At 43.5% G+C, this 72089-nt stretch overlaps 1 protein-coding gene and 1 long non-coding RNA gene across 3 annotated transcripts; both read left to right on the plus strand.

Annotated features, from left to right (window-relative positions):
* Positions 1 to 26378: 26378 nt before the first annotated feature.
* On the plus strand, positions 26379 to 38337 carry LOC136535050 (uncharacterized). Of its 2 annotated transcripts, XR_010778918.1 has the most exons (6): positions 26379 to 26472; positions 37447 to 37598; positions 37694 to 37869; positions 37958 to 38068; positions 38152 to 38221; positions 38318 to 38337. It is a non-coding gene; the product is annotated as an uncharacterized lncRNA (long non-coding RNA). The 2 variants fall into 2 exon arrangements; XR_010778917.1 differs by lacking the exon at positions 26379 to 26472 and having other exon boundaries at positions 37240 to 37598.
* Positions 38338 to 41640: 3303 nt separating this feature from the next.
* Positions 41641 to 51336, plus strand: LOC136535051 (uncharacterized). Its single transcript, XM_066527391.1, has 6 exons — positions 41641 to 41871; positions 49853 to 49916; positions 50219 to 50305; positions 50424 to 50827; positions 50967 to 51128; positions 51202 to 51336. Exons 1-5 carry the CDS (start codon positions 41641 to 41643, stop codon positions 51102 to 51104), a joined length of 924 nt encoding a protein of 307 aa, XP_066383488.1. The 3' UTR covers positions 51105 to 51128; positions 51202 to 51336.
* Positions 51337 to 72089: the final 20753 nt, after the last annotated feature.

A 72089-nucleotide genomic window follows, 5' to 3' on the forward strand; every position in this document is an offset into this window, starting at 1 on the left:
AAAATATGGACTTCTTCTTCCACATGGGTGCGTGACCGTTAGCGTCGTTCGGAATAGGTTGGCTTCCATGTCCTTTTCCAAAGACGACTTTCACATCATTGACCATATCGAGTACATCCTCACCGGTTAGGTTGCGAGGCTTGGTCAGGTGGTCTGCCTTCCCTTTAAAATGCTTGCCTTTCTTTCTTACGGGGTGATTTGCAGGAAGAAATCGACGATGGCCAAGGTACACGACCTTTCGACATTTTTTCAAGAATACACCTCTAATATCACCGAAGCAGTGTGTGCATGCATTATATCCCTTATTTGACTGTCCTGAAAGATTACTTAGAGCAGGCCAATCATTGATTGTTACGAACAACAATGCTCGCAGATCAAAGTGTTCCTATTTGTACTCATCCCACACACGTACACCTTCTTTATTCCACAAAATGAGAAGTTCGTCAATAAGTGGTCTCAGGTACACATCGATGTCATTGCCAGGTTGCTTCGGGCCATGGATGAGCATAGGCATCATAATGAACTTCCGCTTCATGCATAACCAAGGAGGAATGTTGTAGATACTTAGAGTAACAGGCCAAGTGCTATGACTACTGTTCTGCTCTCCAAAAGCATTGATACCATCTATACTTAAAGCAAACCTTAAGTTTCTTGCGTCATTTGCAAACTCTGGGAATTCTCTGTCGATTGCTCTCCACTGGGACCCATCAGCAGGGTGTCTCAACATATTGTCTACCTTACGGTCTTCTTGGTGCCATCGCAACAATTTTGCATGTTCTTTGTTTCTGAACAGACGTTTCAAGCATGGTATTATAGGAGCATACCACATAACCTTGGCAGGGATTTTCTTCTGCGGACGTTCGCCCTCAACATCACCAGGGTCATCTCGCCTGATCTTATACCGCGATGCATGGCATACCGGGCATGCATCCAATTTCTCGTACTCTTTGCCATGGTACAGGATGCAGTCATTAGGACATGCATGTATCTTCTCGATTTCTAGCCCCATAGGACAGACAACTTGTTTTGCTTCATAGGTAGTGGCGGGCAATTCATTGTCCTTCGGAAGCATCTTCTTTTGGATTTTTAGTAACCCTCCAAATCCCTTGTCAGATACACCATTCTTTGCCTTCCATTGCAGCAATTCTAGTGTGGTTCCCAACTTTTTCTGCCCTACATCACAAGTTGGGTACAACAATTTCTTGTGATCTTCTAGCATCCGCTCGAACTTGATCTTCTCCTTTTCACTTTCACATTCTCTTTGTGCGTCACGAATGACCTGAGAAAGATCATCAGCCGGCGCATCTTCTGCGGCTACCTCTTCTTCAGCTTCTCCCATTGCAGTATCATTGAAGCACGCACCATCGGGAATAATATCATTGTCGTCCCATTGTTCTTCTTCACCTTCTTCCATTACAACACCGGTTTCTCCGTGCTTCGTCCAACAAATATAGTTTGGCATGAAACCCAACTTGAACAAGTGTGAATGAAGAGTCCTTGAGCAAGGATATTCCACCGTATTCTTACATATGGCACATGGGCAGCACATGAAATCATCGCGTTTGTTTGCCTCGGCCGCACGTAACAAAGAATGCACGCCGTCAATGAACTCTTGGGAGCGGCGATCAGCATTGTACATCCAATGCCGGCTCATCTGCATTACATGACATAAATACCATATTAAAACCTAGATCATAATTAATTATTTATACAACATGCGTGCCACCACAAAAGATATAAATTTATGAAAGCATCGCTACAATGTAGACAATCCCAACTACCACTAAAAGAACTAAAGCTAAAATACATTTCAGGAGCACAAGGATTTTGCGACCAATCTCAACTAAAACAGACAGATCCCCCGATTGTGCAACATCTTTGGGCTTCTTCGGCTGGATCACTGCCTCATTAGCCGCCGTATCTGCCTGTTGTGCAAGATATTTTTGCACGAGTTCAACATACTCTTCCTCTCAGTAGAAGCCTGAACATCGTCCACTGCCATCCCACTAAAATTAAAATAAAAAGTTAGAACTTTAATCACAACCATCATGAAAATAGGTATAAACTAACCATAATCATTAAATACGATAAAATAACTCACATTGCGATCCGGACACTTGTAGAAGATACGAACCTTGTTGGGACCCTCCTTCTCCACTCGGTACTCCATCACAATCTTCGTCTCATCACGACACTTGACACATGGAATGAGAGGGAGGCCTGGCCTAAGTCGCTTTGGAAACCCATGAGAGGCCGAGGACCCGGAAGCAGTTGCCATCTACTCTCTATACTCATTTTTTAATACACTATAAATTTCTCATTTTATAAACAAATAAAATTAAGAAACTATAAAATTATCTATATCTCTAAACAATGAAGCAGTTGCCATCTACTCTCTATACTCATTTTTTAATACACTATAAATTTCTCCTTTTATAAACAAATAAAATTAAGAAACTATAAAATTATCTATATCTCTATACTCATTTTTAATACATTATAGCTCAAAAACATGTTTTAATAAATAACCATCCATACTAGTTGACCTTGCTTACGTGATCATCTCGGCGAGCATTTCTCCACCGGACGGCACCGTACTTGGTCAAGGAAGAGCTCCGATTCTACAAGGAAGGGAACACGGTCTTCCACGACCGTTGTCGCTCTCCCTCATAGAATCAAAGCTCCTCCTTGATATCCGTTACCGCTCGGCAGAGAACATGCTCGCCGAGCTGAACACGGTCCGCAAGTTCAACTAGTACGGATTTTCTATAATTTTCTAACTATTTTCTAAGTTTATATTTATATATACTACGTTTGGGTACGGTGATTGACAGACTACTGCGACGATATCGGGACATGTGAATAAATAACCATCCGTACTAGTTGACCTTGCTTACGTGATCATCTCGGCGAGCATTTCTCCACCGGACGGCACCGTACTTGGTCAAGGAAGAGCTCCGATTCTACGAGGAAGGGAACACGGTCTTCCATGACCGTTGTCGCTCTCCCTCGTAGAATCAAAGCTCCTCCTTGATATCCGTTACCGCTCGGCAGAGAACATGCTCGCCGAGCTGAACACGGTCCGCAAGTTCAACTAGTACGGATTTTCTATAATTTTCTAACTATTTTCTAAGTTTATATTTATATATACTACGTTTGGGTACGGTGATTGACAGACTACTACGACGATATCGGGACATGTGAATAAATAACCATCCGTACTAGTTGAACTTGCTTACGTGATCATCTTGGCGAGCATTTCTCCACCGGATGGCACCGTACTTGGTCAAGGAAGAGCTCTGATTCTACGAGGAAGGGAACACGGTCTTCCACGACCGTTGTCGTTCTCCCTCGTAGAATCAAAGCTCCTCCTTGACATCCATTACCGCTCGGCAGAGAACATGCTCGCCGAGCTGAACACGGTCCGCAAGTTCAACTAGTACGGATTTTCTATAATTTTCTAACTATTTTCTAAGTTTATATTTGTATATACTACGTTTGGGTACGGTGATTGACAGACTACTGCGACGATATCGGGACATGTGAATAAATAACCATCCATACTAGTTGAACTTGCTTACGTGATCATCTCGGCGAGCATTTCTCCACCGGACGGCACCGTACTTGGTCAAGGAAGAGCTCCGATTCTACGAGGAAGGGAACACAATCTTCCACGACCGTTGCCGCTCTCCCTCGTAGAATCAAAGCTCCTCCTTGACATCCGTTACCGCTCGGCAGAGAACATGCTCGCCGAGATGAACACGGTCCGCAAGTTCAACTAGTACGGATTTTCTATAATTTTCTAACTATTTTCTAAGTTTATATTTATATATATACTACGTTTGGGTACGGTGATTGACAGACTACTACGACGATATCGGGACATGTGAATAAATAATCATCTGTACTAGTTGAACTTGCTTACGTGATCATCTCGGCGAGCATTTCTCCACCGGATGGCACCGTACTTGGCCATGGAAGAGCTCCGATTCTACGAGGAAGGGAACACGGTCTTCCACGACTGTTGCCGCTCTCCCTCGTAGAATCAAAGCTCCTCCTTGACGTCCGTTACCGCTCGGCAGAGAACATGCTCGCCGAGATGAACACGGTCCGCAAGTTCAACTAGTACGGATTTTCTATAATTTTCTAACTATTTTCTAAGTTTATATTTATATATACTTTAACCTTCTTTCATGTAAATATGCAAGCTTGAAGTGATTTTGAGCTCAAATTGCTTACAAATGAAAAAAACCACAACAAAGAACCATATATATATAGTGAACAAAATGACATAAGACAATGGTGAAAAATGAGAGTATGAGATTGGTAATCTTTACAACTGAAGAATCGACGGAGGAATCGAAGAAATCGACGGAGGAATCGAAGAATGGATGGAGGAACAATGGAGGGAGGGAGGAAGCAAGAACACTAGTGCAGTGAGCTTCAAAATGTGCTGAGCTCGGGCTCGGGGAGGAAGAAGGAGACGGCCGATATATAAAGGGGGACCTTTAGTCCCAGTTGGTGGCTCCAACCGGGACTAAAGGTAACTTTCCAACCCCGGGCGCAGCCACGGCCCGGGAGTAGACCTTTACTCCCGGTTGGAGCTACCAACCGGGAGTAAAAGTATACCTTTAGTCCCGGTTGGTGGCTCCAACCGGGACTAAAGGTCCCTGCCACCTCTGTCTGGCGCAGTAGCCGTTGGGTAGGGACCTTTAGTCCCGGTTGGAGCCACCAACCGGGACTAAAGGTATTTCTAGTCCTGGGTGCAAAAAATTCCGGGACTAGAGCCCATTTTGGCCGAGGATCAAAGGTCTGTTCTCTACTAGTGTGCGTCGCCCATCCTGAGCTGCTGCTGGTTGTTGGTGCCTTCTTGGGCGGCGTTGGTAGTGAGTAGGAGGAAGGGCATGGGCTTGGCATTTGTAAGAGACGACGAGCGGAGGTCTTGGCGTGGAGTGATGACGGGAGGAAGAAGGTGAAGGCATGCTGTGATGCAATTCTTGTGTGGTGTCAAGACAAGTGGTGTGCAGTTGATGTTTGGTTGGGTCATGGCCTTTGAGTTCACAGAAGAGTTTGGCTTGGCTGTTATAACACCCTCAGCTTCCCATAATTTTGTAGTACTCCACATAAAAGAAATGCAGACATCTAATTCTTCTAGATTTATAGAAAGAATAGTCTCAATATTTGTGTCTTCTTCCAATTGATTCACTATAAAAAATATATTGTATTATCAATCGTACTTGTTCCATATCATAAATATCAGTATTTTCTTACGATAGTGCCAGCACACACAAGCGTTCTTCCCGGCGTGTTCAGTTCGTACGGCTCGTTCCCGGGCCTACCCAATGATCAGGCCCAACGGGCCTCCTCCGCTCCACCTTCAGCACGACGCGGTTTCTCCAAAAAATAAAAACACAACGACATTTTCTTTCCCCACTGCCGCACGCATGCGACCGCCGTGGGCACATCCACCGCGCCACCCGCCCACCGCTGGCCTTCCCCAATGCAACAGCCTTCTCCAGCCGTGGCCTTCCCGTCTGGCGTGCGCCCACTCCGCCTCGCTGCTGCCGCGCACCCATCCCGCGCCGCTCACACCCGCCCATCGCGCTTGCCCATCCCGCGCTTCTAGCTCCGCGCCGTCATGTGCGCCGCCCGCCCGGCCGAGCCAAGCTTGGTGCTGCTAGCGATGGTGGCGGTGGTGCTCGAGCGGCGGCAGCTCCAACCCCGACGGCTAGAATCGCACGCCCCCTGGCTCCCAAGCGCATGTTTCAAGTGTTTCATATGTTTCGTAGGTATGTTTCAAGTGTTTTCATGTGGATGTTGCATATGTTGTAAGGTTGTACACGTATGTTGCAAGTGTCTGTTCCCAATGTTTACGTATGTTGCAAGTGTGTTTATCCGGATGTTGCATATGTTTCAAACATATGTTGCAAGTGTTTTATCAGGATGTTGCATATGCAATTGTTTTTCAAGTGTTCTCATGTATTTTTGCATATGTTTTAGGCGCATGTTTCGAACTTATGTTGCAATTGTTTCATTTGGATGTTTGAAAAAGTAGATCAGGGGCGTTGTGCATGTTGCAATGTGAGTCACTTTCCGCAGTTGCCTGCTATAGCTGCTGGGGTGCCGTGCATGGAGGAAAGTGGCGCAGCAGGCATGGAGGGGCGCGGGAAGCAGGAAAGCGTGGGGGAGTGGCGTGGGTGGGCGCCGCTTGTGCGTGCAGTAGGCGCAGGCGCGGACATCTGGACGCAGAGTGCGGACTGACATCCGGGCGCTAATGCTGCCGTATTTCTTATTTACTTCAAATCAAACTTGACATTGTTTTGCTTCTGGAAAAATGCATCACAAATCACAAAACCCTTTGTGAAAGCTATCCCTGTCCTGGCGGCAGTTGTGCTGCTAAGGATGGTAATGACGTTCCCCGTTAATCTAGCAGCCAACGCTCAAACCCTTCAACCATCACATGCCTCTTATCTTTGCACGTGTATCTCTATAAGTTGGTTTGTCCATAGGTTCCTTAGTGGCTAAGATATCGATGCCATAGTAACAGCTAGCCCTGGTGTTTCGTGTATGCAGCAGCATTACCAATGTCTCTTGTTGCTGCCGCTGTTGGCTTCAACCTGGCCACCATGAACCCCAATGTGAGCACCCAACATTCCCTTTTATAAAGACTGCATTTACACAAAGGAAACTTGGGCAATAATATAGACTTGGTGTGATATCCCCCACATTCGGAACATAAATCAAAGCGCCTCCATCTATAGTTACTAGAGGAGATACAGAGCTACCTTTGGCAAAACCAAGAAAAAAGGTTTTTGACAAAATTATAATCTATTTCTAGTGGCATATTTAGGAGCGTAATAGAAAAACTTTTCAATTGAAAACAAGACGCCCAATGGAAGTCGCGAGCCTATGTAAGGATGACATCACACAATACAACTTGGCAATTAATGCATAATGCGGACACTACAGTTCAGCCGTGTTGGAAAACAGGGGTTTCCGGCAAGTAATACACGGGAGACCTTCGCCCAACCGGGTGCCTCGGGCGAAGGTATGAGAAGAGGAAAGTGGGCCCAAGCTTAGTTAGGGTTCCATAAATGTACTCACAAAAAACAACCCCTTTACACAGGACACCTTCCCTTTTTTATAGGGTTTCACTTGCCAATTTCGTACATTACAATCTTACCCTCTAACCTCAGGCATATTCCCGAAATATTCCTACACTGGTTCTAACCCCCACGGTGCTCTCTGGCTTCGGCCTCCTACACCACCAGTATTCCTTGGGCCCCGATTTCAGGCCCACCAAGGGCCCATTTCTAGTTTTTGGGCCGTACTGTCTCTGCCGTCTTCCGCACAACCTGGTTCTTTGCTCAGGGCGCAGGTGTCTCTGCCCTTCGCTTCGGAGCCTCCGCCTTTGACTTCCCGCCGCTCCTATGCGAGCTCATGGGCAGGCCTTCGCCCGTACCGTCAGTTGCAGACGGAGGCCTCGCCGTGCCCGGCGAAGGCTCTGCGGGATTGCCTTCTGGGTCCCCCGCGTGGACCTCCGCCTTCACCTCCTAGGTCTCCGCGCTGTCTTGGCGTTCGAGCAAAGGTCCTCCACCAGGTGCTCATGCAAAACATCCAAAGATGACCCGAGGTTGTTGAGTGATGTTAGCCTTAGCCCCCACGAATCCGTGTTCTAGTGTCCCAACAGTTCCACCCTTGAGGGCGCAGTCCGGTGCGAGCGAGCCATGAGCCTCAAAATGTGGCACTGATATGGAGTGACGGAGGCTTTCTTTCCCCCTGGGCTGCCCATATCGGACCGTTTGGTATGGCGACGTGTTGCTTTCTGATTGGTTGCAGTGGCTCGGAGACTGATGCTTTTTCGAATGGCCACGACTGTTGGGGAACAGCCATGACCGTTGGTGCTTGGAATGTGAAGTGTCCGCTCGCGGCCTATATAAGGGGGGATCGGTGAGGAGGCCCCCATCGAACTCCTCGAGCCATCGCTTTCATCGCTTTAGTGCTCTTCCAAGCCCGCTGCTGCGTTGTTGTGCTGCCTTCGCTTTAATGGCTTAGGACTTAGGATTTTTGCTCGCGCTGCTACTTCCTTGATTTCACGCTGCCTTCGGAAGTGGCTTTGCCCGCTAGTTCTGCCCTTCGCTGGCCTAGCTTTAGCGGTCCTTACTCCCGCTTGCTCGACGTTAGGTCGGAGGGTTGGCTGCGGAGGTATAAGGAGTGTATGTCCGTTTCAACAGAGGCTCAAGACGGTTTGGAGGACATCGAGGCTTCCATTGGAGACTTGGTTCCTATTTTTCCTACCAAAAAGTCGAAGGTTCAGATGGCCAAGTCCTAAAATTTCGGGCCTTCGCTCATGACAGAGGAGGCAATAAAATCGCTGGAGGAGGAAGGATGCTTTCCAGAGGGAAAAGGCCATCTCCCTCATGGTGAGACGGTTCCTCGGTCGGAGGTAGATGAGCCCGTCATGTTCAAGGACTTTTTTGCTTGCGGCCTCTGGATCCCTCCGATCTACTTCCTTGGGTTGGTCTTGGAGACCTTCAATGTACAACTCTATCATCTCACTCCCAACAGTATTTTGATGCTGAGCAAATTTTGCTATGCCTGTGAGACGTATGGGGCTCCATCGGACCTGGACACCTTCTGCGCATATTATGAGCTTCAACGCCAGCCCAAGAAGGCGAAGGTCGATGGCGTGGAGGTGGAGTACCAGTTCGCCAGCTGTGCGTTTATGGCGAAGAGGGCACAGAAGTAGGGCGGCTTGGAGATATCTTTTGCCCAGAAAAACAAGTGGGAGAAGGACTGGCCTTGGTACTGGTTCTATGTGAAGACCCCCGGCGTTGTTTTGAAGACTGGGCTGAAGGTCAAGAAGTACCCCTTCGCTTCAATCATGGGAGAGATGAAGCCTTCAACCCGCGTGAGGCCCCCTTCAGAGGTCGATGAGGAGAGAGCAGCGTGCGACGCTGCTTTTGGGAAGGCCTACCATTTTTCGAAGGCCGTGACCTTGTCGAAGAGATGGTTGTGTCCAACTTCTAGCCTCTTGGGAAGCATAGGCCTCGGATGACATTGGTGAGGATGAAACTGCCGGTTTTCGACAGCGCGGAGGGGCAGTTCTGCCCCTGCTTCTACCTTACCCGAGCGGAGGATGAGACAGATGAAGAGTTCATCAATGAGGTGGAACAATCAGCCTCGAAGATACTCAGAGAGATTTCCAAGAGGGGGTACTTGCCCCGCCGCACCAATGACGATACCATGCCCCGATTGAACCGGGTGTTTGAGGAGATGAAGGTAAAGTATGGGAATTGTAGGGTCCCTGAAAAGATATTGAAGTTAGTGTAGGAGAAGGCCGTGAAGACCTCTAAATCCGTCGTGGCCCCTGTCGCTACGGTCTGGGCTGAATCGAGGAAGAGAAAGGAAGGTGACGCCCCGAAGGCTGTCGCCAAGAAAAGAAAGGTGGCGAAGGTCGCCATGGATTCGGCCGAGGAAGTGGCTGAGAGTGCTCAAGGCGAGCCTGGGGTTGCCCGCCCTGCTGGCGTTGCCATCCAATCCAAGTTTCCCCTAGCCGCCCTGACGAAGACCTGATGGGTTCATCTATTAAGGCAACTGCAGTTGCTAGGGTGGAGGCGCTCGTGGTGAACCCGTTGCACTGCGTCCTCGGGGATGACTCTTTCGAGTCTGAGCGTGATACAGCGGGAGCTGGTTCTGCCTCTGCCTCCGCTAGTGAGGAAACCTCTGTTAAAGCTAGTCGGTCAGCAAAGGCCCAGCACTTGGAGGAATAGGAGGCTGAGTCCGAAGAGCGGGCGCTCTCAGCTTTGCCCCAAGTCTCGGAGACCGCATCAACCTCTCCATGAACCATGGGTCCTGGGACCTCAAGTGATGTCGTGGGTGGTTTGCTTCTAGGTAACTTGTTTTCTGTTGGTCTGCCGTGCATTGCTTGTTTGCATTTATTTGAGATTCCTCGTTTTTGTTTGTTAGTTGGTTTGACCAAGGCGATGGAGATGCCTATCCCTGGGGAGAAGCCTGCTCTGGATGGGGTGGATCTCGCCCGTGTGGGGTTGCACGCTCCTCCGAAGGCCCCTTTACAAGTTGGGGCTAGTCCTGCGGGGGCGCGACCCCTGCTACCGGATGTTCGTTCATTTTGTACTTGTGTGTTTTCTTTTTATTTTGGTATCTTTGTTTGTGTTTTATTGACGTTTGTCTCTCCTGTAGGCAAAGGCACTGCCGATACACTAAGTGGGTAGGTGGAGACCTTACATGCTCTTTACACCGAGATAGGAGGTTGTGTTTTGTGTATGTGTTTTCCTGTTAGTTTTGCCTTACTTTTTTCTTATTTTTTGTCTCTTCGCCAGATCGTGCCCGGCACCATTTCAAGAAGGTGGACTTCCACATGCTACAACCTTGAGCACAACTACGTGGTTCATGTTTCTGGTTTTTGAAGTCTTCAGTTTTTGTTTTTTTTTTGTTTTCCATGTTTTATTAATTGTTTATTTTTTAGGGACACCATATGTCGGAGGCTCTTGAGGAGCGCGCAGCCTTGGAAGTCATCAAGCAAGATAAGGCTATTGAGGCCCTCTAGAAAGAACTGGACAGAGAAGAGGACGAAAAGAAGAAGCTTTCTGTGGAGGCGGGGGACCTCCGCGTCGCTCGTCAGGCTGTTGATGACCTGAAGGCGCAGGTGGAGGCCTAGGAAAAAGATGTTACTGGCTCAAAGGCCGCTGAAGGGACTGCCCTTGCTCGGCTTCAAAAAGCTGTTGATGCAAACGAGGGCATTCGCAAGGAGATTGATGCGGAGAGATCTTCGAGCCATGCACTCAGCGCGCAAGTTGAGCTGCTGCAAAGGCGCTTGGAGGAGGCGCATGCTGCTAGGGTTGCGATGGCTGAGTTGTACCAGGCGGCTCTAGGTGGCTTCGGTGGTGCTACTTTGCCGTTGCCTTCCGATGCCTCTGCCCTTGGCATCTTTGCCTGGTTCGAGGAAAATATCGCTAGGCTACCGATTTCGTCGGAGGTGCTATGGACTTCGGCGTGCGCTCTTGTGCCACGAACCTGTGCAAGAAGCTCGGGAAGCTAGGCTATGTGCACTTTGCGGAGCTGAGGGGCCAGAGGGAGTTTGAAGGGCCTTCGGAGTTTGGGGAGACCTCGAGAGAGATCTCAAAGCCAGTCAGGAACTTTATGAAGCATTTTTGGCTCAAGTTTGGCCATGTTGATGCCCATTCGCTGGCGGAGGCCTGCCGCGCTGCGGTTAGTGATGCTCATAATTTTCTATTTTCTGTTACTTTTGTCCTTTGTGCATTTTTATTAACCTTCGACATGTTTTAAGCAGGACTTACATAAGGTTGGGGCGGAACATGCCGCTGAAGGGCAGACGTCGAAGACTAGCGAGGCACCAGGCCAAAGGTCCCCTGCTGCCGCCGCCGATGCTCCGAGGGCTGGAGAGGCTACCTCCGCACCTACGGCGCCGGAGGTGTAGTTTTTAGGTTTTTCGGATGTTTTTTAGGTTTAATGTATAGTGGGTCTTCGCATGCTACTTTGCATTTTTATATCTTGATGTAAATTTGATCTGCGCAGGTTACCCCTCAGGGGCCTGCGCAAGACATTGTTCCTTTAACTATGATGCGAGATGGTGTCTATGTCAGTAGAGAGTTGTCGGGATACTAGCATGATACCTTCTCCCACGCTTCTGTCCAGGATATGTTCGATTTTGTGATGCACGATCTCGATGATGAGCGTGCGGAGTTTACTCGTTCTCTAGCTTGGCGAGGGCCATGGCCTCCGACTTAGTTTAGGGTCTATTTTGTCTTTGGTTGGGTAGCCTTCACGGCTCTTGTAAAGCTTTGGCTTCTTTGGTGTATTAGTGTTTCTATTGTTGCACTTTTTGTAATACGCTTTTGCACTTTGTAATGTACTTGTTTGAATAAAGCTAAGTTTGAGATGATTAGTTGCTTTATTTCATTGAGTAGCCTAGTTACAGCTTCCATTCAGGTCGAAGGGCTACAACAGTTTCCTATTTATTCTTTCCTTCCCTCCGCTTCTCTCTTCTCTGGTTGACGTTGAGTACTAGTCTACGCGTCGCAGCGGAGGAACTGAGGCGCTCGTCTTCGATCTTGTTGTTGCAAAGGCTTTGGCGCAATTTGAGTATTCGTCGGGAGCGCCGATGTGAATTGTTGCAGCTTCTCAAGAGGCCACGGTACAATTTGAGCAAGCAATGGAGGCTAAGGAAGTATTTCTTGTACAGTGCTCCTGCTTGCGTATGGAATTCCTATCTTCGGACTTCGGTCTTGCTAAAGCAGCTACACTCCTGTCAAACATGGTCAATGTCGGGTTGCGCCAAATGGTGCCTTCGGTTGTGGGGGGATGTTAAGAGCATTCATGTGATGCCCTCCCGCAACCTCTGACACTGGCTGGTGCCTTCCTGGTTAGAGTTGTCCTGGTTGTTGTGAAGGCCTTGCGACATCAAACGGATGATGTGTTTGTTCTCATCGGGGCCTTCACCGGATTGAGCGAACTGCTGGATTTACGAGTCTTCGCGTGATGCCTCCGACCTTTCTATTCTTGGGGAGACTCCGGCTTCCATTTTTATCTCCCTGGATATATTTTGTGGTGCTTTTTGGTTTGGTTCGGTTCCCCCCTGGCGCTCTTTCTAGTGGTGATGGTGTGAGGGTGCACTGATCGGGGCGGTTACTGCGGTGGGGTGTTGGGTTTTATAGAGCGGCGCTTGTACTTTTTTCAATAAATCTTGTTGGTTGGATAGTGTTTATTTCTTAGATATGCTTTTAAGTTAAGATTTCCTTGTACTTGGTGTATCTGCTTCCCGTTATTATCTTTGTACTATCTTGTTAACTTTGGTTGTTTGATTGCGGCTTATTACTGTTGAGCCTCCTCCCAATGCCTACGTTGTAGGTCTTTTTTAGGTTGATTTTGGACTTTTTCGGCCGTCTAGATGCACCCTTGATGCCTAAGTATGGACAGGACTTTTCTCAAGGTCGTAGGCTCATTTTTAGCCACGGAGGTCGTTCCAAGCTTTAGGTTCTTTGTCTAAAGTATTGGAGAGTCCTCTGTGGTAACGTGTGCTTGTCGAATATTGTGGCTCCATTGCTAGCCACTTTCGACCTTCGCTTTTTCTTTTTCCTTTTTCGGGGGATACCTCTTTATATCTGTAGAGGCTTTTTACACGGAACTTGCCTCGTTAAAACCTCACCTCCGCTAGGAGCCCCCTTTGTGAGGAAAAGAGTGCAAGCCCTTTTACGTGAAATGTAAATAGAAAGAAATGCGAAACCTAGATAACCGGCGACCTTCGCTTATAGTTCCGTGGAGGCCACCTTTTTACATTTTAGATGTAAAACCTACGCAAATTGTCGATTTTCCAAGTGTGGGTTGTTGTGCTGCCTTCGCCATCGACTAGGTGAAACGACCCAACCCTCCTGGCAACCTTCGCCATGTAAGGTCCTTCCCACTTTGGCTGGAGCTTTCCGATGTTTTCAGCGTTAGGTCTTCTCCTGAGTACCAGGTCTCCGTCTTGTATGCTTTTCCTGACTATTTTGTTGTCTCTCCATTTTTGGTTTGTTCTTGGTATTTTGCAATATTCTCGACGGCTTCCAATCTTGTGCCTTCAATTGTCTCTTTGGAGTATTCTTCATCTTCGGCCATTGCTTGTTTTATCACGCGGAGGCTCTGATGTGTGGCTTCTTCAGGTAACATAGCTTCTTCTCCGTATAGGAGCTTGAACGGTGTGAATCCTGTTGTTCTAGAAGCCGTAGTGTTATGGGACCATACTACCTTCGGCAGCTCCTCTGCCCATTTGCCTTTGCGAAGGTTGAATAGGTCCCAAAGAAATTGATTACAAACTGCTTCCTTTTCAGAAAAAATGGGTTGCTTCCTTTTCGTCTGGAAAGGTGTATGCATTGAGCTAGCCATCAGCTACACTAACATCGGATGATATTTTAAACTTATTTCAGGCTTATTGATTCTGTAATTTTTCCCCAAAAAATGATTACTTCCATTTAGGGATCTACATCTTCTCCTCGGCTTCTCAAGACTGATTGCGGTACCATATTAGTCAGGTATATGAACTGAGATGACGCTTAGGACTGCTATAGCTGACCCCGTGCAAGAGAATTGCACAATCTTATTGCTAGCTTAAGCTGGGGTTACAACTGGTTTATGTTTAATAAATCCCAATAGGGGGCTACCCGTCCTGTTTTCCTCAAAAGCTGCATGCACATCTCTTCTAGGTAGCAAAGTGAAATCATTTGCTACTTGATTACACTCTCTCTTCATCTGTTCAATCAACAACGATATGGGTCAGGTCTCTGCAGACTCGGCCCTCCAACTTCAGATTAGAATGCTTCCTTGCATCAGTCAGCTTCATTAAGCACTTCAACACGAGCTATTCGAGTACTGTGTGAGCACCATCTAGCCCTGATGAGCATAGCCAAAGATCTCGATGCCTCCAAATCCCACATGGCTATGTAACTTATGGGTGCTTTCTCGCGGACACAAGCACACACACTCCCTCTCATGTGTTTCCTTTTGTTAAAGAATGAATGGCAGACAAGATGCTACTTGTGTGCCTTTTATAAGGGCCAAGATAATTGGTGGTCCTGGCCCGGCTGGCAGGAAGCTGCGACATCAAATGCACATAGATTCTATAAAAAAAACATGCACGTAACCAGCATTCTGGACTATAGTTGTGTAATATAGACAATACGTGATCATCCACCTTGCTTTACTTCTCATTCGTCCCTTCCATTAATCGCACAACTGCTTCCTTCCATCCCAATATTATGCAGCAAGTATCCCTAAAGCAATATTATCCAGCAAGCTCGCCGGTAGTAATATATAGTGCACCTCCGCTCCTACGACCTCTTCACACAGCTCCCCACATGTCAATCAGGCTATCGACTCTTGAGTATATTATATGAAAAATATACATACCTTGATATTATGAAGTACATGCCATATAATATTTTTAGTATTTTCTCCCCATTTTTAGCTTTGTCATTTAAAATTCTCTTGATGAGAGAACACAAGCATAATGCACTCTATGCCTAGATTAAGTTCTCTTTGATCCATAGATCTAATAGTTAGATGCTAATAATTAACTCCTTGATCCAAACAGGTTTAGCTAATAGTGTCGCTATTAGCTGAATACCCAATGCAACTAACAACTATTTCGCTACACTGGTAGAGAACCGAGCTTTACTCCCGGTGGGGAACCCCCTCTAGTCCCGGTTCCCCACCCGGGAGCAAGCATCCGGGACTAAAGGGGGGGTCCTTTAGTCCCGGGTCAGGAACCGGGACTAAAGGAGGACCTTTAGTCCCGGTGGGTAACACCAACCGGGACTAAAGGTGCCTCCTGACATGCCACGATGGCCGGCACCTTTAGTCCCGGTTGGTAATACGAACCGGGACTAAAGGTTTTTTTCTTTTTTCTTTTCTTTTCATTTTTTTGTTTTCTTTTCAAAATAGGTTTTCGAAGTCGTATTGTACGCTGCTAATTATACATTTATATGCGCATATAGTATGTTTCGGTTCAAGCACAATGAACGTATTAAATCACACAATTCAAGCATAGAAATATATATATATATATATATATATATATGCATGCATCATATATATATTTACATGCATGCATGCATATGTGTATTTTACATTATATTATTTCATGTGCATATATTACAAAAGATTGCATTATAGTTGTTGTGACATAACAAGTTTCTTCTCATCCTCTAGCTTGGCTTCAATGGCAGTGTTGGGTCGAAGTAGAACTCGCCCTTGGAATCGATGACCTGCTCATTAAAAAATCCGGCTATAGACTCTTGAATTGCTTTGATTTGGTCTTGCCGTATGACCTTTTCCTCCAACCATCGAGTCTACAGGTTTGAATTAAAGGAAAATAAATTAATATATGTATATATATATATATATATAAAGACATAGTAACACAATCAATAATAATAATTAAATGAATATATAGTGTATTTTTAACGTACTTTGAGTCTCTCTGTAGGAGTTCTTTGGGAGAGCACCTTGATAAACTTGCAAACATAGTAACCACAGTAGTTGTTCCCCTGTTCCTGCCTCAGACACCACTTTACGAGAAAAAGATTTGTCATCCAATCTGGTGATCCGGTGAAAGCTATATGTTTAATTAATAAAGATGATGCGATTCAGGGGACTTACTTTCAATGGGATTACATTCAGTGGCGCTTTGCATTTTTCCATGTGTTGCTTCTCAATAAAGGTTTTCCAAACACTGCCCAATAAAAAATTTGCCACGTCATCAGATATAGTTAATCATCATGTTTGTGTGTATATATAGTTGCTAGAGATCCCGAAATTACCTCTGGATAATATCTATCATATCTTGGTAGTCTTGTTGTGGTTTTCTCATCGAGTCATAGATTATCAAGTGACTTTTCACCAGATCGATGTCCATCAATATCCAGTGATTGCTGCATGTGTTTATAGGATATAACGCATAACACTCATTAATTAACTAGAATCAACATATGAGCCATTAAGGCTATGATCGACATGATTAACACTCACTTGAAGTTATAGGGAAAGAGTATATCCTTCTTGTGGCGTTGGTTCACTAAGAAGTTCATGATGTTACTCTCTGACTCAGACTTCCAATTAGTCATTGGAGTAATTGGGTCTTTGAATACTATATGGGGATCAACAAAACCAATTTCATTGCAGCCTTCCTTTCTGAGCTCTGTCATTGTAAATCTGCATATATATAGTACTTGTTAGGATAATTTATATGCATATGCACACATATGATGAGTTTAATAATAGATCGAAAGAATTATTACTTACAGGCAATAGCAGCTAATGATAACTTTGTCCAGAGAGGTAAGGTGGCATAGTTGATGAAATTCTGCAAAGTCAACATACATAACATCATCGCCACGGAACCAATGTTCGTCTCTAATTCTGACACCAACGCAGAAGTCTCCACTGGTAGACGCCTGCATGTACCACTTGTTTAGCAGGTACATTTGCGTCCCCAGATCAGATAAGGCTTGAGGGTTGTATAGACTCTGGCCTAGTACAAATTTTTTCTTCCAAATATCAACCTCCGCCGCACTCTCAATTTTTCCATCACCAAACATCTGGTAAAGGTCGAGACCAGTCTCATCAAGAAATTCACCAAGGTGATCCAAATCGACATCCGGAGGTATGTTTGCCTGATGCATTAATCCTAAATTCGAACCATATTCATTACCAACAACTAGCGGGGGGATTGATTGGTGCGCTTGTTGTCCGAGTTGGGCAACTCCTTTCCCTGCCCGCTTCTTTTTCTGTGCCGCCTCAATTGACTTGGTGAGAGTGCGGTCATAGTCTGATAACGTTGATTTGGACGGCTTACGAGATTCCCGCTGTTGATGCTGGTAAGAAGTCACCTTTTTTCTTAAAATATCCGGAGCTACGAAGAAGTACGGTTTCTCTGGGTTTCTCCTTGCTTCTTGATTCATTTTAAGTTTGTCATAGAATCTAGACATGTCTTTTTTATATGCATCAGTTCCTTCTTCCTTCTCTTCAGATATTATTTTGGGAATAGCCTTTGGTTTCACGGTGGCTTTCTTTGCAGGCGGGGACTGATTCTTCGTTTGAGGGGCTGGCCTCTTGCTAGGCTTCTTGGTAGGCGGGGGCGGGGGAGGCGTTGGAGACCTCCTTGGAGGTGTTGGCAGCGGCGTTGGAGACCTCCTTGGAGGTGGCGGCAGCGGCGTTGGAGACCTCCTTGGAGAGGGTGTGGATGCAGCCTCGTCTTCCAACACAATGTCATCGTACAGAGCACTATGATGATCTGGCGATTGAACAATTGGATTTAGGTTGGGGGAGGATCTGCTACAAAAAAAGGAATGACATATTATTATGAGCAGATTGTTAATTATTTAAGCCAATACAAATTAATGATGTAGTGTTTTCATCCGCACGTACCTATGGTGAGGTAGTTCAGAAGGAGGTGGAGCCGACATCCCTGGAATGATGATGTAGCGCTTGCGCCATAGAATGAATGTCTTCTCCGCTTCTCCTAGAGTCTTCTCGCCATCACCTCCAGGAATGTCAAGAGGCAAATCACTAAAACCTTTTTCAGCTTTATCTACCGAGATGGTGGCATATCCTTCTTGGATTATATTCCCATGAATCCTTGGTGTCTTGGTTCGGTCGATAGGATTAACAAGACCGATAGCCACCTTGATTGTGGAATTCTCCTTCGGAATGTGTAGCTCACACGTTGTACAAGGTTCAGTGACGTCATCCACAGGGAAGCGCAGTCCTGTGTCCCCTTGATTTGGTATCTCCGTGGAAGCGCAGCTGCTTTTCAACTGAACAGATTGGCTAATGTTGATTCCTGGCTCTGATGCCTGCTTGCTTGCACTCACTGCTATTTGCACTTGCCTTTTGATTTCCTCCTGCATTCTCGCTTCAAGGTTTTTTTCCCGCTCCTGTGCTTCACGCACCGCTTCCTCCAACCTCTGGAGCCGGTGTGCCTCTTCTTCCTTCTTTCTCTGGCGACTTCTGTAGGAAGGTCTGTCCTGAGGGAATCCATGCTCCCACGAGACACTTCCTTTGCCTCTAGTTCGGCCACCATGTTCAATAGTCCCGATGGCGTATGTCAGCTCATCCTTCTCTCTGTTGGGCCTGAACTCACCACTAGCAGCAGCTCTCTGAGCATAAAACAATCTTTCTGCTGCTTCTTGCAGTCTTGCGCCATAAACGCACTTCCCTGTCTCCTGGTCTAGTGTTCCCCCATGAGCGAAAAACCAATTCTTTGCACGTTCTCCCCACTCGAGTGATTCTGGTCTGATACCCTTGGCAAGAAGGTCTGCTTCCATTTTGTTCCACTTCTTAATGGCAGTCGGGTAGCCACCTGATCCCAAGGTATGGTGGTATGTCTTCTGTTGGGCATTACGTTGGTTCTTTATCACCCGACTCACACCCTCTTCTGAAGTCTTGTACTGTACAAACTCATCCCAATAGGGCCTCTGCTTTGAGATCGGGCCTGGGACAGTAAAATCTGGTGCTATGTTCTTCTTGACATACGTCGTGTATAGGTGTTTCTTCCAAGTCTGAAACTGGGTGGCCATCTTCTTCATTGCCCAATCCCTAACTCGCTCCTTCAATTCATCACCATCTATTATATCATCATAATCATCTGTTTGGAGCGTGAAATGTACCAAGACATCATTCCAAATTAACGCCTTGTCACGATCGGAGACAAAACTGATATGAGGAGCATTGGTCTTCTTCTTCCATTCACGGGTACTAATCGGGAGCCGGTCCCGTACAAGGTAACCACAGTGGTGCACAAATTTCATTTTATTCGGCCCCCCCGGTTCTCCTGTATCCACATTGAACTCCCGGTTGGTAACACGCACCGGGAGTAAAGGCTTTTTTTGGCGGGCCACGAAACTGCAGCCCACCTTTACTCCCGGGTGGGCTTCCCACCCGGGAGTAAAGGTGGCCTGCAGTTTCGTTTCCCGCCTGTTTTAAGCAATAGTCTTGTTAAATACAATAGAAATGCAATAGTTTTTATTAAATACATAGTAAATTAAATAAAAGGCATAAAATTATTTTGTTAAAAATATGAATTTTATTTTTGTTTATTGCACATAGGAAAAATCGATAACCTAACTTTTTTTATTTTTTGTTAGAATTATAAAACATAATGTAACTAATATTTATTATTTCGTTAATGCAAAAATGTAGTGTTTAATTAAAATTATTAAAATTATTGGTTTTGGACAGGAAATTTGTTTTCACATCATTTTAACGTTAATATTTTAATTTTTCATCACTCAGTATCCTAATTTACCTTTTTGAGAGAGAAATCCCACCAAATCAAACATTGATTTAATTTGAAATATGACATAATAAACATCTGAATTCACAATTATTACATAATATCTCAAACACACACTATATTAAATCACTATATCATCAAGTGGGCACAGCAGTGAACTTCTTCTTTACGTATGTCCCTTGGTTATGATCGCTTCGTAACCATGGAGTGTCCTCATCATTTACCAAGATGCTAGGGTCTTTGTTCACTTTGAAGGGCGGAATTCGGTCATCCTTTTCATATTCTTCTGACATGTCCGACTTGTCCTCAATTCCCACGATGACTCTTTTCCCTGAAAGAACTATGTGGCGCTTTGGCTCTTTGGTTGAGTCATTATCGTTTTTCCCTCTTTTTGGTTTGGTAGACATATCATTGACATAGAACACCTGATTCACATCCTTGGCAAGGACGAATGGTTCGTCTTTGTACCCAATATTACTAAGGTCTACTGTTGTCATTCCATACTCGTTGTCTACTGTTACTCCGCCTCCGGTCACCTTGACCCATTGGCACTTGAACAATGGGATCTTCAAAGTAGGTGCATATTCTAGTTCCCATATTTCATCTATGCGTCCATAATATGTCTGCTTATTCCCATTCGGGTCTGTGGCATCTATGCGGACACCACTGTTTTGGTTGGTACTCCTTTTATCTTGGGCTACTGTGTAGAATATGTTCCCATTTATCTCGTACCCTTTGTATGTGACGATATGCCATGATGGTTGCATAGCCAATAAATACAGTTGCTCATGGATGCTCTCATCACCTTGACATTTTTTTCGCAACCAACCGCCGAAAGTTTCCATGTGCTTATGCGTAATCCAAGCTTCAGTCTTGCCTGGAAACTCAGATCGTAAGAGATCCTTGTGTGTCTCAATATACGGATCTACCAAAGAGGAGTTCTGTAGAACTGTGTAGTGCGCTTTATTGAAATAATCATCATCCGTACCAATATATGTTTTCCTCCCTAGTGTCCCCTTTCCGCTTAGTCTCCCCTCATGTCTCGATTCAGGAACACCAATCGAGTCAAGGTCGGGAATAAAGTCAACACAGAACTCAATGACCTCTTCTGTTCCATAGCCCTTGGCGATGCTTCCTTCTGGGCGAGCACGGTTGTGAACATATTTCTTTAGGACTCCCATGAATCTCTCTAAGGGGAACATGTTGTGTAGGAACACAGGACCGAGAGTGAAAATCTCCTTGACTAGGTGAACTAGGAGGTGTGTCATAATATCAAAGAAGGAAGGAGGGAACACTAACTCAAAGCTGACGAGACATTGAACCACATCATTCTGTAGTTTAGCTAGATCAGTTGGATCAATTGCCTTCTGAGAAATTGCATTGAGGAATGCACATAGCTTTACGGTGGCTAGACGTACATTTGGAGGTAGAATTCCTCTTAATGCAACTGGAAGTAATTGCGTCATGAGAACGTGACAGTCATGGGACTTTAAGTTACAGAATTTCTTCTCTGTCACATTTATAATACCCTTTATATTCGAGGAGAATCCAGATGGTACCTTGATGTTGTTTAAGCATTCAAACATGATTTCCTTCTCCTCTTTGCTTAGAGTGTAGCTAGCAGGACGTAAGTAATGGCGTCCATCATCTGTCTTCTCTGGATGCAGGTTGTCTCTTTCTCTCAAACAACGCAGGTCCTGTCGTGCTTCAAATGTGTCCTTAGGCTTTCCATACACACCCATAAAGCCTAGCAGGTTCACACAAAGATTCTTCGTCAGGTGCATCACGTCGATCGAGCTACGGACCTCCAGGACTTGCCAATAGGGTAGGTCCCAAAATATGGACTTTTTCTTCCACATGGGTGCGTGACCGTTAGCGTCTTTCGGAATAGGTTGGCTTCCATGTCCTTTTCCAAAGACGACTTTCACATCATTGACCATATCAAGTACATCCTCACCGGTTCGGTTGTGAGGCTTGGTCAGGTGGTCTGCTTTCCCTTTAAAATGCTTACCTTTCTTTCTTACGGGGTGATTTGCAGGAAGAAATCGACGATGGCCAAGGTACACGACCTTTCGACATTTTTTCAAGAATACACCTCTAATATCACCGAAGCAGTGTGTGCATGCATTATATCCCTTGTTTGACTGTCCTGAAAGATTACTTAGAGCAGGCCAATCATTGATTGTTACGAACAACAATGCTCGCAGATCAAAGTGTTCCTGTTTGTACTCATCCCACACACGTACACCTTCTTTATTCCACAAAATGAGAAGTTCATCAATAAGTGGTCTCAGGTACACATCGATGTCATTGCCAGGTTGCTTCGGGCCTTGGATGAGCACAGGCATCATAATGAACTTCCGCTTCATGCATAACCAAGGAGGAATGTTGTAGATACTTAGAGTAACAGGCCAAGTGCTATGACTACTGTTCTGCTCTCCAAAAGGATTGATACCATCTGTACTTAAAGCAAACCTTAAGTTTCTTGCGTCATTTGCAAACTCCGGGAATTCTCTATCGATTGCTCTCCACTGGGACCCATCAGCAGGGTGTCTCAACATATTGTCTACCTTACGGTCTTCTTTGTGCCATCGTAACAATTTTGCATGTTCTTTGTTTCTGAACAGACGTTTCAAGCGTGGTATTATAGGAGCATACCACATAACCTTGGCAGGGATTTTCTTACGTGGACGTTCGCCCTCAACATCACCAGGGTCATCTCGCCTGATCTTATACCGCGACGCATGGCATACCGGGCATGCATCCAATTTCTCGTACTCTTTGCCACGGTATAGGATGCAGTCATTAGGACATGCATGTATCTTCTCTATTTCTAGCCCCATAGGACAGACAACTTGTTTTGCTTCGTAGGTAGTGGCGGGCAATTCATTGTACTTCGGAAGCATCTTCTTTTGGATTTTTAGTAACTCTCCAAATCCCTTGTCAGATACACCATTCTTTGCCTTCCATTGCAGCAATTCTAGTGTGGTTCCCAACTTTTTCTGCCCTGCATCACAAGTTGGGTACAACAATTTCTTGTGATCTTCTAGCATCCGCTCGAACTTGATCTTCTCCTTTTCACTTTCACATTCTCTTTGTGCATCACGAATGACCTGACAAAGATCATCAGCCGGCTCATCTTCTACGGCTACCTCTTCTTCAGCTTCTCCCATTGCAGTATCATTGAAGCACGCACCATCAGGAATAATATCATTGTCGTCCCATTGTTCTTCTTCATCTTCTTCCATTACAACACCGGTTTCTCCGTGCTTTGTCCAACAAATATAGTTTGGCATGAAACCCGACTTGAACAAGTGTGAATGAAGAGTCCTTGAGCAAGGATATTCCACCGTATTCTTACATATGGCACATGGGCAGCACATGAAACTGTCGCGTTTGTTTGTCTCGGCCGCACGTAATAAAGAATGCACGCCGTCAATGAACTCTTGTGAGCGGCGATCAGCATTATACATCCAATGACGGCTCATCTGCATTACATGACATAAATATCATATTAAAACCTAGATCATAATTAATTATTTATACAACATGCGTGCCACCACAAAAGATACAAATTTATGAAAGCATCGCTACAATGTAGACAATCCCAACCACTAAAAGAACTAAAGCTAAAATACATTTCAGGAGCACAAGGATTTCGCGACCAATCTCAACTAAAACAGACAGATCCCCCGATTGTGCAACATCTTTGGGCTTCTTCGACTGGATCACTGCCTCATTAGCCGCCGTATCTGCCTGTTGTGCAAGATATTTTTGCACGAGTTCAACATACTCTTCCTCCCAGTAGAAGCCTGAACATCGTCCACTGCCATCCCACTAAAATTAAAACAAAAAACTAGAACTTTAATCACAACCATCATGAAAATAGGTATAAACTAACCATAATCATTAAATACGATAAAATAACTCACATTGCGATCCGGACACTTGTAGAAGATACGATCCTTGTTGGGACCCTCCTTCTTCACTCGGTACTCCATCACAATCTTCATCTCATCACGACACTTGCCGCATGGAATGAGAGGAAGGCCCGGCCTAAGTCGCTTTGGAAACCCATGAGAGGCCGAGGACCCGGAAGCAGTTGCCATCTACTCTCTATACTCATTTTTTAATACACTATAAATTTCTTCTTTTATAAACAAATAAAATTAACAAACTATAAAATTATCTAGATCTCTAAACAATGATATTTTTAATGGTCATTGTGTTCTCGTCTTTTACTGCGGCAGGTAAGTAATTCATATGATATTTCCGCAAATTAACAGAAGAATGGGAATGTACACACATAACAGACTACTACGACGATATCAGGACGTGTGAATAAATAACCATCCGTACTAGTTGACCTTGCTTACGTGATCATCTCAGCGAGCATTTCTCCACCGGACAGCACCGTACTTGGTCAAGGAAGAGCTCCGATTCTATGAGGAAGGGAACACGGTCTCCCACGACCGTTGTCGCTCTCCCTCGTAGAATCAAAGCTCCTCCTTGATGTCCGTTACCGCTCGACAGAGAACATGCTTGCCGAGCTGAACACGGTCCGCAAGTTCAACTAGTACGGATTTTCTATAATTTTCTAACTATTTTCTAAGTTTTTATTTATATATACTACGTTTAGGTACGGTGATTGACAGACTACTACGACGATATCGGGACATGTGAATAAATAACCATCCGTACTAGTTGACCTTGCTTACGTGATCAGCTCGGTGAGGATTTCTCCACCGGACGGCACCGTACTTGGTCAAGGAAGAGCTCCGATTCTACGAGGAAGGGAACACGGTCTTCCACGACCGTTATCGCTCTCCCTCGTAGAATCAAAGCTCCTCCTTGACGTCCGTTACCGCTCGGCAGAGAACATCCTCGCCGACCTGAACACGGTCCGCAAGTTCAACTAGTAAGGATTTGCTATAATTTTCTAACTATTTTCTAACTTTATATTTATATATACTTTAACCTTCTTTCATGTAAATATGCAAGCTTAAAGTGATTTTGAGCTCAAATTGCTTACAAATGAAAAAAAACCACAATAAAGAACCATAAATATATATAGTGAATAAAATGGTATAAGAAAATGGTAAAAAATGAGAGTATGAGATTGGTAACCTTTACAACTGAAGAATCGACGGAGGAATCGAAGAATGGATGGAGGAACAATGGAGGGAGGGAGGAAGCAAGAACACTACTGCAGTGAGCTTCAAAATGTGCTGAGCTCGGGCTCGGGGAGGAAGGAGGAGACGGCCGATTTATAAAGGGAGAACATTTAGTCCCGGTTGATAGATCCAATCGGGACTAAAGGTAACTTTCCAACCCCGGGCGCAGCCACGGCCCGGGAGTAGACCTTTACTCCCGGTTGGAGCCACCAACCGGGAGTAAAAGTATACCTTTAGTCCCGGTTGGTGGCTCCAACCGGGACTAAAGGTCCCTGCCACCTCTGTCTGGCGCAGTAGCCGTTGGGCAGGAACCTTTAGTCCCGGTTGGAGCCACCAACCGGGACTAAAGGTATTTCTAGTCCCGGGGGCAAAAAATTCCGGGACTAGAGCCCATTTTGGCCGAGGATCAAAGGTCTGTTCTCTACTAGTGCTAGTTAGACCAAACTAGCTAATAGCAGCTAATATTAGCTATAAACTATTAGCTAACTAATAACTAATTATTAGCAACTAATTGATCCATGCCTTAATCGCGCATGTGCAAGGCCTCGATAGCAAAGGATATAAGCTCATAGCTAGGAGTTAAAGGTATTTATTGACTTCCTAGCTACTGCACTTTTGCAAAATTTCACATGCTTAGGCTCCTATACCAGGGTACTCAGTATTTTTGCACAGATCAAGGCTTGTTGGCTGACACTGGTGAAGAAGGCAATGTTAAGCAAGACCAGGCGTTACTAAATTTTGCTGGTTACTTTATTTTTTCCTTATTCCATTCTCCCTCTGCCACACTCCTAATATTCTTTAACTCTTGCTTCTGATATAGAGCAAACTAATCTTGCCAAATCAACCAAGCTTTACACGGTGAGCGGAAGGAAACCCAACATCGTCACCGGACGTGGTGATGTGGCAATGGACCAGGCGTGTCCGACCCTCTCAGCTTCTCAGTGCTCCAGCTTCAACTACTCTCCTATCGTTAGCACACTGTAGACCTACAATTGTGGCTCGAGCTCCACCCAAATTGAACCGGAGAACAGAGGGAGCATGTGAAGCCAGTTTTCTTCCCTATCTAGCACTTATTCAAGTTTTTGTTCCCTATCGAGCATTTCTGTTCATTATGTTTGTTTACATTACTAGAGAACAGACTTTAGAATGATGTTCCAATTTGGCATTAGCTTCGGCATTTTTTTGCCCCCGAGACTAAAGGTTCCTGCCCAACGGTTGTCCGCGGGGCAGGGATCTTTAGTCCCAGCTGGTATTACCAACCGGGACTAAAGCTTTTAGTCCCGGTTTGGGTGATGCCCCGGGAATAAAGATTAATCTTTAGTTCCAGTTTTGCCCCCTAACCGAAACTAATTATCCCGGCCTATAGACCAGCTCATTTCTTCCTTCCCGAGCCCGAGCCATTCCATTCAAACTCACTGCCTCTGTTCTTTAGCTTGCTGTTGTTCTTGCTCTCTCCCCCTCCATTGGTGTTGCTCTTCGATTTTGAAGGTAACAAACTTAATCCTCTTATGTTTTATCAGTAGCTTATCTCATTTTGCGATGTAGATGCATGTGTAACTTTATATGTTGGACTTTATTATGATTTTATGTCATTTTTAGCTCAAAATCACATGATGATTTGCATATATGTTTGGATAAACAAAAGTTAAATTAGTTCATCAAAATCACTTGATAGTTTAGTATTGCTAGTATATGTAGTACATTTCATGGTTTAGTTAGATAAATAAATATTTTTATTTTTTTTAATATATTACTTTAGAAATGAGAAATTTACAATAGTTTGCAAAAATAAGTATAGAAAGTAACTTGATATGGTGGATTTGATTATGATTTCTATGTCATTTTTAGCTCAAAATCACATGATGATTTACAATAGTAAAATCACTTGATAGTTTGGTATTTTACTATTATACATAGTACATATTTCATGATTTAGTTAGATAAATAAATAATTTTAGTTTTGTTTAAATATATTATTTTAGAAAATATGAAATTTACACTAGTTTGTAAAAATAAGTATAGAAAGTAAATGACAACTGGTACCGGATCCTCGGCCTCTCGTTCGGTTGCGAAACGACTGAGGCCAGAACTCCCTCTCATTATCTGCGGCAAGTGTAAGCAGAAGATTGTGATGGAGTACCGAGTCAAGAGACAGGGACCCAACAAGGGCCGTGTTTTCTACAAGTGCCCGGATCGCGATGTGAGTTTCTTACGCATTTGATTATTATGACTAATTGACCTGCTTTTCTTGAATATTTTTGACTAAATATTTTTTGGCTTTAATTTCAGTGGGAGGGCAATGGATGCGATGGTTGGTACTGGGAGGAAGATTATGCTACATACGTGCAGAATTCGGGTGCGCTTGAGGTAGCGGCTGCTGATGATGAGGCAGTGAGCCAGCAGGAGAAGCTTATTGATATTCAACAAACGAATGATTTGTCTGTTTTAGTTGCGTACGGTCACGAAATAATTATGTTACTGAAGTGCATTGTAGTTTTAGTTTGTTTAGTGATAGTTGGGATTGCTTACATTGTAGCCAGGCTTAGTTAATTAATCAACCGTGTGTGTGTCATCTATGTTGTGTAATAAAATACTTAATTATGTTCAAGGTTTTCATAATTTGTTGTGTAATGCAGATTATGTCACGCCATTGGATGTACAATGCTGATCGCCACTCCCAAGACTTTATTGAGGGCGTGCACTATTTCTTAGGTGTGGCCGAGGCAAATAAGTGGGATGGTTTCATGTGCTGTCCATGTGCCCTATGTAAGAATTTAAAGAAATATTCAATCTCAATGAGTCTTCATTCACATTTGCTTAAGTCAGGTTTCATGTCAAACTATATATGTTGGACTAAGCATGGAGAAAGCGGGGTCATGATGGAAGAATGTGAAGGAGAAGATTGAGACATTGATGACAATATTGCTCAGTATGGTGCCTTTGATGATACTACAATGAGGGGAGATGAAGAAGAGGTAGCGGCAGAAGATGATCTCGGTGATGCTCTTGGCGATGCCATTCGTGATGCACAACAAGAATGCGAAAGTGAAAAAGAGAAAGTTAAGTTCGAGCGCATGCTTGAGGATCATAGGAAGTTGCTATACCCGACGGCCGAAGAGGGGCAAAAAAGCTGGGTACAACACTAGAATTGCTACAGTGGAAGGCAAAGAATGGTGTATCCTACAAGGCATTTGGGAATTTATTGAACCTCATAAAGAAGATGCTTCTGAAGCCAAATGAATTGCCCACCACTACATACAAAGCAAAAAAGGTTGTCTGTCCTTTGGGATTAAAAATCTAGAAGATACATGCATGTCCTAATGACTGCATCCTCTACCATGGCAATGAATACGAGAATTTGGATGAATGCCCGGTATGTAAAGCAGCGCGGTATAAGATCAGGCGCGATGATCCTAGTAACGTCGAGGGTGAACAACGTCCTAGAAAGAAAAAACCTACCAAGGTTATGTGGTATGCTCTTATAATACCACGCTTAAAACGTTTGTTCAGAAATAAAGACCATGCAAAGTTATTGCGGTGGCATAAAGAAGACCGTAAGGTAGACAATATGCTGAGACACCTAGCTGATGGGTCCCAGTGGAGAGCGATAGACAGAGAATTTCTAGAGTTTGCAAATGAAGCTAGAAACTTAAGGTTCGCCTTAAGTACAGATGGTATGAATCCTTTTGGGGAACAGAGCACTAGTCATAGCACTTGGCCAGTTACTCTATGTATCTACAACCTTCCTCCATGGTTATGCATGAAGCGGAAGTTCATTATGATGCCGATCCTCATCCAAGGTCTGAGGCAACCTGGCAACGACATTGATGTCTATCTGAAGCCATTAGTTGAAGAACTTCTAGTTTTATGGAACAAACCAGGTGTATGTGTCTAGGATGAGTACAAACAAGAACACTTTGACCTACAAGCAATGTTGTTCATAACAATCAATGATTGGCCTGCTTTAAGTAATCTTTCAGGTCAGACAAACAAAGGATATAATGCATGCACACATTGTTTTGATGACCTTGACAGTATATATTTGAAAAGATGTCGAAAGGTCGTGTACCTTGGCCATCGTCGATTCCTTCCTTTGAATCACCAAGTAAGAAAGAAAGGGAAGCATTTTAAAGGTAAACCAGACCACCGGAAGAAGCCTCATAACCAAACCGGGGAAGATGTACTCGCAATGGTCAAGGATGTGAAAGTAGTATTTGGAAAGAGACAAGGTAGCGAATCTGTTCCCAAAGATACTAAGGGACACACACCCATGTGGAAGAAGAAGTCTATCTTTTGGGAGCTACCCTATTGGCAAGTCCTAGAGGTCCGCAACGCAATCGACGTGATGCACCTGACAAAGAATCTTTGTGTGAACCTATTAGGATTCATGGGTGTGTACGGGAAGCCAAAGGATTCACTTAAAGCACGCTAGGACTTGCAGGGCATGAAAGAACGAGACAACCTTCATCTAGAGAAGACAGATGATGGACATCATTACTTAAGTCCTGCTAGCTACACGCTTAGCAAAGAAGAGAGGGACAGCATGTTCGAATGTCTAAGTAGCATCAAGGTCCCATCGGGATTCTCCTCCAATATAAAGGGTATAATAAATGTGCCAGAGAAGAAATTCCTAAACTTAAAGTCCCACGACTGCCACGTGCTTATGACGCAATTGCTTCCAGTTGCTTTAAGAGGAATTCTACCTCCACATGTACGTCTAGCCACCGTGAAGCTATGTGCATTCCTCAATGCAATTTCTCAGAAGGCAATCAATCTAGTGGAACTAGTTACTCTACAGAATGATGTGGTTCAATGTCTTGTTAGCTTTGAGTTGGTGTTCCCTCCATCCTTCTTTAATATCATGACACACCTCCTAGTTCATTTGGTGAAGGAGATTAGTATTCTTGGACCTATGTTCTTACATAACATGTTCTCCTTCGAGAGGTTTATGGGAGTCTTGAAGAAATATGTGAAAGTTCGTTCTAAGCCTGAAGGAAGCATCACCCAGGGCTATGGAACAGAGGAGGTCATTGAGTTCTGTGTTGACTTTATTCCTGACCTTGCCCCGATTGGCGTTCCCGAATCGCGACATGAGGGGAGACTCAGTGGTAAAGGAACTTTAGGGAAGAAAACATATATTGGCATGGAAGACGATTATTTCAATAAAGCACACTACACAGTTCTTCAGAACTCATCATTGGTGCATCCGTACATCGAGATACATAAGGAGTTCTTACGATCCAAGTTTCCAGGGAAGACTGAAGCTTAGATTAGGCGTCAGCACATGGAAAATTTCAGTGGTTGGTTGCGAAAAGAATGTCAAGGTGATGACAATATTGATGAGCAACTGTATTTGTTGGCTAGGCAACCATCATGGCATATCCTCACGTACTAAGGGTACGAGATAAATGGAAATACATTTTACATAGTTGCCCAAGATAAAAGGAGCACCAATCAAAATAGTGGTGTTCGCATAGATGGCACAGATCCAAATGGGAATATACAAACATATTATGGCCGCATAGAAGAGATATGAGAACTAGACTACGCACCTAATTTTAAAGTCCCTTTGTTCCGGTGCCAATGGGTGAAGCTGACCGGAGGAGGGGTAACAGTCGACAAAGAGTATGGAATGATAACAGTGGACCTCAACACTATTGGGTACAAAGATGAACCATTCATCCTTGCTGCTGATGTGAGTCAGGTGTTCTATGTGAAAGACATGTCTACAAAATCAAAGAGAGGAAAAAACGAAGACATCAACTCAATGATCAATGAGCCAAAGCGCCACATAGTTCTTTCTGGGAAAATAAATATAGTGGGAATTGAAGACAAGTCAGATATGTCAGAAGATTATGAAAGAAATGTCCGAATTCCACCCTTCATAGTGAAGAAAGATCCAAGCATCATGTTAAATGATGAAGACACTCCATAGTTACGACAAGATCATAACCAAGGGTCATACGTCAAGAAGAAATTCACTGTTGTGCCCGCATGATACAATGATGCATGTTTAATATATTATGTTTTAGAGACAGATATTATGTAATATGTTATGACTTCATATTGTAATATGTTTAATATATGTTTCAAATTTCACAAGTGTGTGACATAGTTTTAGAAAGTCTATATGAGATCCAAGAATTTGTAACTAGTGTTTGATAAAACTTTCTCAAATGGGAAAATGAGCTATGTAACAATTGTAGATCTTGCTGAGATGATCAAACTTGGTATTCAGAGTTTTTTCATCTGAGGTCATTTAGTGTCTCATTTGAGCAAGTTTGACCAAGTCAAATTTGGTCAAACGAAAAAACAACACTTTGACTCTAGTATTATGAACTCTAAATGACTTCAAATTGAAAAGTTTTGAATACCAAGTTTGTTAAACTCATCAAGATCTACAATTGTTGTTTTGGTCAACTTTCCATTTGAGAAAGTTTGGACGGTTCAAATTTGTGATTTTTAAATTTCGAAGCCTACAAACTAGTTTTCAGAACCCTAGATTGTCTCAAATTGAAAAGTTTTGAATACCAAGTTTGTTCAGCTCATCAAGATATATAATCCTTATATAGGCTATTTTTTCATTTGAGAAAGTTTGAACAAAATATAGTTCAAATTTCACAAGTGTGTGACATAGTTTTAGAAAGTCTATATGAGATTCAAGAATTTGTGACTAGTGTTTGATAAAACTTTCTCAAATGGGAAAATGAGCTATGTAACAATTGTAGATCTTGCTGAGATGATCAAACTTGGTATTCAGAGTTTTTTCATCTGAGGTCATTTAGTGTCTCATTTGAGCAAGTTTGACCAAGTCAAATTTGGTCAAATGAAAAAACAACACTTTGACTCTAGTATTATGAACTCTAAATGACTTCAAATTGAAAAGTTTTGAATACGAAGTTTGTTAAACTCATCAAGATCTACAATTGTTGTTTTGGTCAACTTTCCATTTGAGAAAGTTTGGATGGTTCAAATTTGTGATTTTTAAATTTCGACGCCTACAAACTAGTTTTCGGAACCCTAGATTGTCTCAAATTGAAAAGTTTTGAATACCAAGTTTGTTCAGATCATCAAGATATACAATCCTTATATAGGCAATTTTTTCATTTGAGAAAGTTTGAACAAAATGTAGTTCAAATTTCACAAGTGTGTGACAGTTTTAGAAAGTCTATATGAGATTCAAGAATTTGTGACTAGTGTTTGATAAAACTTTCTCAAATAGGAAAATAAGCTTATGTAACAATTGTAGATCTTGCTAAGATGATCAAACTTGTTATTCAGAGATTTTTCATCTGAGGTCATTTAGTGTCTCATTTGAGCAAGTTTGACCAAGTCAAATTTGGTCAAATGAAAAAACAACACTTTGACTCTAGTATTATAGACTCTAAATGACTTTCAAATTGAAAAGTTTTGAATACCAAGTTTGTTAAACTCATCAAGATCTACAATTGTTGTTTTGGTCAACTTTCCATTTGAGATAGTTTGGACGGTTCAAATTTATGATTTTTAAATTTCGATGCCTACAAACTAGTTTTCGGAACCCTAGATTGTCTCAAATTGAAATGTTTTGAATACCAAGTTTGTTCAACTCATCAATATATACAATTGTTGTTTTGGTCAACTTTCCATTTGAGAAAGTTTAGATGGTTCAAATTTGTGATTTTTAAATTTCGACGCCTACAAACTAGTTTTCGGAACCCTAGATTGTCTCAAATTGAAAAGTTTTGAATATTAAGTTTGTTCAACTCATCAAGATCTACAATCCTTATATAGGCCATTTTTTCATTTGAAAAAGTTAGTAGAACAAAAATACTATATTTTCTTTATTTTTATAGGTTCAACAAAAATTTCCTGTCATTTTGGTCAAAAACCGAGAAAAAATTGAAACATTGACGTTACAATAATGTGATAATAAATTTCCTATCGAATAATATTAGTTTTATTAATTTTAAGTTACAAATATATTTTTGCATTAACAAAATACTTAGTATTAGTAACATTTATATTCTATATTCATAAAAGAAATTAAAAACTTTAGGTTACAAAATTTTTCCTATTTACAATAAATAATTAGTTAATCAATAGTATTTTTTAAAATAAATATTGCAAAGTATTGAAGTTGCTATAGAATTAATTGATTAACCTAGTATTAAACAAGGAGAACAAAATCAAAATCCCAGGCCTTTCCAATTACTCTGGCGGGCTGCCAAAATTTTCAGGCCTTCAGTCCCGGCCCAGGCCAGGAACCGGGACTAAAGGGTGGGCAGAATTGCCCGCCCAAAAATACCTTTAGTCCTGGCTGGTAACATCAACCGGGACTAAAGCTCCTTTAGTTCCGGCTGGTAAGCCGAGCCGGGACTAAAGGGTTGGACCTTTAGTCCCGGTTCGGCTTACCAGCCGGGACTAAAGGAGCTTTAGTCTCGGTTGGTGTTACCAGCCGGGACTAAAGGGTCCCGGCCTATATATGTCGAACAGTTCCTGTTCTGTTCATCTTCTACTTTTCGATCTACACGTCGATCTCGTCTCTGCCGTGCCCGGCCGTCGAGCTCGTCTCTTCCGTGCCGCCATCGTCGTCTACCCCCGCCCGGCCTTGTCGTCGAGCCCCGCCCGACGGCCGTCGAGCTCGTCTCCGTCGTACGTCGTCCTCGCGCGAGGTGCTCAGCTCGGCCCCGTGGTCGGCCAGCACGCCCACCATCCGCCATAGCCAGCTAGCTAGCTGCTCTCGGCCATATTTTTTAGATAGTTTTCTAGATAGTTATTTAGATAGTTTTTTAGATAGTTTTTGATATATATGTTAGATTAAAATATATTAAAATTTAATTAGTAGTTTATTCTTAGTTTTTTAGTTAGTTTTTAGATAGTTTTTGATATATGTTAATTAGATTTAAATATATTAAAATTTAATTAGTACTTTATTTAGATAGTTTTTTAGATAGTTTTTTATTATAGTTTTTGATATATTTAGTAATTATTATTCTATCTCTCTCTATATATGTGTTAGATTTAATTTTGATTTAGTAATTCTATCTATGTATATATGTTATGTTTAATTAGATTTAGTAATTAATTCTATCTAGATATATGTGTGTATGTGTGTTATTTTATTTAATTGGATTTAGTAATTATATTTTGTCTCTCTATATATTTGTTAGATTTAATTTTGTTTTAGTAATTGACACATGCATATTTTATTAGTAATTCTATCTCTATATCATATGCATATTTTATTTTAGTAATTCTATCTATATATCACTTGGATATTTTATTAGTAATTCTATCTATATCACATGCATATCTAGAGAGAGATTCTATATGTATACATATATATGTACCTTAATTATTTCTATGTGTATATATACATGTACTTAATTATTTCCATGTGTTGAGAGAGAGAGAAAATTATATCTAAGAGACATTCTATGTGTTATCACATGCATATCTAGAGATATATACATATGCACTTATTTCTATGTGTTGAGAGAGAGAGAGAGAAAATTGTATCATTCTATGTGTATATATACATGTACTTATTTCCATGTTTTTGGTTCGAAAGTGTTTTTGATTCGATTCCAAAGCCTATACCTTATTATTGTTTATCCTTATGAAATATTATGTGTTATTATATTTAATTGGATTTAGTAATTCTATATGTGTTATCACATGTACTTATGTTATGTGCCATAGTAATTCTATCTATGTGTTATCTTGAAGATACAAATGGCTACTCCAGGATGATAACTTGAATGATGACATAATGGCGGATATTATCAACGCCGGCACCAATGCAGATGTAGATGACACGAGTCAGTACTTTGCTGATTATGAGGGATATCCTGAATATCCCGATGGTTGAAGATCAACAAATTGTCACGCAAGAAAATACTAGGCGAGGTATATTCGATTATCTATCATCTCTTATAGATGCATGCGTACGTATATTTGTTGTTAATCGTTGTGTTTCTACTCATGTAGCCTGGTCTCTGGATCTACATCAACCACCGGCAAGAGTAGGAAAGTCCGAGGGCCAAAAAAGCCATTAGAGGGCCATTTCATAATATCAGAATTCGACACCGACACCGACAAACCATTGGGACCACATGCTCAGACATATGTCAATCAATGTGGGTTCATTGTAAGGGATAGGATCCCTAGTTAGTGCTCGTGAATGGAAGCAGAAGATATCCGCTCCTAATGTTAGTTTTGTATCTGATCAGTGACAAGAACCTAGCTTGGAGAGATATCACTCAACATTTCACATTACAAGTAGATGATGCTTTGAAGGAGCTAGTGAGGGATTGGACAATGAAGAAGATGGCAACATTGTTCCAGAGTTGGAAGAAGACATTGTATAAAAAGTTTATCTTGAAGAATGATACGCCGGATTTCAATGCTAAGGCGTTTGTCAAGTTGGAGTCCCATTGGGATGACTTCGTACAATACAAGACATCTCAAGAGAGTGAGGAACGTGTGATGAGGAATCGGCAGAATGCCCGATAGAAGCAATACCATCATCGCATGGGATCAGGTGGTTATAGGAGTGCTATTCCCAAGTGGCAGAACCTAGAAGCAGAGATTACTGCCAAGGGAATCATACCTGAAACAATAGAGAAGAACTGGCCTCAACGCGCGAAGAATTGGTTCTACGCTCATGGGGGAAGCCTAGACCCAGACACTGGCAAGCTAATTTTTGGCCAAAAAATTGAGAGAGCAACACAGAGACTAGCTCGTGCTAGGGAAGAAGCTGATAGTGGTGTTTTCAAGCCCAACAGAGAGAAGGATGAATTGACATATGCCCTAGAGAATCCCGAACACGGTGGTCGAACAAGAGGCTATGGGGCGGTTCCGTGGCTACAAGCATTCCCAGCAGACAAGGATACCTACAGAAGCCGCCAGAGAAAGAAGGATGAGGAGGCTAGACCGAATCCGTGTATTGGAGCAATTTGTTAATGAGTCACGACAAGCATTGCTTGAATCACGTGAATGAGAAAAATCTCTTGAGGCAAGAATGCAGGAGGAGATCAAGAGGCAAGTGCAGCTAGCAATGAGTCAAATGCAATCGCAATCAACGCCGAGAGTCACCATTAGCCCCGTTGGTCAGATGAAAAGCAGTTGTGCTTCCACAGAGCTGCCAGTTATTCAAGATGATGCTGGGTTGCGCTTCCCTGTTGATGACATTACCGAGCCTCTAACAACATGTGAGCTGCACATTCCAGATGGTAATAATGCATCAATCATGGTGGCTGTCGGGGTTGTATCTCCAATAGACCGAACGAAAGACACCAAGAATCCATGGGTCAGTTATTCAACCTGGATATGCTAGCGTCTCGGTCGATAGAGTGCTCAAAGGTTACAACAATGTTCCTCTTGACATTGAAGGCGGTGATGGGGAGAAGACACTAGGAGAAGCAGAGAAGACATTTATTCAATGGCGCAAATGCTTCATCATCATTCCTGGGACGCCACCGCTTCCCCTACCTCACCCTAGGTACTGAATGAAAGTGAATGAAATATTATTTTCCATTAATTTTATATTGGCTTCAAAAATAATTGACTCACAACTTGTTTTTGTAGCAGGGTCTCCCCCAGCCTAGCCCAATCATTCATTCCCCATCTCATCACAGCGTCGCAGGGGGGCGAGACGACTTCATCCCCACAGGCGATCTCCAACTCCTACACCGGCCCCATCGCCTCCACAACGATCTCCAACTCCTACACCTGGCCCCACCGCCTCCACAACGATCTCCAACGCCTCCACTGCCGGTCTCCAACACCGGCCTCATCGCCTCCACGCCGGTCTCCAACACCGCCCCCACCCCCTCCATAGCGACGCACTACAGAGACGTCTAAGGTCCCGGCGGCAAAGAAGACCCCGAAAAAAAGAGTTATTTCTCAAGAAATACTTCCTAAAAAGACTGATGAGCAAATAGCAGCTGAAGAAGACAAAAAAGTGAAGATTTTTTTATAGATATCCAAAAGCAGAGACAAGCGAAGCTTAAGGAGAAGCCGTACTTTTACATACCACGAGATCTGCTGAGGCAGAAGGTCGAAGCTCACAAGAAAAAGATGCTTAAACTTCGTAAGCCTCCGCCACTATCAGACTATGACCGCTCCCTCGTGAAGTCACATGATGCAGATAAGAAAAGGAAAAGAGCATCAGGGAAGGATGTCCCACAGCTCGGACAACAGAAGCAACCAATGCAAAATCTTGTTGTTGCTAATGAATATGGTTCCAACATAGAAGTCTATCGACCAGACAACTCTGGAGAAGTGTCGGTTCAAGACCTTAATGCTTTTTTTGAACTAACTGGTTTAACCTTGGATCAATTGATGGGCAAAGCTCCAATCCAGAACCTGGAAGTTGATACCTGGAAGACTTATAAATTTGGCAAAAGTCTGTACAACCCTGCGGCTCTGAATGAATTGGGTACGCAAATGTACTTGCTCAACAAGTGGTACATGCAGGCGTGTGGCAGGGGTGAGGAGTGGATCTTTGTCAGATTTAGAGACCATCATTACTTCCGTGGCGATGACATCTTACATATTAGTTTCGAAGAATTGCATCAACTATACCACATGGACGCTCTGGACAAATCAATCATTAGCTCCTTTTGTTTGTAAGTGATTCGTACTTTTATTTAATAAACTCACTTCCATGCGTACGTGTATATAATTATCCTCACATGTAACTTATATTTATATATAGATTCAGATGTCAGAGCTCCAAAGAATACAAGACACCAGTGTTGGCTTCATTGATCCTTATATCGTATTCAAAACCGATATTATTGCCAAGGAGCAGTGGGTATCTGAAGCACAGAAGAATATCATGAGGTTCTTCGTGAAGCAGCACGACAAGACAACAATACTTTTCCCGTACAACTTTGAGTAAGTGTTAATAATAATGTAGTCTACACATTTTATGTAATATCAATACAACTTATATGCATGTACGTGTGTGTATAAACCAATGCAGGTTTCACTGGATACTCATTGTCATTGAGTTAAACTCAAGTCGGTTAGTAATCTTGGACTCGTTGAGAAAAGAGCGGGCACTATACCAAGATATGATAGACATTATCCAGGGGTAATTTTGATCTCTCGCGCACAACTATTATTGAATAGACTTTGCCATAATTTATTAACGATCGTACATTATTGGTCGCACAGGGTTTGGAAAGAGTTTATTCGGCAACACCGCAAGGATTGCAAGGCACCACTTAATGTAGTTGAAATACCAGTAAGTTGTACTATATATACTTCCCCACGTGTTTAATTACTATATCGTACTTCAATTTACGTGTGAGATGATGAGAATAATCTTCTTCTCGTACAGTGGTGTTTGCGGCAGCAACCAGGTAATAACTTGTGTGGATACTACGTTTGTGAATTTATCACTGCACACATAAGAAGAACTCCTGAAGATGTCCTCAGAGTACGTATATATCAATTTTTTATTTATTTTTAAATGAATATATATATATATATGTATTAATACTTTTCCTTTTATTTCAAATGCAAGACTGAATGGTTGAAACAAAGGGTCATGCAAAAAGACCATCTGAAAGCAGTTCAAGAGTCAATAGCAGGATTTCTTCTAGAAAAAGTGCTAAATCCCAACGGCGAGTTCTACTTTGATCCTAAGGAATAAATGATGTAAATTAAATGTTTATTGATATCGTTATTTTCGAGAACAAGATTATGAAAGTGTTGTATATATACATATATATCTATAATATATATAGTTTCATACTTTATTCGAATATAATAATGCTCGAGATGAGAATTAGATGTAATTATATGCTGTGCGTGTATTTATATTAGCAGTGTAGAATACGTACATAAAAACATATTATATATTAAACAAATATGTGTAACTGAACTAAAAACAAATTAAACAAAAAAAGAAAAAGAAAAGGAACCTTTAGTCTCGGTTGGGGTTACCAACCGGGACTAAAGGGTGCGGCCACGTTTGTTCGGCTGGAGGGCCTTTAGTCCCGGTTGGTAACACCAACCGGGACTAAAGGTCCATCTTTAGTCCCGGCTCGATGACCCGGGACTGAAGGTTGCACCTTTAGTCCCGGGATCGTTGTCCCGGCGCGGTAACCGGGACTAAAGGCCGTTACCGCCCGGGACAACAATGCCATCCTGTAGTAGTGGTATGACCATTCCATTTTTTTGTTTTGAGATTTTTTATGTCGGGTCATTAAGATGATCAAAAAAATAATGTAAAGTTTCAACAGCATATTAATATTCTCTACACCAGGGCTTGTTGCGAGCCGCGTTACGTGATTAAAATGGTGGTAAAAGTTTATAGATTTTTTTTAAATCTGCATTATTTGAAATAAAAAACTCAAAACTGTAAAGTTGTAGGTCTCATCAAGAGCTACAACTTTCATATAAAAAGTATCTTTAATGGACACAATAGAAGAGAGATATGATTTTTCTAAGCAAGACAAGTTTGATTACACGGTTAATGTGCTGCTGAAAATTTAAATTATGTTTTAAGCATTTAAATGACCACAAATGAAAAAACCCAAAACTAATAATAAGTTGTAGAACTCACCAAGAGCTACGATTTTCATGTAAAAATTATCTTTACATGATGTCATACAAGAAAGATAAGATTTTTCTAAGATAACAAGCCCTAGTACCCAATTAATATGTGCTGAAAATTTATATTATTCTTTTAGTATGTCAATTAATGACCTCAAATGAAAAACCTAGAAACTATAAAGTTGTAGATCCCATCGAGAGCTACAATTTTCATATAAAAATCATCTTCACGTGACATTGTATGAAAAATATATGATTTTCTAAGGTAGAGCCCTGCCTTAATGGAATTCTAGCAGAATGTACTCTAAAACCTGACGGAAATGCTAGATAGGGAACAAAAACTTGAATCTGTACTAGGTAGGGAAGAAAAAAATTTCATGGTATAGGAGGAAGAGGAAGTTTTCATAGCTTTATACAGGGATTTTCTCTTGTTTCTTAACTCCTACTACAGTACCTGAATAGTGCTAGGGCTCAAGCCACATTATATGCCCTAAAGCTCTACGGCTTTGGTTTTGTTGGCTGGGCCTCAGTCGTCCTACCTATTAGTGCAGCTAAGAGTCCTGGTGTCTCTCAATCCCACGATACACATAGTCTTTACCCCATACACCAATGGTGTAGTATATTTATTTGCCTGCCTAGTGAACACACCCGGGCCTTGTTTTTTTCTTTCAAAAAATCAGGTATATCTTCTCTTAATTGAGAAGAAGCAATGTACAATAACAACACTGCATACTAAATAGAAACAACCATCCTCACAATAGAAGGGACAACAAGACAACCACCACAATGATACCCTGCCAGCAAATGCACCAAATTAATCACCGGCAGATTTGGTCCCTTTTAATATATAGATTTTCCTTTAAACCATATGATGACTATTTGTCAGTTCATGCAATCATGCAGCATCCACATGCGTGGCAGCATGTGTTTTGCTGATATTGTGTTGTTTCCAAACTTTGTTTCTTGAACAATTAGCAACCATATGGGTTTTGAAGTGTTATCATCTCTCAGTAGTGAGTATGTAGTTTTTGCTGCTTTGGATAGAAAACATAGCCTAATAATGTCATGCATTTGTCAAAGACAGTAGACAATACATCTCATTAAACATTACTATGAATTTAATGGTGGCCATAATAAATGTTCATAGTATAGATGTGTGTCAATATATATGTAAGCACATAATTAAATTGTTTCACTAAGAATTTGTGTAACAGTGTATATAACATGGATACATATATGTTCGCAAAAAAAGAACATGGATACATATATAAGTGCTGAGTCCGGCAACAAATGTCAATGCATGTAGCATGGACATCCACTTTTGCGAAGCATCTATTTCTGATGCCTTTGATCCATGTCTTAGGGCTGCACATTGGAGACCGTCCGACTATTGTGAATATAAACCATGGTAGCACTGAACTACCTATGGGGCGCTTCATGGCAGCTTTAGTGCTATGTGTCTGTGGTTGTCTAAGAGCCTGTTTGGAGGGGCTCCAGTATACATGGCCAACCGGCCCACACGGCACGGGCACGGCACTAGCACGATTGGGCACGGCACTATGCGACACGGTGGCGTAGCTGTGCCGTGCCTGATAGTGCCGCCGTGCCGACCTTGCGGCCTAGGCACGGCACTACGGAGGCGGAGCCATGCCATGCCGTGCCAATGGGCACGATGACCCGCCAAGCCTGTGCCGGCCCGTCGCCATGGCCACGCGCCATCGAGCCAAAGCTACGTCTCCGCCTAAACGTGCAGCCACCACACGAACGTGCCTCGCTGCCCCTGGATGAGCGCCGGCGCCGCGTGGACGCACCACCACCAAGGAGACGCGCCGCCGGCCGCACGCGCCTGCGACGCCACCGACGTGCGCGGATGCACCCCACCACTGCTGCTGCAGGGACACGGCCCGACCTCGGACAACCGCTGCGGAGACGTGCCCCCGGCCTTGCGCCGCCGTAGCCGCGGTCAGATGCGCCGCACGCCATCAGGAAAGAGAGGAGAGACGAGAGAGCAAGAAGATAGGGTTTGGGAGTGAATGGTGCTTGCTTATATAATAGTTGCAGGCCTTTATCCGTGTCGTGCCTGGGCCAGCACTACGGGCCGACATGGCGGCCCAGGCATGGCACTACGACCGGGCCGTGCCAGGCACGGGCACGGCAGGAGCCGGGCCGGGCTGTGCCTGGGCCGTGCTTCTTCGTGCCGTGCCAGTGTCGTCCCATAATGCTCGTGCCAGATGGCCAAATATAGGCTCCAACGGCTCCGGCTCCGGCTCCGGCTATTGTAGCACCACCGTGGAGGAGCCGCCGGAGCCTCCAAATCGCAGCTCCTCCGGCTCTGTTGGTTCACAATGCAATTTGGAGGAAGCCGGAGCACTGCTGGCAGCCGCTACAGTCACCAACAGTGTCTACCAGGACCAAGACAGGAGGAGCCGGAGCCCATGGAGCCATGCCAAACACTGCCTAAGCTTTGGACAAAGGACAAAATCATTTTGGTCGAAAGGAAAGGGATGCCAACTCGTCTGGGTAGCTTCAGCCCATGGTAGCTTCAACGCTATCATGAGCCGCCACAACTACGCTGGCAGTATATCCAGGAATCCCTTGATACATTCTTGCACAAATAATGGCACATCATCACTCCCTCTCAAGACCGCATGCTACAAAAGTTAACTGTAGGGGCGGCTCTAGAGCCTCTGTAGGGGCGGCTGCGCCAGCCGCCCTTCTTAGGGTGTTCCTATAGAGGGTGCCTCTATAGGGGCAGTTTCCTGACCGCCCCTGCAGTGCCCTCTGTAGGGGCGGCTGGTGTTTTCAGCCGCCCCTACAGTGCCCTCTGTAGGGGTGACTGGTAATATCAGCCGCCCCTATAGTGGACTTCTGTAAGGGCGGCTATATCACCAGCCGCCCCTGCTGTGTGTATTTGTAAGGGCGATTCAATCACGAACCGCCCCTACAGTGGATTTTCCAGCAAAAAAATAATTCAAATTCAAATCTGACCACATATATATAATTCAAATTCGAATATGACCGCCACAAATATACATATATACATCCACAAACACAAGACCATTATTTAGAACATCATCACAAGTCATAATTCACAAAAGTCCATCATTACAACATAGTTCATTATGAAGTCCATCATTATAACATAGTCCATTAAGAAATCCACAAGTCCACATGCAAAATAAAGTCCAAACCATTCCAAAGTCTGATCCAAACCATACCAAGTCCACATTGTCATCAACGGCCTAGGGCTAACCTATCAGTCTCACAAAGGTGTTGGTATAGAGGATGACTACCTAAGTTGGAAAGAAGATGATGGTAAGTGCCTTTATGGTACACAATCTGGTCCATTATGAAGTTGCAAAGGTCGTCGACCATCTCTAAGAGCTCGTCATCCTTGTATGGGTTCCTTCTCGTGTCTTTATCTTTCTCCAACTACAAGAGAACAAGTTTAGGTTTACTATATCACAACATATGCGAACTTTTCATACTACGAGCGAAGAGGTTCAAACTTACTAGATTGGGATTTCTGTTGTAGCCACCGATGGTACTCATCATAATACATGTGCAGTATCCATAATGTAGACTCCCAGGCTTCTGCTTGGGGCACTGTGTGTTTTGCATATGGAGATGTTAAGTAATGCTATTGACAGACACGTAATATATGGAGTACCAAAGTAAATGACACTTACCGCACATAGAGTTTTGACATACAACTTTTCCTTCCTATTTGGATGATGCCTCCCCTTATGTTCCTGGACATAGTGCCTGAATGCCCTGTTCCAATGGTTTTAGCAAATGCAACTTGTTAGTATCCCACATTGAACCTTACAAGTATGTATACAAACATAGTAGCTAAAATGAGGATTGTCGATATGTATACGTCTTGACAATCGCTATGAAGTCTTTGCATGTCTCGACTGGGAAATCCGTTGAATCAAAGACCCATGCCATGCTATGTGAGAGCCAGACACCTATGCAAATCCAGTGATCGCTGCATGAATTTAGTCATAGAAGGAACACATAAGCTCTTTTGCATCGAACAAAGTATATTGAACAAAGCTAAGTATACAGTCGAACTTACTTGAAGTGATATAGTATCCATATATTGTCGTGTTGTTGGAGATTTTTAAAACATAGGGCAATGTATGCTGCAACCTTGAGGGACTCTTCCAATATTTTCTTGTTCTTGATGTTCTCTTTCTCCTTAAGTGTCTTTCCACCTCCTAGTTCTTTGCAATCTAGTTTTCACTCTTTAGGGTAATTAAAATTTGTTGATGCTATAGATGAAGGGTCTATATACCCGTGTTTCAGAGCTGGCCTCTTTCTCACAAAGTCCGCTTGCATTCTACAAATCACGGCGTGGGTTAGTTACAACAAAATCAAAAGATTACATTCATATCATATCGAGAGGGCAAGGACTTATAGGCACCACATGCGAATTAGATTCATTTCCATTCGTTCAAGGTGGAAGCATGCCTAGATATCCTTAAACTCAATGGCAATTTGCCCACCTGGGGCTCCAAATGTGCCGGTAGGGATCCATGCTTGTAAGATTTCTAGTTATGTTATCTAAGCATGCAAGTACCAATCGTGGAACTTTCTCATTCCACGTGGCAAGCACTGTATGACTCGGTTTGGTAGGAAGTTCTTGCCTTTTTCATATTTATCCGGGCAATCATTTGACCATTTGAGGTTATCAACAGCTGGATACTTGTTAAACCCTTTGTGTAGTTTGCTAGTGGTGCCCTCCTCAGAAGCTGGTGCTCTGAATTGTTTTACTTGGTTCTTAGGCTTGAACTGGTCATGGGCCATCCACTTGTGCACCGACGAGACGTCATTAATGCCCACATACGATGGCCTTATCTTGATTGGGATTTTGTTTCGAGCTTCCCATTCGGGCACGTCCTTGTCAACTTGTGCATCACCTGCTCCAGGGGCCACTTGTTCTTCACGTATCGGCTGTTCACGAGGCAATTTCTGTTCATGAGACACTTGTTGTTCATGTATCAGTTGCGCTTGTTGAGAAGGATGTTGCATCTCATCATGCCTTTGCTCGGTACGAGCTGGAGAAGGACGTGGCATGTCATCATGCCCATGCTCAGTACGAGGTGGAGAAGGACGTGGCATGTCATCATGCCCTTGCTCGGTACGAGGTGGAGAAGTCTTTAGCATGTGGTGGTCATGGTCATGGGCCGGTGAGTATACCTCCCCGTCCTCGATGGGTCGCTCTAGAGGATGAACTTCAGTCAGAGTTGGTGAAGACTCGGTCAATACAATGTCCTGTCTGTGCCAGAGGATGAACTAGTTTATGATGTCTCCGAGTAACACGAGCCCCTCAGGAGTACGGTGTTCTATCTTCTAAGTCATGAACTCGGGCTTTACGATATGCACCTCGACCCGAGTGTAGTCCTGCGGGATGTCCCTATTGTGCCACGTGCCGTCCAGAGGATGTGCCACACCCGTTGCCACCTCAATTTGCAACTAGTTGGCGCCCGTATGCAATCGACGGGGGTTCTGGTTGCATTGGAACCTTGACTGTTGGGAACATCCGGAGGGCTACCAACTACCGCCAGTTCTCCAGGCGGCCCCATTAGTGTCTGTGGCTCCATCGTAGACAGTCCTTTCTCCACCAACATCTTTTCAACTAGAGCCTTCACTTGGCGCTCAAAATTAGACTCTCGGTCTCTGCCATATTTCTTGTACATGTGCCTCTCCTCTATGAATCCGTGCTTCCAGGACATCCTCTTCCCTAGCCCCCTGGTGCGTCCTATGTGCTTGGGGTTTCCCAAGGCAACGGTAAGCTCGTCCCTCTCTCTAGAAGGGTTGAATGCGCCCTTCTCCTTGTCTTCAGCAAGTTTCAGTATCTTTGATACTACCTCTCTGGTCTCCGGCTTAGCAAACTTGAGGCTACTACCAGATGAATCCACACTCCTCGCGTATATCCACTATTTGAGGCGTGGCTTCAACTTCGTCACTTCCTTATTCCCGGCAGCTTCGGCCTCTGCGTCCATCTTCCTAAAGACCTCTTGCTTGCCTGCGTAGCCACCGGGGCCTAGACGAGGGTAGTGTTGGTTCTTCTTCGCCTGCTCGCTGTTACGGGCACTGAGGGCCAATGATGCATCTGAAGTCTTCTCAGCCATGAGCTCCTCCCATTGACTAGGAGTTATGTTGCCATACTCGTGGAAAGGAGTTAACTTCTGTTGGATAAAGTTCTTGTTCAGATCCAACCGCCAATGTTGAAAGCTTTGCCCCATTATCTTAAAAGCATTTTCTTGTACCAACTCGTGCGTTCCCTCTGGAAACCTGAAGTTCTGCTTCAGCTTCTCCCATAGGTCTACCTTTTGGCTCATAGGTACAAGATTCCAGCCACGGATAGCTGGGTTCAACTTATCTCTAACTACAAACCCGATGTGATTACGGAATTTCGCCCTGTATGTATATGGCTCAAGGATCTGCCCATCTGGCCCGACCTCCGTTATCACATAGCATGCCTTGTCATGATATTGGTTTGGCTTTCTAATCCCCCCTCGTTTCCTCTTTGGCTGGGCAATCTCAGTCATGGTTGTGTCCTGAGGTTGTGGAGCGGAGGCCTCATTGTGAGTATCTATGGCTCCTTCCTCTGATCTCCTTTGCCCCGCTACGTATTGTCCGGCAAGACGAGCCGGAGGCCGACGTCGTCTTTTCAGAGGTTGAGTAGGGACGACCTGTGTATACGGCAGGTCAAAAGTGTTAGCAGAGGTAACATATAGCCATAGCATTAGCCAAATTTACAAGCTACTAAGGCTTTATCCGTACCTCGTTGTTCAGATCAAAATCCTTGTCCAACTCGTCCTCCGTTGGCCTCCGTCTGGGTTCTCATGGGAAAGGATCCTCGGGACTTACATATCCCCGTGATGAGGTGTCGTCATCCTCATCCTCATCCTCATCCTCATTCTCATCATCATCCCCTTCTTCGCCTTGGGCATCCTCTCCGCCTTCTCTTCCCTGGGCTCCCCCCATTGGATCCTCATCATCGATAAGGTCTTCCTGAGTAAGCATCACTTCTAGACCCTTTTCTAACTCGTTATCGAACTGCTCCTGAGTAAGCTGGTCATCTAGTTCTTGCTCTCCATGGGATGGCTGCTCATCATTCATGGGGCATCGGGATGCACTCTTTGATGTTCGCGACATTTCGTGCCTTCTTCTAAGAGATGCAAGAAAAAAAGTAGTATAAGTAGTATAAGTAGTAGTACTAGTGGTAGAAGTAGTAGTACTAGTAGTACTAGTACTAGTAGTAGTAGTAGTACTTGTAGTAGTACTAGTAGTAGTAGTAGTAGTACTTGTAGTAGTAGTAGTCAAACAAAGAGAAAGCAGGATTAGCCCACTGCATATGCTGTATGACTCAAACAAGATGGACAGAAGAAAAGATAAGCAAAAAATTCACAGTTAGGCCAACCACTGCATATGCTGTATCAAATATAAGGACCAACCATGGATGTCTAAATTTTAAGTAACATAAGTCCAATCATCCATCAAATATAATTTCATCTGTGTACAAGCTTGCAATCACCGCATTTCAGCCATTTCAAAAGCCACATAAGGACCACAAAGAACACATGCATAATATTGCAAGCCAGCATGGGCAGCTACACCAAATACACAGAATGAGTACCAAGTCTCCATCCCTATCACAGCTCCTGGTCAATTCACAGTAGAGCCATGCCAGGAGGACATTACTGGTGGTATCAAAGCTGTGCAACATGAAGAACAGAGGCGGTGAGGGGCGAAGCAGAGGGAGGGAGAGAGAGTTCTTGTGCAGCACTGCTGTCCGTACTGTGTGAGCGTGTGCATTAGTACTAGTAATATTGCAAGTCTGCGGCTTTAGTCTATTTAGGTCCTGGTGCTTTGGCATATACTCCCGGGACATCATTTGATCATTACTTTGAAACAAAAGTGTTACTTGTGGCAGCAATTGTAGTGGTACTCACAAGTTTGTTATTACAAAGTGAAGGCATTGTAAAGTAGCAGGTAGTGATTATCTGTTTAACTGTGGCACAGAGAAGGATCCCAATTACCAACCAAACTAATACTAAGCAGCTTTTTTTTAAAAGACTAAAACAAAGCAGTTGCCTACTTGCTCCATGCAAATAGAACAGATCATTTGTTCCTTAATTTTTCTATAAGACTTTTGCCCCTTTTGCTCTTTAATAATAATTTGCCTGTAGGGGGCTTCGGCCCCTCCAGTTTCTTCCAAAAAAAACTAAAATAGAACAGATCATGCATATGAAAATATAAATGGTCATTGGTAAATAGACGTATATATATCTGACAAATGACAGCCTCACTGAAATCTTCAGTCGGGCTGGACCAGAATATCCAAATACTCCCATCATTTTCGGCCAAGGATGGATCGGGAGACATACAGATGTTAATTGCAACCACTCTCCATATTATTCAGAAAGTTATACGAAAATGAATATCACTACACAGACAGAAGTCTCACAAAACAAGAAGATCCTCCTATTTCCTCTAATGAACTATCTATTCTCTTTTTTTTCTTATTATTTTTTTCTTATTATTGCAAGCTTGTACACAGACTGCTAAATTTTAAGTAACATAAGTCCAACCATGGATGTCTAAATTTCCTAGCGTAGTCAGAATATATTTCTAATTCTAAATCTTGTACAAATAATTTCTAAAACTGGTGAATTTTGAACACACACTGACAAAAAAAAAAGTTCTAAAACTTGTTTTGACTGATGGACTGTCAAGCTGAGAATGGCAGTGAAAGTAAATGAAAGCCACATCGACACTAATGGTGAGTACTAGATCAAAAGAAATAATAAAAATTTAGAACATCTACGAACCTCATAACTATAGAATAGCTTTGCGACACAACAATGCACTCAAGTAAAGCTATGACTTCAAACATGCTACATGTATGGAAATGAAGTAGCAAATAAGAGTAAAAGAAAGTGAAACAGAGTAAGTTCAAGAAATTCCATTCAGCAAGACAAACCATACTGTTGCTATGATGTACCAACATGAGGTGCAAGAGAATTGCAAATCAAGTGAAGACAAGACAAATTTTGGAATTCTGAGTTTTCTTTTTTCACTATAATATATAATCAAAACAAAGTATAACACAATGTAACAGTAGCATCCAACCAGGTTTTGTTCTTTTGGAACAACACTGTAACTATTGGAAAATAGAATCCTGGCAACGTAGCGTCATAGAAAAGTGGCAGAAGAGTTAACTCTGCAAAGGGTGGAAAACTGACTCGTTAAGCATATCATTGCTAATTAACCAAGATGTGCTTCGGTTTTAACGCAGCAGCTAGAAATTAGAACAGCACCAGCGGCTTGAAACAACTTGGCCAAAATGTAGATAGAGGAACCAAATCTGCAGTATTTTGCGTGTTTTTGCGGTGGCCACCATACAAATACAGAAATAAACTTGGAAACGAACTTTCACTTTATTGTACTAGAATATAGCAGGTCTTGTAGCATAAGTAACCAAATCCCAACAACTGAACAAACAGAAACATATCATTGAACTTGTTATTGGGATTCCTCAAGAAGCCATCAGAAATGCATAAATGAGGATAAAGTAGCTGATACAAATGGATATGTAAGATTGTACTGAACGATCAATCAGGCATTCACCAAAGGCGCAACATCTCATGGTACATAACCGAATCCAAACACCAAAGCAGATGCCTCAATAATTCACTGAAAGAATAAAGTAGCTGGCAAAAAAAAAAGAATGGAGTTGAGAATAAAGTAGCTGAGAGGATTGTCCAATCCAAGGAAGAATGCACAGAAATCCAATGTGCAGATACATAGCAGTTAAGATATAAGATTGTTATAGTACATTTAGATTTAGATTTGGACTTTATTCTTAAGGCGTCATACTACATTTTCTGGAGATGCAGTGATCAGCGTTTCGTTCGCTACTTCTGAATTGATCTGTTGATAACTGTATACTGAAAAGGAGTAGGAGACTAGTGACTGTGCACGTAAGAATATTTTCTTAGCCATCTATTGTACCAAAATGGCATAATTCCATGTAGCGTGATTTAGGCATGCTTTGTTAGCTGACATCCTCCTCCTATGACTCAACTTGGAGTCCTTAGGTTTCAAAATCTTAAAACTAACTAGCAGGGGTGCTTTCACACTCTTGTAATGTGTGCAGCTACATAATTTGGCATATCTATGGACCCCCCAGACAGCGTAATGGTGAGTATCCCACACTTATTTATTTTGTTTCTCATGTATGTTACAAATCTGTAGCACTAAACTACCTTTCTTTCTCTATTGTAATGACTATTTGCAGAAGAAAGGGAGAAAAAGACAAGAGAATGGAACCATTCAAGATGGGAGGAAAAAGCTCAAGACAGGTGATTCAACTGAACCTGAACCACTTGTAGTGAACTAGCGATGGTTTTGTTCATTCTTACAAGCTTCTAATCATTGATCCCTATATGATTTCCAAATGAAGAATAGGCATATGTAATGATTAAGTATCCAATAGATGATCTACTAGTAAGGCCCAATGCAGATGATCCGGCTTTATTTAAGAGGCCTCCTCTGGCTATAGATTTTAGAGTACCAAGATGTTCTGTGGGAGATCTCCTTATGGTATGGGACTTTTGCTCGTCTTTTGGGAGGGCTCTGAATCTGTCCCCATTTCCGCTAACAGATCTGGAGAATGCAATTTGCCACAAAGAAAGCAATGTTCTTGTGGAAATACATGCTGCTATGTTTCACATGCTTATGAAGGATGAAGGTGACTATTTCACTGTTCTGTAGAACAAGAAGCGGAAGTTAAAGGTTCTCCCTTAATACTATTAAGATCGACAGCCCTCCTTTATTGAGTGTACATTTCATCCTTTTTTCCATTGCAGTTACATGGGCTGAGTATCTATGTGATTTCTTGGAAATGACAAAAAATGAAGAACTATCCACTAACATTGCAACAGTAAGAAGGGGTTATTATGGTCTTATTGACACTGATATAAAGCTTAAGATCCTCTGGGAACTAGTTGAAGAAGCTATTCAAACCTCTGCCATTAGGGAGATACTAAGCGACCGTGTGGACCAGAAACAAGTCCTTAATGCAACAAAAAGAGAGAACACCAGAAAGGACAAACAAGAGCAAAATCTGAACACTGAAATTGCCATGAAAAAGGAGGAGAATCAGACAGATGCTGTGCAAGGTGGCCATGAGGGTGTAGATGAGCTGGTTAGGGGAAAAGAAAATGACAAGAGTAATATTTCTCGGAGTAGGACAGAAGGGAAACGACACCTGGTGAGTACCTGACTCAAGTGTAATTGCATTTGCAGATGCACCAATATATGTATTCTAGTCATGTTCGGTTGTATGTGACAATGTTTGGTATTGAGACTTACTGTTTTGCTCAATTTATTGGATTTTGAATGTTTTGAAGGTACGACACCTTGAGACGGAGATAGAGAAATTATCCATCCGTTCCAGCCCTCTTGGTAAAGACAGGCAGTACAATAGGTACTGGTTTTTCAAGCGTGAAGGAAGGCTTTTTGTTGAAACTGCAGATTCCAGAGAATAGGGTCACTACAGCACTAAGGAAGAGGTGACTGATGATCTGGTTGTAAATCTCTATTTTCACCATCTGTGGCTGCTCAAATAAGTTTTTTTAATGACAGCTTGATGTGCTCATGGGCTCATTGAATGTGAAAGGTATAAGGGAGAGAGCTTTGAAACGGCAACTAGAGAAGTTCTATAGTAAGATAAGGTATGTTGATCTCCGCTAACCTTAGTTTTGGCCTGTATTGGACTTTGGTTTTTGACTTTTGTTGATCATATCAAGTATGTTAACACTATACTTGTTGATATGATCATATGAAACGATCAAAAGATATTGCAAACAAGATGTTGCTTGAAGAGGGTTACTTACGAACGCGAGGAAGAGGAGCGCATGCCAGTCAATCGGAGCTCGGGCGGCTCTCCACCCTGCACCGTGCCGGCGGAGAGGGCTGGGGCGGCGACGCTTCTCTTGACGGCAGCAGGGTACGGCGGACCGGCGGAGGTTGCGTGGCTTGTTGAGCCGAGTCGAGTTGCCGGCGGTCCATGAGGGGGATAGAAGGGAGGAGGTCGAGGTCGGAGAGGACGGCAAGGACGGACGGGCGCCGTGGGAGTAGACGGAGGGGCCGCGCCGAGGAGCGCTCCCAAACCCTAGCCGCCGTCGTGGTCTAGGGAACGGCGGTGGATGGGGCGGGGGCAGCAGTTGGGGGTCAGGGAGACGGTGGAGGAGGCGGTGGAGGGGTCAGGGAGGGGCAGGCGACGGCGGTGTAGGCGGCGCCGGCGGCGAAATTGGGCAGCCTGACGGCGTCCACAGCCCGATCCACCGCCCAACACTTAGCGCCCAGCGACGGTCATTCTAATATAGAATTGAGCCACTATAGGGGCGGCTGAGGTTATAAGTCGACCCTACAGTTGAATTGAGCCACTGTAGGGGCGGCTGAGGTTATAAGCCGCCCCTACAGTTGATTTTTTTTTCAAAATTCTAAATCAAAATGAATTATTCACATGTAAATAATAAATAATACAGTACAAAATTTTATAATTATTTTTTTATAGATATATTTACATATACAATAACTAAAACAACTACAATAGTTTAAAATTGCAAAATTGAACCGGTAAAAATAGGAAAAAATTAAAATTTTAAAAAATTAAAATCAAAACTACTAAAATAATTTTGAGACACCAAATGATCTCAAATGAAAATTTGATAAACATCAAAGTTGTAGAGGTCATGAAGATCTACAACTTTTATTTTGGTCATCTTGTCATTTGACAAAATTTGAATCTTTCAAATTTGAAATTTTAAAAAATGACAAGTTCGAACCAAAATTTAAGACCCAAAATGATTTCAACATAAAAAGTGATGCATACCAAAGTTGTTCAACTCATTAATATCTACAACTTTTATTTTAGTCATCTTGTCATTTGACAAAATTTGAACCTTTCAAATTTGAAATTTTGAAAAACAACAAGTTCGACCCAAAATTTGAGACCCAAATTGATTTCAACATAAAAAGTGATGAATACCAAAGTTGTTCAACTCATGAATATCTACAGCTTTTATTTTGGTCATTTCTTCATTTGACAAATTTTTAGCACACATTGTTCACTAATCTTACACATGTCTCGTATAGTTTATAAAACCTTATGAGAGATGTGTCATATTTGTGAACAATGTCATTACCACTTTGTCATATGAAGAAATGACCAATACAAAAGTTGTAGATCCTGATGAGTTATTCAACTTTGGTATTTATCACTTTTTCAGCTGAAATCATTTGGGGTACTAAAATCTTGTCTGAAGTTGCATTTTTTTAAATTCAAAATTTAAATTGCTCAAACTTTTCATATGTATATATTGACAAAACCAACAAAATAAATTGATAGAGAATGGTTTTAGAAAATTTTAGGAAAAAAAATCATCAGATTTAGAGTTAGTATGAGAAAGAAAAACTAGTTACAAAGTTGACCCATATATTAAAAAAAATCACACTATTCACTATGATCATGTAAGGATCATCTAGAACAGTGTGATTTCTCTTTTTAATCTGTGGGTAAACCTTGTAACTAGTTGTTCTCCTTCATACTAACTCCAAATGTGATGGTTTTTTTTTCTAAAAAATTCTAAAATCATGCTTCAGCATTTAAGTTTGATCAAACTTGGATGTGACAATGTTTTACACATTTTAAAATTTGAAATTTGAAATTTGACAAGTTCAAACCAAATTTTCAAACCCTAAATGATTTCAGATGTAAAAGTGATGAATACAAAAGTTGTTCAACTCATCAAGATCTATAACTTTTATTTTGGTTATCTTATCATTTGACTAAATTTGAACCTTTCAAATTTTGAAATTTGAAAAAAGACAAGTTGAAACCATAATTTGGACCCCCAAATCATGTCAACTAAAAAAATAATGAATACCAAAGTTGAATAACTCATGGAGATCTATAACTTTTATTTTGGTAATTTCATAATTTAATAAATTCTTAGTACACATTGTTCACACAAACATACGTGAATGTAGTCTCAAACACACACACATAAATGTAGTTTCAAACACACATACATAAATGTAGTCTTACATACATGAATGTAGTCTCACACACATACATGAATATAGTCTCGCATACACATACATAAATGTAGTCTCACACACACATACATGAATGTAGTCTTACGAACACTGACATACTTACATAAACTAGCTAGCCCACCATGACAACTTTCCCCTTGACACCTTTTCGTTCCCATGGCAATACATCTTTGGGCAGGTTCTTTTCCACAGCCTCGATCTTCTTACAAAAGTCTGTGAATAGCGGCATCTCATCGCACTTATTGTAAGCTTCAACATCGTCCACGCCATCAACTCCGATGATATGTTGTTTCCCGGAGGCGTGTGCTTTGTCTTCTTCTTTGGGGGGAGGTTACTTTGCGGGTCGGGCATATAGAAGACTTGCGTGACACGTTCAGCGAGCACCCAAGGGTCATCCTGGTAGCCTACATTCTGGAGGTCGACGACTCTCTGTCCGATCTCATTGAATTGATGTTGCTTGATCCAGCGGCATCGAAACAGGGCCACCTTTATATCCTTTCCATAGTCAAGTTCCCATATATCTTCAATTATGAACTGCTCGTAGGACCACATTTCATGCAAGAAGCTAGGGCCTAGCGCCTCGATCTGATGAACCAGGTGAATCTTGAGATGTACCATTATATCAAAAAAAGCGGGAGGTAAACACATCTCTAGCTGGTTCTGGGTCTCCACCATGAATTCATGTAGGTTACTCAGCTCTTGCCTGCGAATCGTCTCCTATGTGATCTTTGAAAAGAAGTAGCACATGCGGGTGATGGCCATCTTTAGGAACTCTGGCTTTATAGCCCTGATTGCAATTGGTAGGAACACTGTCAGCATCACATGATAATCGTGAGCCTTGCAGTATGTTAATGATAGGTCCTTCATCGACACTAGCTTCTTCGGGTTCGCCGAAAACCTAGTCGGCACTCTGACCCCCCTAAGGAAATTGCATATAGCTCTCCTCTCCTCTAGGGTTAGGTTGAAGCTAGCCGCGGGAAGACTGTACTTGCCATTATCCTATTGTACCGGCCAAAGCTCCCGCATCATGTTCAGCTGCACCATGTCTTTCCGTGATCTAAGACCATCCTTTGACTTGCCCGTGTCCATCAAGGTACCCATGAGACTCTCAAAGACATTCTTCTGCACGTGCATCGCATCAATGGCATGGGGGACCTCTAAGTCTAGCCAATAAGATAGGTACTGAAAGAAGATTGATTGCTTCTTGAATGGTACACCTTCGATGAGAGGTGTGCTTCTATCTCTGATCGTTCCATCCAGATTCTTCTTTCCATAGACGACGTGTATGTTTTGGACCATTCTGAACACATGTTCTCCATTACGACATCTCTCTAGAGGGGGTTCATCCTCCGGGATGTTGCCATAGTATCTTAGGTACAATTTGCCACGGTACTTGTGACCTGTCTTTAAGAAGCGCCGATTCCTTATGTAAACTATCTTCCTGGATCCATCTAGGAACATCCATTTAGTACCATCCAAACAGACTAAGCATCTAGTCTTGCCTTTGAACTGTCCAGACAGGGCAAATAGCGCGGGGTAATCATTGGTAGTAACAAATATTTTTGCTTTGCATATGAAGTCCTCCCGCCGGAACGCATCGTACATCGGCTCCCCATACCTCCATAGCCTCTCCATTTCTTGCATCAGAGGCTCCAAGAACACGTCTATATCAATGCCTGGTTGTTTAGGGCCAGAGATAAGAATGGTGAGGAGAAGGTACTTCCTCTTCTGACACAAATACGTTGGGAGGTTGTACATGGTCAAGATGACTAGCCATGTGCTATGGTTGGTCATCCTCTCATTGAAGGGATTCATTCCATCGGTGCTCAAGCCGAACCGTACATTCCGTGGGTCATCACTGAATTCTGCTTTGTACTTGGCATCGAACGCTTGCCACTGGCTACAATCGGCCGGGTGTGCGATCGTATCATCATCCACCTTGCGCTCATCATCCCATCATGTCATCAGTACGGCTTCCTTAGGGTTTAGTAACACACGCCTCAAGCGGTCGGTCACTGGCAAGTACCACATAACCAGGGTAGGAATTCTTCTCTTATTTGCATCGTTGCCTAATGGAGTTTCCTCTGGGGGCTGAGATTCTTGCACCACCTTCTTCCCACCCTGCTTCATCTTTCCTGTGGAGGCTTCCACCCCACTTTGAAGGTCATTGTTCTTATACCGACTAGCCCCACACCTAGGACATGTATCTAAAGTCTCGAATGATGTGCCACGCCGAAAAAGGATACAGTGGTTGGGGCATACATGGATTTTTTCAACCCCCAATGTGAGTGGACTTATAACCTTCTTCGATTGGTATGTGTTGACGGGAACTGTGTTCGGCCGTGGGAGCAACCGTGACATGAGGCACAACAGATCATCGAAACTGCAGTCCGACCAGCCTAGGGCCTCCCCCCTTAGTAGAGCAATTTTTAGGAGGAGCCTAAGGCCTTCCAACCTTTTTTTGTGTAGAAGAGTGTGTCCCGAGGTGGAAGAAGGGGGTGACTGCTATTTATTCGTGCGCCATCAGTAGGGGCGACTGTGATTCAGCTGCCCCTACAGTTGAACAGCAGGGGCGGCTGGTGGCAGCCACCCCTACAAATGGGCACTGCAGGGGCGGCTGGTGATTGAGCCGCCCCTACAGATCAACCCCAACTGTAGGGGCGGCTCAGGTTATCAACCGCCCCTACAGTGCCATCTGTAGAGGCTGCTGGGGCCCGAGGACGTTCACTGTAGGGGCGCCTCAACCCCAGCCGCTCCTACAGTAAAAATGCCCCCGTTCCTAGTGTGAGAATCTGGCGTAGTGGCAAATACTTTACTTCTAATCGACACTCTGCAGCTCTCTGCTGTGTCCAAACTTTTATTGCTGTAACCAATGAAAATTTGTTTTTGCGGTGCAGTACTGCGATAATGTTCTAGAACTCATGTTGTAAAACAAATCCTTCTCAAGTAGTGAGGTTAGCATTTGCTTCAGTTGAAATACATGTCACCAAAATATCTATAATATTTTGTCTCATTTTCTTACTTCATCATTTAAAATTCTCTGGATGTCTTGATGAGACAGCAGAAACGTTATGCATTCTTATGCACAGAGAGTACTAGTTTGATCACGTGTGTGCAAGGTGTGAGAACTGATGTTACTGAAGCAGCTGAGCACTACAGTGAGCGGAAGGGAACATAACTGGGTGCGATGTGACTGGAAGTTTCTGCTGTGGACCATAAACCTTAGCGGCGTTGGTTGGACAACTATACCTTAGTCCTCCACTTTGGTGCAGCCGCGAGTCCTGGTGCCTCACAATCCCACGATACACATACTCCCTTGTGCATAAAGGGGTAATATATGTTGTCTGGCTGATGGACACGCCCTCAAGCCCTTTTAATAGAGTGCCTGCTTTAATATCATGATGATTTATCGGTCTCTGCAGTTGTTTGGCATTCACATGTGTGAAATACGTGTGTTTGCTAACATTTTGCTGCTTCCACACTTTTTTCTCCAATCACATGCAGGCATATGTTTTTTAAAGTGCAACCTTCTCATTTAGTGAACATACAGTTTGCCATAGCTAGAAACTTCGCCTAATGTCATGCATATGTCAAAACACAGTATTAGATAGAACATTTTTTAATATTACTATGAATTTAATGCATGGTGGCCATGACAATGTCCATAACAGATTTTTTTAGGTAAAGGAACATCGTTCCGGCCTCTACACTTACGAATAATAAGCGTATCTGTGTATGCAGCCATATATTATAGATCACAACAACACTTAGGTTGCAACAGATGTGCATCCACAAGCACATAAATTGTTTTCATTAAGAAGTTGTCACTACTGAAAACAGGATCTTTGCCGAGTGCAAACTGTTTTGCCGAGTGTCAAAAATCGGACACTCGGTAAAGACCTTGTTTGCCGAGTGCCGCACTCGGCAAAGAATTGCACTCGGCAAAAAAAGGCTCTAGGCAAATGACTTCTTTGCCGAGTGCCAGGCTCTCGGCAAAAGAGCGGCACTCGGCATAGGCTGCCCCGCGTAACGGTGTTCGGCCACATCCTTCTTTGTCGAGTGCCTACTGTTAGGCACTCGGCAAATAAGGTTTTTTTAAAAAAAATTCTTTGCCGAGTGTCCCAGATCTGACACTCGGCAAAGAGTTTTTTTTTGGAAAATACTTTGCCGAGTGCTACCTGGCCTAGCACTCAGCAAAGAAGGTTTTTTTTAAAAAAAATCTTTGCCGAGTGTCCCAAATCTAGCACTCGGCAAAGATTTTCTTTTTTTTTTGGAAAATACTTTGCCGAGTGCCCCTGACACGGCGCTCGGCAAAGAATTTTTTTTCGAAATGCCTTTGCCGAGTGCCCCTGCGAAGGCACTCGGCAAAGAGGAATTTTTTAAAAAAAATTCAAAACCCTCTTTGCCGAGTGCCTTATTCTTGGCACTCGGCAAAGACCTCCTTTGCCGAGTGCCATGCCCCGGCACTCGGCAAAGTTTTTTTTTGTTTTTGGTCTCCAAATTTTTTGTGCAACCCTTTTATAGTACCAGAAACTCCTAGTTATAATTTGGAGATTTTTTTTGGCTTTTTTATATATTTAGTTACTTTATTTCGTTTACTTAAATTTTTTCGAAAAATATAAATTTGAACTGCATGTGGTACGAATAATGGAATTTAATGATTCAAAAAATGATAGTCATGTTACTAAGTGTAGTGTGAGGCCGTATCCAGGAACGGACCCAAAATTTCGGACATCTTGTTCACGAAACATGACCGTGAACTTGCGTGCGAAGTGTTTTTAAATTCTATAAAAAGCAAACGAAGTCTGAAAATCATGAAACTTGTTGAGATGTCGTGATATCGTATGTGGTGGCTATGATAAAAATTTGAGCAGGTTTGGTGCACGTTGTCACGTACGATGCTTACAAACCAGGACATCTCAACAAGTTTATTTCCTGGTTTGTAAACATCGTACGTGACAACGTGCACCAAACATTCTCAAATTTTTATCATAGCCTCCACATATGATATCACGACATCTCAACAAGTTTCATGATTTTCGGACTTCGTTTGCTTTTTATAAAATTAAAAAATACTTCGCACGCAAGTTCGCGGTCATGTTTCGTGAACAAGATGTGCGAAATGTTGGGTCCGTTCCTGAATACGGCCTCACACTACACTCAGTAACATGACTATCATTTTTTGAATCACATGTGGAGATGTCCTGTTTTGTAAGCATCGTACGTGACAACTTGCACCAAACCTTCTCAAATTTTTATCATAGCCTCCACATATGATATCACGACATCTCAACAAGTTTCATGATTTTCGAACTTCGTTTGCTTTTTATAGAATTTAAAAACACTTCGCACGCAAGTTCGCGGTCATGTTTCGTGAACAAGATGTCCAAAATTTCGGGTCCGTTCCTGGATACGGCCTCACACTACACTTAGTAACATGACTATCATTTTTTGAATTATTAAATTTCATTATTCGTACCACGTGCAGTTCAAATTTATATTTTTTGAAAAAATTCAAGTAAACGAAATAAAGTAACTAAATATATCAAAAAGCCACAAAAAAATCCCCAAATTCTAACTAGGAGTTCTAGGTACTTTAAAAGGGCTGCACAAAAAATTTGGAGGCCAAAAACAAAAAAACTTTGCGAGTGCCGGGGCATGGCACTCGGCAAAGGGGGTCTTTGCCGAGTGCCAAGAATAAGGCACTCGGCAAAGAGGGTCTTGAATTGTTTTTAAAAAATTTCCTCTTTGCCGAGTGCCTTCGCAGGGGCACTCGGGAAAGGCATTTCGAAAAAAAATTCTTTGCCGAGCGCCATGTCAGGGGCACTCGGTAAAGTATTTTCCAAAAAAAAACTTTGCCGAGTGCCAGATCTTGGACACCCGGCAAAGAATTTTTAAAAAAAAAACCCTTCTTTGCCGAGTGCTAGGCCAGGTGGCACTCGGCAAAGTATTTTCCAAAAAAAATATTTGCCGAGTGCCAGATCTGGGACACTCGGCAAAGAATTTTTTTTTAAAAAAAACCTTCTTTGCCGAGTGCTAGGCCAGGTGGCACTTGGCAAAGAGGCAGTTAAAAAAATTAAAAAACCCCTTTACCGAGTGTCAGATCGGGGGCACTTGGCAAAGGGGGGATTAAACCCCTGCCGGCCACGCACCCTGCACACATGACACATGCACGCGCCACCGCACGCGCCGCCCGTGCGTCGCCCGCGCTGCCCGTCCGCCCGCCGCCGCCCGCCCGCGCCGCCTGCCTGCCCGCCCTGCTCGCGTGCCCGGCCGCCCGCTCTGCCGCGCTCCCTGCCCTCGGGCGCCCCTGCCCCTAGCCCTGCCTACCCACCACCCTGCCCGCCCCTGCCCTGTTCCTGCGCCGGCCCTACCCCTGCCGCGCCCGCCCCCCCCGCCCCCCCTGGCCGTGCCCCGTGGACCCGCCCGCCCTGACGCCGCCCGTGCCGACCCCGACTCCCGACCGCCGACCCGACGACCCCGACCCCGCCGCTCCCCTACCGGCCCTGTCAGGTATGCCTTCTCTCTTGTTGTTGTCGTGGTAGTGATAGTTGTAGTAGTATTAGTTGTACTAGTAGTGCTAGTGGTAGTATTAGTAATAGAAGTAGTGGTAATAGTAGTACAACTAGTGGTAGTAGTAGTAGAATTAGTGGTAGTAGTAGTAGAAGTAGTGATAGTAGTAGTAGTAGAACTAGTGGTAGGTAGTGTAGCAATAGTGGGTAGTAGTAGTAGAACTAGTGGTAGTAGTAGTAGCAATAGTGGAAGTAGTAGTAGCAAGTAGTGGTACTACTTGGATATATTCTTCTGCATGGATTGATATCCAAACTACTTGGCTTCCTCTTGAGACCTAGGTGCTTGTCGGCCATCGTGTCGTTGTTTTTTGCATGTTTTTGGAAACCTCACCGTGCAGGGGAGGTTCTGCCAATTTTTTTTAAATGACAGTATTGTGTTCCATTTTTGTAGAGAAGAGCCCATCGGAGCCGAGTCGGAGTTCTCGTCACCGTGCAAGTCTGCCTGCACCGCGTCGCCTCGCCACCGCAACCGACACCACGCCATCGGCCCCGCTAGCCTGACTCCACCGCCACCCTAGGTATAACCCCTCTTCTGTATCATGGTCATAGATCAAGTACCCAGTTAGTAATCGTCTCCCTTCGAAAGAGATATGGATGGAGGTATGCAGATCTTTGCATATCTATGACATATCTGTTTCTGGATTGTCCACGTTTTTTGGACAGCCCACGGAGTGTAGATGGGTTAGTTTCCATGGTCTGCTCCGGTCTGAGACAGAGTTTCGGCATCACCTCCCTGTTGTTCTCTGGATACGCACTCTTCTTTGCAGTGACGTGTATCTAGAGAATAGCGTGGAGGGTGCTGTCGAAATTCTGTCTCGGATAGGAAGTAGAGCATGGAAACTAACCTCATCTACGCATCCTCGGGTGGGATTAGGACCTAATCCTCACCTATTAGACAGAAGGAAACACCATGTAGATGCAATTGATGGTTGCATTACTCACTGATACATATGTTAGAGGATGGATGACCGTCAGTGGATGTACACAGCTAGAGAGTCAGAGTGATTACACCACGGAATGGATGAACAAGACCGATGCTTTTCTTTGAACAGTGTATTTGGCAAGGTTGCTAAAGGACAGTGCTAGGTTTGTGTCCCTGTAGCAATGTGGAATAGGAGAAGGGTAAACAAGGTTGGAAATGGATAAACATCTTGTTGAAGAATGGATTTATGCCAGACTACACCCGGTGGGTCCACCATGGTGAAGCCCATCATATGAGAGAGAAGGTGGTGAGACCACAGGTGGAGTCTTTGATGCTGATGTCAGGGTTAGCAGCCATGTTAGATGACTTTCACCAAGGACAGTTCGATGAGGGACGTGAGAAGGAGGAGATGGAGGCAGCCGCATAGGCGTTCTATGACATGATGGACTCGGCACAGAAACCCCTTCATGATCGTCAACGGTGTCTTAACTGGATGCCATTGGACGCTTAATTGGGGTTGAAGTCCAAGTTAAACTTGAAGTCGACCTGGCTTCAATAAGATGTTGGTCGTGATTGGCACCCTGCTTCCGGAGGGGCCACATTCTACCAAAGAGCATGTACGAGTCAACAGAAACTCCTTCGTGCACTTAAGATGCCGTATGAGTAGATACATGCTTGTCCGAAGGGGTGTTGTCCTATTTAGGAAAGAACATGAGCATACAAAGTTCTGTCGAAAGTATAAATCCTCTAGGTACCTAGAGGTAGACTCTGATGATGGCCAGAAGAGGCAACTTACGATCCCCATGAAAATCCTATGGTACCTTCCATTCCTACCGAGGATCCAACGGCTATACATCATCGAGGAATCCGCGAAACAGATGACATGACACAAAAATGGCAAACGGTACAATCCTGATAAGATGGTACATCCATCCGATGGTGAAGCTTGGATCCGCTTTAATGACAAACATCGTGACAAAGCAGATGAGGCTCGTAATGTACGTGTCGCGTTGGCAACAGATGGGTTCAATCTTATGGAATGATGGCTGCCCCATACACATGTTGGCCCATCTTCGTTATCCCCCTTAATCTCCCCCCCGGTGTCTCCTTTCAACGACATAACGTATTCTTGTCGTTGATAATTCCTAGACACCTAGGGAGTAATATGGGTGTGTTCATGAGCACGTGTTTGATGAATTGGTCCGTGCTTGGGACGAAGGGGTATGGACATACGATCGAGCTACAAAGACAACCTTCAAAATGCACGTTTGGTACCACTACTCCCTGCATGACTTCCTGGCGTATGGGGATATTCTGCGCCCGGTGTGTTCATGGGAAGTTCCCATGCCCAATATGCAAGGAAGGTGTGAGGTTCATTTGGTGCAGAAGGGTGGCAAGTATTCGTCGTTCAACAGACATCGTCAATTCCTACCTCTTGACCATCCATTTAGATAAGACATCAAGAACTTTATGAATGGTGTCAAAGTGACAAACCCTGCACCATGGATGATGACTAGTGCTGAGGTTCATGCTTAGATAGATGCTCTTGTGCCCAATGAAGAAGGTGGTTTTGTGGGATATGGTGAGCAAACATATGTGGACTCATATCTCAGGTATGACGAGGCTCCCCCTATTTCGATGACCTTCTTCTGCCACATAACATTGATGTAATGCACACTGAAAAGAATGTCACCGAGGCACTTTAGGCAACACTCATGGACACTAAAAAGTCTAAGGACAACCCTAAGGCTAGAGTGGACCTGGCAACGTTGTGCGATAGACCAAATCAAGAGATGCAGTCTCCTAGTCGTGGCAAGACCTGGAGAAGGCCTAAGGCCGATTTTGTCTTGAAAAAGGACCAAAGGAGGGAAGTACTTGAATGGATCAAGACGCTAATGTTCCCTGATGGGTATGCAGCGAATCTAAAGAGGAGAGTGAACTTAGGCACTCTGCGAGTAAACGGGATAAAGAGTCATGACTACCACATATGGATTGAGCGGCTTCTTCCGGCGATGGTTCAAGGCTATGTCCCGGAACATGTCTGGCAAGTGCTGGCAGAGTTGAGCTACTTATTCCGCCAGCTTTGTGCCAAGGAGCTCTCTCAGACCATCATTGATGACTTGGAAAAAGCAGCACCCATGTTGCTCTGTAAGTTGGAGAAGATCTTTCCACCTGGCTTCTTCTTGCCGATGCAGCATTTGATTGTGCACCTCCCATATGAGGCACGGATGGGGGGGGGGGGCCCGTACAGAACCATTGGTGCTATCCAATCGAGAGATGTCTGAAGACTCTTCTCAAAAAATGTAGAAATAAAGCCAAAATTGAGGCTTCCATTGTAGAGGCATACATTCTAGAGGAGGGTGCCGAACTTCACAGAGAAATACTACACTAAGAAACTTCCTAGCATTTATAATCCACCCCCTCGTTACAATGCTGGTGAAAATGAATCGAACCTCAGCCTTTTCCAAGGGCAACTCGGAAGCACAAGTGCATCGACCACTAAGCAATTGAAAAATGAAGAGTGGCGCAGTATCATGCTATATGTGTTGACCAACCTTGTCGAGGTGCAGCTGTTCATTGGGTAAGTTCTGAACGAACTTGTTTCATTGTGCCATATGTCCTTGTTTCTTCGTCCAACCCCCTTGTTTCTCATTGGTATAGGGAATTTCTTCATCAATCCTAACATGGATCAAGGCAACCTACCCTGCAAGAAAATGATACCTTTCTTTCACAGGGTGCGGGACCAGGGAGCCCCGATTTTATTTGTTGGTTCAAACAGAAAGCCCAAACTAACGCGTCTATAAGTGATGAGCTGAGACAGGTTGCAAACGGCTGTGCCGTTAGGGTCAAGTCATTTACCGGTTATGACGTGAATGGATATCGTTTTCACATAGCAAGCTATGAGCAGAGTCGGCCCAATCGAGAAACCACAAACAGCGGAGTTGTTACGCTCGGCACTGATGGACTCGACTATTATGGAAGAATTGAAGAAATCTATGAACTATCATTCTATGGTTCCAAACCTCTTACTCCTATCATATTTAAATGCCACTGGTTTCATCCTAGAGTAACGAGATGGACCCCTAAGCTTGGGCTAGTCAAGATTCGACAGGATTTCGTCTATCCAGGAAAAAATGTCTACATTGTGGCTCCACAGGCCGTCCAGGTTTATTATACGTCATACACGTGCAAAGATGCCGAGCATCTTAAGGGTTGGTCTATTGTGCACAAGGTATTGCCACATGGTAAACTACCTGTCCCAAACAATGAAGATTACAACTTCAACCCAAACACATGTGATGGAGAGCTCTATCAAGAAGAGGGACTACAAGAGAGGTTTGACATAGACTTAACCGAAGAGACATGAATGGAAGTAGACAATGAAAGGGATGATGACGAGGACACTTGAGACAAGGTGCGAAATCTGAAGGACATACAAATGCTTGAGCGATTACGTTTAGGCAATGACAATGAAGACAACATTCCTCCTTCGGATAGTGTTGATGAGTTGGACAATGTTGATAGTGATGATGAGACCTATGGTCCAGCTAATCTCAATCATGAAGATTATTTCTAATACATGTAATACTATATTTTTTGTAATTATGTTTTGTTCATTTTTGCAAATATTTCTAATACATGTATTACTATGTTTTTGTAATTATGTTTTGTTCATTTTTGCGCCTATTTCTAATTACGTCTTGTTTTTCTTTTTTATTGCAGGTGATTGAACAAAGATGGCGGGCGACCGTCATAGGTCCGTGAACTCAATTTACCAAAGACCATGCCGACTACAGGAGGAGGCGGAGGGGGCGGTGGAGGGATCGGACAGGAGGAGGACCGCCAGACGTAGGAGGGGGCCGTCTCCTCCCACGCCGTGTGAGGAGCCAGAGGAGGAGGTGGCGCCCATGGACGAGTCGGACGATGAGCTGGTTCGGCAGATGGACGAGGAGGAGGGGCCGCACGAGGACGACGAGTTGGAGGCGGTAGCCACAGGTTCCGCTTCCTCCGACTCCTCTTTGAGTGTCTACTTGCGAGGTCCCGCGAGCCTCCCACAGGTTCTGCTTCCTCACGAACGCCTAGTGATTCACCCCGAAGGGCAAAAGTAAGTAACTTTATATGTTATCACCACTACTTCATATGATATGATGAAAAAAACTAATAATTTTTCTTAATCACTTGTGCAGGAACTGGGTGGTTGTGTCGGGTGGTAGCGCACGGCTAGTCAACGGCATCCTGGGTCTTCTGTGCAGGCAACACTTCCCCGACATTGTCACGTACGCATCGAAGACAGAGCCGGCCTACTCGTTTGACCACTACGCCGTCGCCACCGATGCGGAGTACCCCAACAAGGTGGCGCGGGTGAAGGCAGAGTTTTGGGTAAGTCTCCCTCGCACAACATTGCTCAATACGTCGCATTCATTGGACTTTTCTTGAAATAATGAATGGATACATCACTTTTGTATGCAGACTTTTTATAGATGCGAGGAGGGATTTGAGGCCAGGGCGGAGCAGGTGACTACCAAAGCCTGTAAAAAACTCATCACCGACATGCATCACGAGGTGCGCATCCAGGCCATCGTAACCTACTACAGGTCGAAGCTTGGAGAGAGGAAAACCAAGAAAGACGCAAGAGAGATGCAGCTAACCCGGGAAGCAGTACCTTGAGGTAAATGAAGAACATCAATATTGATTCGTTTTGAGATTAAGTTGGTTTAATTTGATCTTCTTATATGTCAAATACTTGATGATGTGTAGATGATTCCCTGGTGGTGCCAAGCGTATCCCGAGTGCTGGGCGATGCCCGGGACCGTCGTTTGCAGATGCAAGGTCCAGCACACCATCAAGGCAGCCGCAGCCTCGCCGGATACAAACAAGCACGGGTACGCGAATTCATTTATCTATTGTGATGCTCAGTTCTGCCTGATTTCTAATCATCGTGTTGTCTTTCTCGCAGTCAGCGTCACATAGTGGCCAGGCTTGTTTGGACTTCCAGGCATGGTGTATGGCCCACAAGGGCAAGGCAACGTCCGACGTCTCCTTCAACCTAGAGGACCCGCCCGAGGCATACACGAACCCAAGAGTCTACTCCCGCATCAGTGAGTACACTAAGGTGGCGAGGTCGCTCCATGGGTCAGACCATGATCCGAGCACCCAGGACTTCGATGGAGAGGCCGTCATGAGGGCGGGGCAAGGCAAGAAGCATGGGTGGTTCTGGCTTGGCGACGGTGTCATCGACACAGCCTCTACTACCTCTCTCTCCCAGATCCGAGCACAGAGCATGAGCGAGAGCCCGGCCATTCACACACGGCCGACCACCACACAGCACCGGGTCGATGCACTCGAGGTTATTCATGTTTTACTCGTCATACACTGATCTTTACACACCTTAATTAGCTTTGCATTACTGAAACATTAGAGTGAAATATTGCAGGCCCGGCTGGAATAAGAAATGAGGCAACGTCAGGAGCTGGAGTGATGATGTAGACGGGGGTCCCGATCTTCCGTCAGGTTCAAGATAAACAACGATTTGTTCGGAGAGTGACACACCGATCCCGCTTCAGATCACAAAGACCCAAACCCTACAACCTTAGCACCACGTCTCCTCTGTTTATCAACCATGTCACAATCCGGTTGACCTCGCCAAGAAGGCTAATCCCTGCTGCGAATCAAAGAACACAAGCAAGAACAAGATAAAAAGCAACTCAATTAAAGTGACAATTGCAGATGAATGATTAAGCACTCGAAGTTGGGGTCTTGCAAACCGATAACGGCGACTATTCAATGACAGATTGATCTAAAACAAAACCCAAACCCTAAAGTAGGTGGTGGCTACTGATTATATAGCCTAAGGGACGTCCAAGGATCCCTCTTCATGTCCTAAAGGTGTCCCAACACGTTACAAGGCCCAACGGCCCAAAAGAAGGTGTCGCAGCACCCTGACAGATTCTGGACGCTGACTTGTTTCGATGATTCCCGTTGATTCCGAAGAGCTTTTAATGTGAAACCACTTGGATTGGCTTCCTTATCAAATTATCTTTCCATCCATATGTGGATCATCGAAAACGGAGTTCAGATGCGTCCTGGGCATCCATTTTATTGTAGACTGGTCCTGATGGCCGAGGCAGACTCAAACTCGGATTGGACTGGGCCTCTGGCTTGGCTTGGACGTCCTTGCTGGCCTCCTAAGGTGGTGGCCAAGGAGGAGGACGTCCAAGGCCATCTCTTAGGCATTCTCCATCTTCTTGGGGCATGCTCCAACTTGGGCCTGGGTCCCAAGGATGTCTAACAAGCCCATGACGACAGTGTAGCTCCCGCCAAGACGATGAGGACATGGCACCTTCGGATATAAACAATGATTATAAGGTGCGCTCGTTTCTACATTTGCATAGTGGCTTTGGTTATAATTCACTTGGTTCCACATGTACATGTCACTATTTGATTGTAGGTTCAAATGTGTTTCATAATGGAAGTTCATCAAAGTTGAACTTTCGGTTCGTCGGTAGCCCGATAGTGCCTTATTGGGAAGGCCATAACTCATCCATCCGGAGTGCGATCGAGGTCAATGAGCACTTGATGGAAATATTGTTTGATAAGCTTTCAAATAGATCTGGTTCCATCTCAATATCACGTCGGCAATGCCTCAAAATTACCAATATATTCTGTCGCTATTTCTGGCGGGAGCTACACTGTCGTCATGGGCTTGTTAGACATCCTTGGGACCCAGGCCCAAGTTGGAGCATGCCCCAAGAAGATGGAGAACACCTAAGAGATGGCCTTGGACGTCCTCCTCCTTGGCCACCACCTTAGGAGGCCAGCAAGGACGTCCAAGCCAAGCCAGAGGCCCAGTCCAATCCGAGTTCGAGTCTGCCTTGGCCATCAGGACCAGTCTACAATAAAATGGACGCCCAGGACGCATCCGAACTCCGTTTTCGATGATCCACATATGGATGGAAATATAATTTGATAAGGAAGCCAATCCAAGTGGTTTCACATCAAAAGCTCTTCGTAATCAATGGGAATCGTCGAAACAAGTCAGCGTCCAGAATCTATCAGGGTGCTGCGACACCTTCTTTTGGGCCGTTGGGCCTTGTAACGTGTTGGGACACCTTTAGGACGTGAAGAGGGATCCTTGGACGTCCCTTAGGCTATATAATTAGTAGCCACCACCTACTTTAGGGTTTGGGTTTTATTTTAGATCAATCTGTCATTGAACAGTCGCCGTTATCGGTTTGCAAGACCCCAACTTCGAGTGCTTAATCATTCATCTGCAATTGTCACTTTAATTGAGTTACTTTTTATCTTGTTCTTGCTTGTGTTCTTCGATTCGCAGCAGGGATTAGCCTTCTTGGCGAGGTCAACCGGATTGTGACACGGTTGATAACCAGAGGAGACGTGGTGCTAAGGTTGCAGGGTTTGAGTCTTTGTGATCTGAAGCCGGATCGGTGTGTCGCTCTCCGAACAAATCATTGTTTATCTTGAACCTGATGGAAGATCGAGATCCCTGTCTCCATTAAATGGTAATCAGAGCTAAGGTATACCATCAGGTTCACTTTTATTCCCTAGGTTGAGTGTTTCGCATTCGTCCTATAGTCCAGTGCCATACTTTTATTTCCTATCCTAGAACCTTCCGCGCCATAGCCTTTGCATATTTCAGTTTCAGATTCCGTTGTTGAGTTTATGTCCTAGGTCAAAGTCTTGTTGCTGGTTTAGATTGTGTTCTTTTCTAGTTTGTGTTGATCCCTCCACCCGCCGCTATTCCGTATCACCATCGGTTTGCATCTTGTGTCCACTAAAACCCTTATTCGAGCAGCTTCCTTAAAACAGTCATAACTTTTGCATCCGAACTCGAAGCGGGGAAAATTTTATATCTGCGGAGAACGCCAGAAAATTTAGATCTATTTCATCCCAGCATAGCTGGGTTCGCAAAAATTAGATTTGCGAAATTCAATTAGGAAAATTGAGTTTCTGGGCCCAGAAGTTTTGGTATGCTTTTTAGAGCACAGTCCTAATTTTCTATAGGCCACATCTTTTATTCAATTGAGCTCAATTTTTTTGATGTTTATTCTTGTGTGCTCCTTGCTGAGAAAAAATATCAAAAGAGCAAAAGCAAGAAAAAAAGATTGGACAAAAAAAAGAAAAAAATAGTAAAAGAGAATAGAAGATATCGAAAAGGAGCACATAAGGAACACTCAATAGCTCTATTGTTTGTGGTACCTTTTGCCTTGTTCATATCCGTTGCTACCTTTAATACTTGTTTCCTTTCATCCTTGTTTCCTCTCTTGTTTATCACAACTTGTGATAGGAACACGTATAGGCCAGCAACTAAGACAAGTGCTCTGGACATTTATTCAATATTGCTGTCTGTTACTGACTTGTGTGCCAGATATACATATTACTCTTTGTTTGCCTTCCAAGCTCCACAAATTCTTCAGATCAATATAGAAAAAGGGCTTTGCAATCTCGGTACCACTACCTCATAGGTATCACAAACCAACCGCCGGTTGTACCGCCCACTGCTTGCATTGGTAAGAACTTTGTAAGAGCTTGGTAAGACGCTTCCACTTGCTATCAAAAGTGACACCACTACAACCACGTAATCATTTAATAGGGATAATATTTTTGTATTGTCTTTTGCTGTCTTCTAACAATGACAGGTTGTTCGTATCCACCGACTTATGATGGTATAGATGCTGATGAGTACATGGAATGGAAAATTGCCATCGATAACATATTTGCTACTCGCTTTATGTGTCCAAGGAGGAAGGTAAAAAATGCAGCTAGTGTTTTGCGACATTCTGCTTTATCTTGGTGGGAGTCTTTAGATCCTTCTGATAAGCCTCAAACTTGGAATGATATGAAACTTCTTATGCGAGAAACCTTTGTTAATCCACCTCCTGTTTTGACTTCATATGATGAGGTGCACCATTTAGAGGAAGAGTCGGTTGTTATTTCTCCTGCTATGCCTAACCTTTTGCAGGACAATGTAGAAAAGAGCAAGGATGATGTGACAGAAAATGAGAAGCTCACAGCCTCATGTGAAAATTTAGAACCATCAACTATTACCCCTACGGAACATGAGAGCAAAGGTAATGCCCATGATGCTAAACTCACAGAAGGTGAGAGTTCTCTTGATGTGCTGAAATTTTCCACCAATCATGCTATGATAGAGCAAATTTTAATGGAGCATTCGCTTGATTTACCTTTGTCACAAGATGATTTGCTTGATGTTTCTTGTGACGAAGATGACTTGCATGATGATATTTATGTTATACCCATGCAATCATTGAAGAATGATCACGCTATACGTGTGCTAAAAATGAGCACTTGTGCTGAAAATAGACTTGTTATTCATAATGCTAGTGAAGTTGATGAGCTAAAATTATTGTCTTCTTTAAATACTTTGGGTTACATTGAATTTGATGTTCCGTGTAATCTTAGTTCTTTAGAGGAGAAACTTTATGCCTATGCTGATTTGCCATGGTTCTCTAGACATACATATCATTTTATTGGAAAATATAATTGTAAAGGAGAGTATATGGTGCATCGTGTCTATATTTGTTCAAATATGAAATCTCCTTATATTGTGCAAAAGTATGATCAACCAAAGGATTGAAATTGCTATAATCTTGTCATGTCAAGTTCCCCTAGTTTTGTTATAAAAAACATGTTAAATTTCAAGAAGGGGAGCAATGTTGGCTACTATCGACAACTTGTCCACCAGCTAAGCTCAAACCGAGGACGGTTTGTTGTCAAGAAGGGGAGGATGATGAGGACATGGCACCTTCGGATATGAACAATGATTATAAGGTGCGCTCATTCCTACATTTGCATAGTGGCTTTGGTTATAATTCACTTGGTTCCACATGTATATGTCACTATTTGATTGTAGGTTCAAATGTGTTTCATAATGGAAGTTCATCAAAGTTGAACTTTTCGTTCATCGGTAGTCCGACAGTGCCTCATTGGGAAGGCCATAACTCATCCATCCGGAGTGCGATCGAGGTCAATGAGCACTTGATGGAAAGCTTGTTTGATAAGCTTTCAAATAGATCTGGTTCTATCTCAATACCACGTTGGCAATGCCTCGAAATCACCAATATATTCTGTCGCTATTTCTGGCGGGAGCTACACTGTCGTCATGGGCTTGTTAGACATCCTTGGGACCCAGGCCCAAGTTGGAGCATGCCCCATGAAGATGGAGAACACCTAAGAGATGGCCTTGGACGTCCTCCTCCTTGGCCACCACCTTAGGAGGCCAGCAAGGACGTCCAAGCCAAGCCAGAGGCCCAGTCCAATCCGAGTTCGAGTCTGCCTCGGCCATCAGGACCAGTCTACAATAAAATGGACGCCCAGGACGCATCCAAACTCCGTTTTCAATGATCCACATATGAATGGAAAGATAATTTGATAAGGAAGCCAATCCAAGTGGTTTCACATCAAAAGCTCTTCGGAATCAATGGGAATCGTCGAAACAAGTCAGCGTCCAGAATTTGTCAGGGTGCTGCGACACCTTCTTTTGGGCCGTTGGGCCTTGTAACGTGTTGGGACACCTTTAGGACGTGAAGAGGGATCATTGGACGTCCCTTAGGCTATATAATCAGTAGCCACCACCTACTTTAGGGTTTGGGTTTTGTTTTAGATCAATCTATCATTGAACAGTTGCCGTTATCGGTTTGTAAGACCCCAACTTCGAGTGCTTAATCATTCATCTGCAATTATCACTTTAATTGAGTTGCTTTTTATCTTGTTCTTGCTTGTGTTCTTCGATTCTCAGCAAGGATTAGCCTTCTTGGCGAGGTCAATCGGATTGTGACACGGTTGATAACCAGAGGAGACGTGGTGCTAAGGTTGCAGGGTTTGGGTCTTTGTGATCTGAAGCCGGATCGGTGTGTCGCTCTTCGAACAAATCGTTG

Source organism: Miscanthus floridulus, unplaced genomic scaffold (assembly GCF_019320115.1).
Source record: "Miscanthus floridulus cultivar M001 unplaced genomic scaffold, ASM1932011v1 os_2490_2_3, whole genome shotgun sequence".
In the NCBI taxonomy this organism is placed as follows: Eukaryota; Viridiplantae; Streptophyta; class Magnoliopsida; order Poales; family Poaceae; genus Miscanthus; species Miscanthus floridulus.

Coding starts and splice junctions, on each gene's coding strand:
- LOC136535051 (XM_066527391.1), top strand. CDS start 41,641: ATGGCGGCCCAGGCATGGCACTACGACCGGGCCGTGCCAGGCACGGGC. Junction 41,872..49,852: donor ATCGCAGCTCCTCCGGCTCT/GTTGGTTCACAA, acceptor GACTATTTGCAG/AAGAAAGGGAGAAAAAGACA. Junction 49,917..50,218: donor GAGGAAAAAGCTCAAGACAG/GTGATTCAACTG, acceptor TTCCGCTAACAG/ATCTGGAGAATGCAATTTGC.